Raw genomic sequence first — 72,089 nt, 5'->3', positions numbered from 1 at the left:
TCAGCCCAGCCTGCACCCTCTCCAATCTGGGACCCCTTGAGTGATGTCTGACTGCCTCTTGCAATCTGGGACCGCTGGCTCCTACCACTCACCTGCCTGCCTCCCTGATCGCCCCTAACCCCTCTGCCTGCCTGCTTGATCACCCCTAACTGCCTCGGCCTCACCCCACACCCGGGACCCAGGATTCCCTCCTCCGGCCAATCACAGGCACCCAGGACCCAGGCTGGCTTTTCCCAGGCTGGCCGCAGCCTCAGGCACCCAGGACCATGGGTCAGGCAGCTTCTCCCTCTCCCAGGCGCAGGTGCAGCCATTGGTGCCCAGGACCATGGCGGCCATAGGGCTAGCAGATTGTCCCTTGCCCAGGCTGCAGGCACAGGTGCAGCTGCTGGCTCCTAGGACTGCGGGGTGAGCAGCTTGTCTCTCTCCCAGGCCGCAGGCGCAGGCACAACTGCTGGCGCCCAGGACCGCTGGGCGGGTAGCTTGTCCATCTCCCGGGCCACAGCCAGGTTGGTCCCCATTCCTCTCTCAAAAGCTCATATGTGCCTGGATGGTCCCTAGTCCTCTCTCCCCAGTGTTGAGTGCCTGAGCAGTTTTGGAGTGATGGCATGAGGTCATGATGACATGAGGGCGTGACAACCATTTGCATGTTAGCTCTTTATTATATAGGATAGCCATTGCCAGTGTGACTCAGTTGGTTGGACACTGTCCCATGCACTGAAGGGGTGCCAGTTTGATTTCTGGTCAGGGAACATGTCTGCGTGGCAGGCTTGCTCCCAGTAGGGCAAGTGCAGGAGTCAGCCCATCGATTTTGTGCTTTCACATCGATGTTTCTCTCTCTCTCCCTCTAAAGCAGTGGTTCTCAACCTTTCTAATGCCGCAACCCTTTAATACAGTTCTTCATGTTGTCGTGACCCACAGGTTGAGAACCGCTGCTGTAGAGCCTAAGACCATTGGAAAACACAGATATTTACATTACGATTCATTAACAGTAGCAAAATTACAGTTATGAAGTAGCAACAAAAATAATTTTATGGTTGGGGTCACCACAACATGAGGAACTGTATTAAAGGGTCATGGCATTAGAAAGGTTGAGAATCACTGCTCTAAAGCAATAAAATAAATTACATATATATCCCCTATCTAATAAAGAGGGAATATGCAAATTGACCATCATGCCATCACAAAGATGGCAGTGCCAATAGCCACAAGATGGCGGTGCCTAGTCCCCTCAATCCCGCCAGAGTCCCCCAGTCTTTTCAGCCCAGCTGGAGGGGGGCGACAGGTGCACGGTGCAGCCGACTTGCCCTCAGCCCCACAGCCGCCCAGGGCCAACCTGAGGTGCAGGCAAGCCTCGGATGTCGACTGCCCAGCCGCTTAGGGCCGGCCCAAGGCTCAGGTAACCAGGGCCAGCCCAGGCTTGCGCTGCCAGCAGTGGCAGCAGCAGAGGTGTGATGGGGGCATCTCCTTCCCCTGATTGCCGGGTCACCTCCCACCCCTGAGGGCTCCCGGACTGTGAGAGAGGGCAGGCCGGGCTGAGGGACCCCCCTCCAGTGCATGAATTTTCATGCACTGGGCCTCTAGTGTGTGTACATATGTGTGTGTATGCATATATATGTGTGTGTATGTGTGTGTGAGTGTATATATATAGTAGAGGCCCGATGCACAAAATGCATGCAAGAGTAGGTCTTCCTTCCCCTGGCTGCCAGCACTGGCTTCCCTCTGGCACCCAGAACCCAGGCTTCCCTCTCAGCCCCAGCTTCATCCTGAAGGTCGTCCGGAAGGACGTCCAGAAGGATGTCCGGTCTAATTAGCATATTATGCTTTTATTATTATAGATATGTATGTTCACATATTGCACAAATGGTTAAGGAAGAAAGAAGAAATAACTCAGTGTCTCACCCACAAGAGCTCTGGACACAGCTCCCTCTCTAAGGTAAGTCCTTCTCTTCCATCCAATCCCTGCACTTCCTAAAGCCCGAGTTCGGGGGTGGGTAGGGACGGAACCTGCCATGGCGGAGCCTCTGGGCCTTTCCAGGACTGAGCATGGCCGAGCTGCACAAGTGTGGCAGCTGAACAAAGACTGTGTGAGCCCAGGACCCGAGCCAGGAAAGAGGTGTGTGCTTTCACTGGAGACCTGGCAGAGGTGTGAATTTTCTCAGGCCATACAGTAAGCCCAGCCCTCTAAGCCGGATGGCACTAACAACCGGCAAGCAGGCAGCTTCAGGGTGACTTTGTAACCTCATCAGTGGTGAGAAGAAGAGCTTCCTTGATCATATTATTAACCATATAAACAGTGCTTTATAAATGTGAGCATTCCGCATGCCCACAGCCTCATGGGTCTTCCTGAGAAACCCACGAGCCCCATTTTTCAAATGGGTAGACTAGAGCTTAGAAAGGGCAAGTTAGTTCCTGAAGGTCACCTCCCTAGAAAGTTCCAGATTCTTAGTTCAAGACTAGATGTAGCAAAGCCAAATTCCAGAGTTTTTTCTGCTGGGACATAGATACAGTTCTCACCACCCAATTGCCTCAGTTTCCTTTCTTATCTCTCAGGTTCTCCTCTCCCTCTCTCCAAATTCCACAAAAATCCAGAGCTAATTCCACCGCACATTCCTCTGAACATATTAAAGCAGCCCCGTGAAGTGTTGACTTAGAACAAGGATATGAAAATCTGTAGGAGAGAACATGTCTTACTGTGGAAGCAGAGAGAGAGAAAGAGAAAAAGAGAGAGAGAGAGAGAGAGAGAGAGAGAGAGAGAGAGGGAGAGAGAGAGAGAATGATTCCCCCAAGGTCATTCAGGGCACAGCCTTTGTCCTTGCTGAGTCTTTCTCTCACCTCCCCCCAGCCCTCTTATCCACGACCTTCTAGCTTTGCCCACCCCAGCGGCCCCCATTGCCACCAATTATATATATTGTTTAGCTGAGTCCTTGGATAAATTTAAGTCATTGTTTGAAATGCACGCCTTCTTCCGTTGTCTCTGCAAAAATTTTCGGTCGATTAAGCAACAATAACGTGGCTTATTCTATGAGCATCTCGGGATGCTTGCCTAGCATACTGTATATAAATCCCATTGTACTGCAGTCAACAAACCCCATTGTCTATAAAAGTCACCTGTCTGACTCGGGGAACAGTGGGTATGAATGCAAAAGATCCAACAACGTGTTGGAACTGAAACCTCACCCAGTCCTTTGGAAAGAGCAGGCCATCTTTTTGGCTTCTGCAATCCGCACGGTGACTGCTGAGGGTTGCTGGTGGGGGACGGTGGCACCTCAAGTTCAACGGCCTCTGCAGACGAAGACGAGGAAGACGGAGCATACTTTCCTGTCATTCTTTGTGTCGACGAAAGGAACTTGTCATTCCAACTTCACAAGACGGCGCTCGGAGATGAAATGTTCAGCTCCTCTGGGACAGCCATCTTCTTTTTGCTGTTATTACAGAAGAAAATTATAACCATAAAAATGTCCAATTTAGAAAAAAAGGTGCCACTTTAGTGTCATTTGCATAAAAGCTGTTACACACAAATTGTTATAAAGACAAATGTGTAGCACTCTTGTTGAAAATTGCTTATATCTTGGGTGCTTTGCCTCAAACGCCATAAAGGCCTCTTCAGGCTGAAATCCGCTCTCAGGTAAATAAAGCTGAAAGCGAAGTTTCCCCTCTCGGAGAGGACGTGAGTGGCTTTCCGCGCTGTCTTAACCAGGCTCCGAGAGGTGGGGCCCCCTCCCCTCTGCCAGCTCTGGCTCTCCTGCTGGCTGGTGACCTCATCGCACGGGGTCCCATCAGGGCCAGTGCAGCTTGTGAGGAAGCTGGTGGTGGTCCGAGTCCCTGGAACCCAGGACACAGGGCAGGCAGAGGCGGGGCAGGAGGCGGGAGAGAAGACGGGGGTCCACGCTGGAAGGGGTCCATGACTCTTTTCTTCTCTGAAAAGTAACCTCATGGGAGAGACTGCAGACTCCTCCCAGCCCACAGACCATCCATCCTGCCCTCTGCAGACCTCGCTGGTGGAATTGGTCCATTTCCTACCCCGCGGGCCCCTGTTGCTTTCCTTCTAACACAAGCGTGTCAAACTCAAAGGCTAACACGGGCCACATAAACATGGTTTAAGTGTGTGTGGGCCACAAAAAGACAAAAGCTTCAATTTTCATAGAAATGTAGGTTTATTTTGATAGAGACATGTTGAATACAAAGGGCTGAAATAAATGAGTCATCGTTAACATAAAATAATAGAACATTTTAATAAAAATTAATATTTTTTCTTGAACATTAACTTACCAAACACTGAATAACTGCACAAATTAATAAGCCTAATGCAAATAAACCTATTTTTCTTGTTCTCCGAAAGTGAAATATTCCCTGTTGCGTACACCGAACAAGTCAGTCCAAGACTAATGACGTGGCCATCGGTTGCTAAAGTATTCGCTGCTGGTATTAGTGGAGGGAAATGGTGCACCTGTGCATAAGGCGCGTAAGGGAAATGAATGCAACACGATTATAGTAATCAGTCATTAGCGAATGTTGTAGTTCATTATTAATAATTATGTATAACAGGACATTGTAAAAATTACGTTACGAAATTTTTATTAAAATGTTTCTTACATATTGTTATAATGGTTGGGCCACAAAAATATTCCTTGTGGGCTGCGAGTTTGACATGCTTGCTCTAACAGAAGAATAATTCCTTTCATATATAATTTCCCAACTGCACTAGAAGGCACAACGTTTGATTAAGTAACTGCGAGAGGGTTGGACGGACACTTCCATTTTCCACATGGAAAGTTATAAAAAATGTTATTTCTTATGAACATGTTCCATAGTGGTATATTTTCCAAATGGATATTAAAAATAAATATTTTGTTTTGGCTTTTAGGACACGTGAGCCTTTAAAATTTCAAAATGGAAACTTTAGACAACAAATAAAAAATAATAACAATAAATAAAATAAAATTTCAAAACAGTTGTGAAAATAAAAGGAATTTTGAGTGAATGCCATAGGAGCAAGGACAAGTCAGATTTCATCAAAATACAAAATAGAAGCAAGAACATGCAGCGTGGCGAGGCTGCAAACGTGCTGCCACGTGTTTCAGCTCTTCCTGTTTCCTGACAAAGGCCCCCCCCGCTGGAAAGCAGAGCTGAAGCCACGCGGATGCCGGAGACGCTGGGCGACTTCCGATCTCGTTGAGGAAGGACCACCGTGCGGGGTGGGAGGGCTCCTCGGCCCCAGAAGAGCTCAGAGAGGCAGGGAGAGGGCAACATGATTATTTTAAAGGTCACGGGCCTCGATGAGATAAGGCTCACGTGGTGATGATCTCGCTGTGGCTGAATTGGATTATGGGACAATTTCGCTCAGGCCAATTCATCAAGGCTTGTCTAGATTAGACATTCATGAGACCAGGGCGGGTGAGTCTGAAAACTGTTCAAACGAAGACATTACGTAGCTCTTTAGCTGGTTTCCTGTGATCGGAGAATACCGTGTATCTCCGAAGACTTGTCTACCCACGGTGGAGGCGGTCTGAGGCTATAGGAATAACAATTAGCAGAGAACAGCATCAACACCAAGCTTCCCATAGACTCTGTGGCGCAGAGAAATCACCTACAGGTTTGGGTGCCCCTGGGGGACACAGTAAAGAACCCTTTCCCCCCATGAAATTGTGAGACCTCTGGAGAAGCCAACCAGAGGCAGCAGATAGAAGCCACAGGAGGCCTTGACCACGGGCCCCAAGAGCAGCCCGTGAGAAGGAGGCTACCTCGGCCTCGCCCTCGGCCTTGGCAGGAGGATGAGCTTCCTAACAGCCCAGAGCGAGGTTACCACCTGCACCCTGTGCGCGGACCTGGCTCCGAGGAACTGCGGCCACAGACGGAGCAGAACCCCCTCTCTCTGGGCAGGTGGCTCCCAGCGGGAAAGGGGAGAGCTGAGTGGAGCGTCCCGGGCGTTCCGTCCCACATGCCCATCAGAGGCTCAGCCCTCCTCCCCAGGGAAGGACAGGGGAGGCACAGCTGGGCTAGCGGAGTGAAGCGTCCAGAACTCCCTCCACCCGGGAGGACATTCCAGGAAGGAGAACCAGCTGTCCCCCCTCAGCAGCTAGCTTCCTCTAGAACAGTGGTCGGCAAACTCATTCGTCAACAGAGCCAAATATCAACAGGACAACGATTGAAATTTCTTTTGAGAGCCACATTTTTTAAACTCAAACTTCTCCTAACACCACTTCTTCAAAATAGACTCGCCCAGGCCGTGGTATTTTGTGGAAGAGCCACACTCCAGGGGCCAAAGAGCTGCATGTGGCTCGCGAGCCGCAGTTTGCCACCCACTGCTCTAGAACATGGAGACACAACAAGTCCCAGGACCCAGCTGCAAGTCAGGCTGCGGAGGGGCAGGCAGCCAAGAGGGCGGGTGGCCTGGAGCCAGGTCCTGGGGAAGGTGGTGACCGTAACTGGGCACAAGGACCCTGGGGTGGAGATGCCACAGCAGCCAGCATGCTTCGAAGTTGTTTGTTTCTTTTTATTTTGTTTTCTGTTTTGTTTTTGTGAGGGCGAGGGAACTGACCCATTCTCGGGACTCCGGACGGAAAACCAGGAGTGGCGAAGAGGTTGCAGGAGACAGACCTCGCTCAACGTCAGGACGAACCTCCTAGCAGTGGGTGCGCCTGGCGAGGGAGTGGGTCTCCGGAGGGTGGGATCAGAAGCAGAATCTGGAGTCTTCGGAGATGCTGGGAAGGGGCTCCTGCATGGGCGGGAGGGAGGGCCAGGTGGTCAAGGCGGCGGCCTTTCAAATGCACACACCCCTTCCTGAGAGAGTCTTGGAATATGTTGGTGCCTCCTGTGCTTTGAATATGAAATTCATAGAGGCTTCATGCCCAACTCTTAGTAAACACATAAATTTCAGAAACTCCAGGGTCACTGTCGACCGAGAAACACTGCCCCCTCCTTGGCTTTCTAGTGCAATCCAATCACTCTTCAACCTCCTGGCCCAACACTTTGTACATTTTGGTTTTCATTCTGAACAAATGATGGGCCATGTTTACGCGTATAGGCCACTTACTATCCCAAGGAGCTTTGTGCTTGCAGACGTGCAGTGTGTCCAGCAGCCCTTTGAGGCGTCCCTCTCCCCATTTGACCCGGGCAATCCCTCGGCATGTCCACACAGCTGGTAAGGCGTGGAAACGGGGCCAGAGCCCAGGCCACCTGCCTCTGGGGCCTGTGAGCTCAGCCGCTGTCCCGGTGGCATCAGCCTAGGGGGCCTCTCGAGCCACATTGTCCACAGACCTGAGCTCAAGGGATTCTGCTCCCGTCCCAGGAGCTCCTTTCCTCTTTTCCTGCCAACTTCCTCCTGCTTCAAAACTCAAGGTTACAAGCGCATCTACGCATAACCCATGGGCACAGACAATAGTACCAGGAAGGCCTGGTGGGGAAGGGGGGGTGGTAGGAGGGGGCAAAACAGGGGAAATTTGTTCAATTCTGACAATAGTATTTAATAAAAGAAAGCCTGGCCCTAGCCGGTGTGGCTCAGTAGATAGAGCATCAGCCTGTGGACTGAAGGGTCCCAGGTTTGATTCTAGTCAAGGGCACATGCGCGGATTGTGGGCTCGATCCCCAGTGGGGGACGTGCAGCAGACAGCCGATCAATGATTCTCTCTCATCAGTGATGTTTCTCTCTCTCCCTCTCCCTTCCTCTCTGAAATCAATAAAAATATATTTTTAAAAAAAGAAGAAGAAGAAAAGAAACCTGGCCGACTCTTGCACATTGCCTGACCAGGAATTAAACTCAAAGCCTGGGCATGCGCTCTGACCGGGAATCGAACCGACTACCCTTTGGTGCAGGGGACAATGCTCCCACCAACGGAGCCACACTGGCCAGAGCAGCGGCTGCCTGTTTACAAGGCGACTGCCCCTCCCCTCCCGGGATCCTTGGGGTGGCTTCCCAGTCTGTGACCAGAGAAACCTGGGTGCAGACATCAAGCCAAAGGTTCCCCAAGCCGCCCTCACCTTCCAGAAGATGCTTTCCCACAGTGTGGAGACTTAACACCTTCGTGGGCTTGTTGTTTGCTGTCATTTTATTCTGGGGGAGCATGTGCTTACCTGGGAAGGAAGGAGGAGGTGGGAGGAGACACCTGGGAGGCTCTGAAGGGAGAGCAAGACCTAAATGACACTCTTATAAGTGACACAAGCTCATCAAATCCCACGTAACCTCCTGAAATGAGTCTTTCCAGCTTCGATTTGCAAATGAGGACGCTGAAGCATGGCTCTCAAAATCCCGTGTCAAGGCAGTACGAGTGGGAAGCAGACGGAGGTTCTGAAGGCGGGTCTCTGAGCCGAGCTGCATCCAGCAGCCCACGCCCGTCCTTGAACTCTATGCACGCTTGTCCTTGCATAGGGCGTCCGTGCAAGTTTCCTCAGTTCAAAGGGAAGCTTTTCCAGGGAATGAGCATGAGCCCCTGTGCTGGGAACCACTGTGTACCAGACCCGCGGGAGGTACAGGGGCCTCACGGCTGCTGGCCTGGCAATGGCTGGCTCTGTCCTGTCTGCTCAGCCTGCCTGGCTGGTGTCCAGGCTCCTAGACCAAGGTCAGCAGGTTACACGGGGCCTGGCACCGCGTTTTGCAATTTTTTTTAGAAATATAGACACACTCCTTCATCTCATGCTACAAGGGGAGAAGTGAGCTGTGTGTGACAAAGACCAAGTGGCCCTCAGCGCTGCTATCTGACCTACAGAGAGAAAGGCTGCTGACCTCTAGTCTCATTCAACCCCCGTCAACATCTCCATGAAGAAACTCAGCCTCAGAGAGGTCAGGGGATGGGCCCAAGGTCGCACAGCTCCTGAAGGTCAGCCCTGGGACAGCTTCCTGGTCCCCACCTTGCTTCCGGTCTCCTCCCCTCTGTGGCCGCCCGAGTCCTTCACTTTCTCCTGGGCTCGGAACGAATAAGCAGCCGTTCCATTTGGCTGGGTGGTTGAGCATTTCATTCAATTTACATTAAAAGTTCTTGGTTTAATTTTTCTAATATTCCCATTAATAATGTCTGTTTAAGCCATCAGCTGGATGCCCAATGTTAAAATGTCTTTGAAACAGATAATGAATGCAAATAATTAAAAGGAAAAAAAAAATCTGGTGAAAGCTATCCATTTGTCAGGCCTGGCATAAAAAATGTCTTGGAATGCCGTGTTTGGGATAATAAAATATAGGAAGTTTTTTTTAATAAATGAATTCCAATAATAACCCTGTCAGTGAATGCAGGTCCCATCGCTCTTTCCGGAGGTGCCGTGATAAATCCTTCAGATGCACAGAAACTGGCGAGGAGACTGGGTCCCGGTCCAGGCGGGCAGCGCTAAGAGCACCTGGTGACCCAGAGAGCCCCAGCCGCGGGCGGGTCGGTCCTAGTTCAGGAAGGGGAAGAGGGAGCAGGAGATGTCACCGGGGCGTGGTCAGCACTGTGCCGGGGCCCCTGCGGGGACCTGCGTGTGTGGCTTGTGTCGGGGTTTGGGCTGGAGGTCCAGGTGGCTGGAGTTGAGAATATCCCAGCAGTTGCTGGGGCAGCTGAGCTGTCGGGCTGAGCAGGCCAGTTCACAGAAGGTTGTGCGGGCCGCCACCCCCCCCCCCCCGCCCCGGACCTCTCTCTAAGAGACAGTGTGAGCACAGGTGTGTTCAGCGATGTCAGCATGGAGAGGCACTGATGAGGGGGAGCGTTGGCAGCCAGGGGAGAGGTGAGTGTGGAAAGCAAGATGGGAGGGGTTCAGCTCTCGGTACAATGCCAGCACCCTGAGAGGCCACTCCCAACAGCCCACAATGCCTCAGTTTCTCTGTAGGACCGCGGGCCTTTGGTGAGTGCATCCATTCCCTTCCCACCAGGCAGGCTATGCTCTCCTATTTCCCAGGAAAAGGAAGACATGGTCATAAGCATGAGCCACTGTCCATCGGGGCCAAGTGGGCAGGTCTAAGCTCCCAGCCTGGGTCCCGCTATTGCAAAGCCTCCGAGTGGAGGTCGTGGGTCCAGCTCCCGGGGAGGGGACGTCTGCCCAGAGGAGGAAGGAGGACCTGAAAGGTGAAAGGGAGGCTACTGCCTTCTCCAGCTCACCGGGCAGCTCCCTGCAGGCTGTGGACACAGGAAGGAAGGGGCTGGGCCTGACGGACACTTCCCCAGGGGAGGCGGGACCTGCTCCATTACCAGCCGTGGAGTGGGTTGAGGGACAGGTCACCGTGAGATGTAGGGCCGGTCATGAGGAAACTGGAGGGGACACTTAGGAGCTAGGAGATGTCACCAGGGCATGGTCAGCACTGTGCCAGGGCCTCTCTGTAGCATTTGACAAATGTGCTGGGGTTATTTTTGAGCGAATAACTTTCTAATGATTCAAAAAATTGTACATGAGAACCCAAAGCATCTTTGAGGCGCCTCTGGCCGCTGCAGTGGCCATGGCACCAGCAAGAGCAGGACTCTTCTTGCCATGGGAAGCCGGAGAGGCCAGGAGTTGGGAAGAAACCAGGAAAGGTAGAACACTGTCCCCACAAGGAAGGACGGAGAAGAGAGAGGATGGTGCAGGGGTCACTGCGGCAAGGCTTGCTGGGAAGACCAGCTCTAGCTTCTGCCTTGTCTTCCGGGGCCAGTTATTTCCTTCTGTTCTTCCCATTTCTCTCCTAAGAGACAGGAGTGAGCAGGACGATGGTGATGGCGGTGATGGTGACAACGGTGCTGGTGGTGATGATGGCGATGGTGATAATGGTGATGACAATGGTGCTGGTGGTGATGATGGCGATGGTGATGATGGTGATGACAATGGTGATGGTGGTGATGATGGCGATGGTGATGATGGTGATGACAATGGTGCTGGTGGTGATGATGGCGATGGTGATAATGGTGATGACAATGGTGCTGGTGGTGATGATGGCGATGGTGATAATGGTGATGACAATGGTGCTGGTGGTGATGATGGCGATGGTGTTGATGGTGATGACAATGGTGCTGGTGGTGATGATGGCGATGGTGATGATGGTGATGACAATGGTGATGGTGGTGATGATGGCGATGGTGATAATGGTGATGACAATGGTGCTGGTGGTGATGATGGCGATGGTGATGATGGTGATGACAATGGTGATGGTGGTGATGATGGTGATGGTGATAATGGTGATGACAATGGTGCTGGTGGTGATGATGATGATGATGACTTTATTTGGATTCTCCAATAGTCGAGAGAGTCCTCTTGTACAGACTTGCCCGGGGCCTCCGCTCGAACTTGGAAGATCCTGAACCTGAATGAGGCTGGTGGCCACCTAGCCCCGCCAGGCCCCCAAAGTCTCCTCGTTTCTCTGGATGCCAGAAAATGATAAACTATAAAAGAAATTGAGTTTGTTTTTTATTAAAATGTGAGGTTTATCTTATCACAGTTTATTTGAAAAGGAGATCAAAGGAATTTAAATTTTTAAATGAGCTCACCTCAGCGGAGGAAATAATATAACAAGATAGATGGTCCCGCTGTAATGAAAACTCCCATGCCCTCCTTTTCCCAGCAAGCAAGAATGAAGTAGTTAAAATTATAATTTTTAAAAAGACAGTATGTATTTATTATTCCATGTCAGTTTTGCAGAGAAAAATATATGCGAATCCAAAACTGACACAAGGCAAAGCGTCCGAGGAAGGCCTGCTCAGAGGGGTGCAGCTGCTGGCCGCGCTGTGGGTTTCAGGAGTCCGGGCTTGGCTCTGGGCCACGCAGCGTGCCTGTGGCCTTGGTGACATGGTCTCCCTGCCTTCTTCACCGCCCGCTGCCCTCTCCAGGTTCAGGGGAAGTTGACAACGTCCGCGACAGGCTGGCTCATAGTCATTGGCATCTGAGGGGGAAATGCCAGGCCTGCTGCCTTCCCTCCCGTGGTGCCCAGGACAGGCCCCCACTGAGGACTCTCTGGCCCTGAGTGTCAGTGGCACCAAGGGGGAGGCGCCTGGACAGTCCCAGAAGAGAGACACGTGGGTGAACACGCTCAGAAAGTTAAACGTGAGTAAGTGTGGGAGCTCTCCCTTCTTCAGCAGCACAGGTTTCCCTCTTGACTTTGTCCATGACGCCCTTCCCTCGGGCCCAACAGCACAAGACCCCTCAACTGGACGGCGCATTCCTGGACAGATTCGCCCCTCCTTGCGCCCGGAGGACGGCTGGCAGGCGTCAGTGTCCTCTGAGCAGCGCTGACACTCCCACAGCTCCACTCCCGCCCGTCTCCACACTCCCAAGCCCGCCTCCACCCAGGTCCCCCCGCATCTCACCCCCACACTCACATGTGCACTCACACTCGCACCCATGCACATACATAGTCACACATAGGAGCACAGGCATGCGTCTGCTTGCACACTACACTCTCATGCACACACACTCATATAGCGTACACTCATACACCCGGACACCTACACACATGCACACACTCATCTATATGCCCTCTCACACATGCATGTGCAATCCCTCATTCTCTCACACACACACACACACTCATATAGCGTACACTCACACACCCGGACACTTACACACATGCACACACTCATCTATATGCCCCCTCACACATGCATGTGCAATCCCTCATTCTTACACACACACACACTCACACTCATATAGCATGCACTCACACACCTGGGCACTTACACACATGCACACACTCATCTATATGCCCTCTCACACATGCATATGCAATCCCTCATTCTCACACACACACACTCACACACTCACACACCTGGCACTTACACACATGCACACACTCACACACACGCACTCTCACCCATGCAGATGCGATCTCTCTCACACACACACAATCCTACGCCCTTCACCCCTATTCCTACCCTTCACCCAGCCTGCCCCTCACCCACTGACCCTCTCAGCCAGGCCCCTGTCCTGTCTGTGTGTCTGTCTCCCACACCCATTCTGTGGGAAGCAGACACATAATTACCAAGTCAATCTACGACCAAACACTAAGAAGAGGCAGGGCAGGCAGGATTTTCACTGGAGGAAAAGGGGCCGCAGCATCCACATCCCACGGACCCTGTAACGTGGGGTCGTGGGTGGGGCGGGCCCAGGGGAGGCTCACTGTGGCTGCAGACGGCTCCTCCCTGGAAGGCATGCTTCCTCCATCCCCTGCCTGCACGTGTGCATGGGGCAGGAGAAGCTTCAGTCTCAGGGATCCAGGCAAATGCATTAAAAAGGTGAGCATTTTAGTTCATGCTCTAAGAAGGTTTCCAAAAGCAGTTTTGTTGTGTACTAGTTGCATGCATTAGTCTCCAGCCCGAGCAGCCACTCTGTAGGAGGTGCATACGTTAATCAATTTCTCTGCGCTCTGAGCTGGCTAGGGGTGGTTCATGGGCTTTGTCTACTCCACCCTCTCACTCAACTCCACGCACCTCGTGGCTGTGCATGCAGAGCGCAGAGGCAAAGCTGAGTGCTGGCCTGGGACTCGCACAGAACTGCTCAAGGCCAACAACTTGCTCCCGACAGCCAGGCACCTGCTTGTACACAGGGGCCCGTACGGGGCACCACAGACATGGCCAGCGGCCATTCCAGCAGCCCACAGGGCACCTTGGTGCAAGTTAGAAAACTCCCTCTCTTGTTGGGGCTGCAGCACCCTGGCAAACGGGCAGCTTCGAGAGCAGAGTGGGCTTGGTACTGCCTCTGCCCCTGCCTAGCTGAGTGAGGCCACCTTGGGCGGTGAGCACGGCTTTCTTTCTTGGCCTCTGCTAGGCTGCTGGCCCATGGAAGGCCCTCCCACCTGGAGGATGCTTATCCATGGCTTCGCGACATCCTTCTATTGGTGTCAGTGTCTTCCCGGGGGTCGTGCAGACATGTCTTTTTTCCTGGGAAATTGTCAATTCCTTGGGAACCGAACTAGGCATCCAACCTCACTGGGCACACCCAGCACAAAGTTGCACAAATAGTAGGTGACCTACAGTTCCCGGAGTATAATGCCCCGTAGAAAGCAAACACGTCTCTCATTGGCGGGTTGTGTGGACAAGGAGAGCACTAGCACCTAAATGGAGATGCACTTGACTAAGGCAGACAGAGGAATGTCGGTACATACATGGACACTGAGCAAGCATATGTGCTCACTGTGTGTGCATTGCATGCATCAGCAGGTCTGTAATGCTGGTGTGCATGTGTACGTATGTGTAGGTTTACAGGCCCATGTGTAAATGAGGATGTGTTCATGTGATGAACCTAAGTGTGCTTATATATCTGAATGCATATGTGCTGTGAATGTGCACATGGATGAGGTCTCAAGACCGTCCACTGATTGAGGGTGACATCACTTTCCCCGTGGCAAGAAGGGGCAAGCACAGGAGCAAAAGGCGCACATGCCAGTTGAGTCAAGTCATTAAGAAATAGTCACAAAGCCATATGCAGGGGCAACCCCTTGGTCACATTGGCCGGAACTGTGACAGGACCTCCCCCAGACAAACGTGAAACTGGGCGAGGGAAGCTTGATTATTATTCATGTGTTCATGCTAAAGCTGGGCCCATCGCTCCCCCAGTGAAATCAGGGCTTCCTCCCAAAGGAAGAGGATGAGAAGGGATGTGAGTAGCAGTGAGCAGTCCTGCCACGCCTACTCCATGTCTCTCCGATAGGACATCAGCAACCACGCAGGCACGCAAGTACCCAAGATCCTCCGGGGCTTTCCCATTGTCATCCCTCACACGTGTTTGATAGGGCCTGGGAGGAAGAGCGTGATCCTGCATGCTCTGACAAGGCCCGGAACTCTCCGCAGTGCTGGTGTAGAAAGTGTTGCATGGGTGTCCGCCCAGGGATGGTGTTTAATCAATTCCTATAAATGCATTTTCTCTCTCACGCGACTGAAGAAAAAGCATTTGCATCCCAAGCCCATCTGGGCCACTTACTTCTCAACCTTCCCACCAGGGGTCTTGGGAAGAGCATACCGCACACCTGGGTTCTCTGGTGTCTTCTGTCCAACCCCAGCAAACCCCGAAGTCAGGGGAGGAGTGAGGAAAGGAGAAGTCAGGGAGAGGGGGAGACATAACCCAAACAAACAAGCCCACGCCAGAGGGAGATCTGCTTAATGATTTGTCTCACATTCCAGCTGCCCACACACATTTCCTGACCGGCCTCGCCAGCAGAGCCTATCATTCATTTCACGAATCCATTATTTAACAGTGTACTTAGGAGAGGGAGCGCGGCGGCAGAGTGAAGCGGAATGTCTCACAGGCTTTGTTTGAAATGGTAAGCAAATTTAGTTCTTGGAAAGGTTGCCAGATGGGTGTCCAGAGACCGAACCCTTCAGCTTATCCGCAAAAAGGGAACAACGGGCAAAGCTGTTTACAGATGGCGCCTCCCACACCCACTGGTGGAGGAGGCCTGGGCTTTGGGTAAACTTGGTTGAGTCTCCAGACAGTTTCATGGTGGAGCTACGCGGTTCACACCAGTAGCAAGGCTGCCCACATACACTGGTCTTTTACAAAACTGAGACAAGGGGAGGGTCTTCCTTGGTGTGAAGGTTAATTTTATTCATTGGTTTGGCGGACCCCCGTGTCCAGAAATTTGCTCAAACATTTTTTTTGGATTAGAATAACATTTAAATAGGTGGTCAGTGAGCGAAATAGATTCCCCTCCATAATGTGGGTGGGCCCTATCCAATCAGCTGAAGAACTTACTAGAACAAAGACTGACCTTCCCAGAGCAAGAAGAAATTCTGCCAGCAGACAGTCTCTGGACTCAAAGTGAAGCTAGGCCTTGGGGCTGCAGCCTGCTAGCCAACCTTACAGATACTGCATTTACCAAGCCTCCATATTCACATGAGCCAATTGCTTAACTTTGGAAGGAAGGAAGGAAGGAAGGAAGGAAGGAAGGAAGGAAGGAAGGAAGGAAGGAAGGGAGGGAGGGAGGGAGGGAGGGAGGGAGGGAGGGAGGGAGGGAGGGAGGGAGGGAGGAAGGGAGGAAAGGAGGGAGAGAGGGAGGGAAGGACGGAGGGAGGGAGGGAAGGACGGAGGGAGGGAGGGAGGAAGGAAGGAAGGAAGGAAGGAAGGAAGGAAGGAAGGAAGGAAGGAAGGAAGGAAGGGAGAGAGAGAGAAAGAGAGAGAGAAAGGTGGTAGGTAGATAGATAGATGATAGATAGATAGACAGATGATAGATAGATGATAGATAGATAGATAGATAGATAGATAGATAGATAGATAGATAGATGATTGATAGATAGGTCCTTCTGTTGGAATTATTTCTCTGGAGAACACTGACCCATACATCTGAAAACTACATTCAGATTCAGAACTAACTCCAATTTCAATTGTCCACAGAGTGGACTCCTATTGAATGCCTACCAAGTTACTCCAGAAAACACAGAAGTAAAAGGTGAAGCTTATGATCTTAAAGAGTTCCCAGTCTGTAGGGAAATTAGAGAAGGAAATCCCAAATACCATCTCACTGTAAATAAATTCCAAAATAACCCTGTCAGTGTATGCAAGTCTCAACGCTCTTTCCGGAGGCGCCATGATAAATCCTTCAGATGCTCAGAAAGCTCTGTGGAGGACACTGGGTCCAATCCAGGCGGGGTGGCACTAACAGCACCCGGTGACCCAGAGAGTCCCAGCCACTGGAGGGTCGGTCCTAGTTTAGGAAGGGGAAGGGGAAGCAGGAGATGTCACTGGGACGTGGGCAGCACTGTGCCAGGGGCCCATGCAGGGACCTGTGTGTGTGGCAGGGTGGGCCCGCAGGCTTGGGCTGGGGTTCAGGCTGCCATCCCAGCCCTGGATCAACAGCTGAGCTGAATCTAGGGAAAAGAAGTGGCAGTTACCCAGGTGGGCACGTGGCTGATGGTGAAGGAAACAGCATGAGCAAATGTTGAGGCATGTATTTCTTCCACAAGACAAAGAGATACGACAGGTGGAAGAGGGACAGTGAAGGAGTAGAGCCAGTGTGGCTTGGCCCTCGAAGGCATGGGGCTCATCTTCGGGTAACTGAAGGTTCATCATTGTACAGTCGCCTGTGTTATAGGCTGAACTGTTTCCCCCCAAGTCCATCTGTTGAAGTCCTAACCTCCCAGAACCTCCGAATGTGAAGTATTTGGAGACAAGGCCTCGAAAGGGAGCTCATAGAGGTGGGCCTAATGCAATGGGACTGGTGACCTTGAGAAGAGGAGACCAGGACACAGACACACACAGACCACGTGAAGACAGAGGGAACGGAGGGCCACCTGCAGGCCAAGGAGAAAGGCCGCGGAGGAAAGCAATCGGCTGACACTTGGGTCTTAGACATCTAGCCTTCAAACTGAGAAGAAATGAAGGTCTATTGTTTCTGCTGCCCAGGCTGTGTTGCTTTGTGATGGCAGCCCTAGCAGACTGGTGCGCAGGTGGCCCAGCGTGACTGCCCCAACTCGCCATCGTCTGTGAAATAGTTACTGGGCACCTGCTTGGAGCAAGTAAGGAAGACTGACAGGGTCCTTTGCCTCCAGGAGCTTATGTTCCTAGTGGAGGAGAGACAATGAAAAGGGAAAAGTGCTGGAGAACAAGGTGTCCATGTTACCCAAGGCTATGTACAGATCCCGTGCAATCTCCATCCAACTCTCAATCAGTATTTGAAGACATAGAAAAAGAATCATCGGATTTGCATGGAACCACAAAAGAAAAAAAAATAGCCAAAGCAACCTTGAGAAAAAAGAATGGAGCTGGCCCTGACTGGTTTGGCTTAGTGGATAGAGTGTCGGCCTGCGGACTGAAGGGTCCCAGGTTCGATTCCAGTCAAGGGCATGTACCTTGGTTGTGGGCACATCCCCAGTAGGGGGTGTGCAGGAGGCAGCTGATCGATGTTTCTCTCTCATCTATGTTTCTGGCTCTCTATCCCTCTCTCTTCCTCTCTGTAAAAAATCAATAAAATATATTATTAAAAAAAAAAAAGAATGGAGCTGGAGGTATCACCCTTTCTGACTTCAAATTACACTGCAAAGTGTCAATACTCAAAACAGCATAGTACTAGCAAAAACCCAGACACACAGACCAGTGGAAGAGAATTGAAAGCCCAGAAGTAAATCACATGTATATGGTACAAAAGAGTCAGAAACATAAAATGGAGAAAAGAACCGGGACTTCAGATGCTGTAGGGGCTGGGAGGAAAGCAGGAGGTAAGGAGAGATAGCAGGATACTGGAGCGGGGGGAGCTGGTTTAACCCGAGTCGTCAGGAAGGTCTGCCTCCATGAAGAGAAGACTTTTGACCTGAGACCTGGAAGACAAGGCAGGCCAGCCAGGGGCAGGGGCAGGGGCAGAGAGAGCCCAGAAGATGGAAGGGGCTGAAGGCAGGGGTGAGTCTGCTGTGTTTGGGCTGGAAGTGCTGGGTGGTGTGAGCACAGTGAGACAGTGAACCCAGAGTAGTGGCAGCCCTTACAGACCACGAATCTCCTCCAGGTGAAAATCAGAGGTGCGTTCATTCTGTGGCTCTGTCCCTGGCTCAGTGAAGGGAAGAGGAAAGGAGGGAGGACAAAAGGGAGGGGCGGGGAGGAAGACCGCTAAAAAGGAAATGCACCTAAAGATCAAATGGGATTAGGTTAGAGCCGTGGTCGGCAAACTCATTAGTCAACAGAGCCAAATATCAACAGGACAACGATTGAAATTTCTTTGGAGAGCCAAATTTTTAAACTTAAACTACTTCTAACGCCACTTCTTCAAAATAGACTCACCCAGGCCATGGTGTTTTGTGGAAAAGCCACACCCAAGGGGCCAAAGAGCCTCATGTGGCTCGCGAGCCTAGGCTTGCCGACCACTGGGTTAGAGAATATCCAAATCACAAGGTATGTTGTCTGTCAGAGTTGCAAAGAGCAGGAAAAAAACAAAAAAGAAAGGAGCATTGAGACTTACAGGACATGCATGCACCCACCTCCCTCTCAGTGTGTCTCAGGTTGCCTAATGAGGGCCCGGCCAGCACAAGGTCATGCACCGATATGATATTCATTAATAAGGCTCGTCTTGATTTTTAACGGATAATGGTGCACAGACTGCTCTCCTCATCAATATAAATGAAATAGGAGGAATGGTGCCAAATGCTTCAAATGGGGACTGCCGTGAGCCTGCAAGGTGCAATTAGTTGGAAACACTAAGTCTATCAAAGAACTGGTCTGTGTGTAGAACAATTCAGATAGTCAAGTAGGGAGCAAACACACACACGCACGCACACGTATAGATGTGTATAAAGAGAAGAGTGTAGTGTCAGCTTGCATGTTCAGCCCAGAACAGGTGTCTGAGTTTTTGTATTATCCGGGGTCCTGTGTCGCTCACCTGGCATAGTCCTGGGTGTAGTCTAACTTGCCTTCAAAAGAGGGCATCTTAGTTGCTGAGTGGTTAACAACAGGTCCAGAAGGCAGAGAGTATACCCTTGACATTCACTGAGCACTGACTATGTGCACAATGCTCTATGCACATTACGCCTTTGTTTCTTACGCCCATTTTACAGATGAGAAACCTAAGGTTCCATAGGCTAAAGGAAAAGGCCAACGACCAGGTTTCAAATGCAGCAGGGCCTGAGTTAAATGTCTGTGTACTTCCCTCCATGCCACACATCCTCTGCAATGGCCTCGCATGGGTGGCTATGGAGCACCTCAGAAATGCTGTGATTTGAAAGCACCCTGGCCTCAGTTCAGGGAACAAAGCCCCAAGCAAGGGCTGTCATGGCCACTGAGAGCTGTGTGGCTGCCTCTGTAGAGCAAGGAACCAATGACAACAGCTGTGACGGAGCACTTTCTCTGGCCAGGTGCTCTTTCAAGCATTCTACACGCCTCCACTCCTCTCATCAGTAATAACGCCATGTGGCGGCCACCAACACTACCCCCATCTTACAGATGAGAAAACTGAGGCATGATGTGATCTGGCTCAGGAGAGCCAAATATCAGATTCTTATAAATTGTACGATCCAGTCATTAAACAGATATTATTCACAATTAAATTATATAAACTTACATTCAAATTAATTGTATTAAAAACAAAGGTAATAAATACTGCAAAGCTGACACTTCTGTTAACTATCCTACTATATTTTACTATTATCTATGCCCTGGTGGTTATTTATATGTGCCACTGCCCATCTCTTCCAGAATCCTCATTCAGTGACATCACATGGGTGGTTTGAAATTGGCCACAATGGAAGTATTTACACCAGGGAAATCAGCAGACACTATTAATCAGAGAACTTTGAAAGCCCATTGTTAAGCACTAACCAGAACACCACTGAGCGAGAGTGGCCATTCAAGGTCAGGTTCCTAGAAGTCTGTTAGTCTGAGTAATTCAAGGAATAGAGACGCCGGCCGGTCACCTTTGCAGACAGGGATTTATTATGAAGATGTGCAGGAAAGCGGGAATACAGTAAAGGTTACAGAGTAAATAAAATCATAATCATGATGCTTGCTCAAAGAGAAGCGTTATTTATATTCGCATATTCTAGTTTCAGCGAAAACATAGCCAAGATGCATGGCCTGAGCTTTTTGTTATGTTCCAAACAATTCTGTTTCTCATCCTAGGCCTTGAACTTAAGTTTCTCATCAAAGGGACGGCAGTGTCCTCTCCATTCCCACAGGCCTTTAATACTGGGGAAGACAGGGTCTTGACCACATGTGACTCCAAAGGAGGCAAGGCCATTGACAATTTCTTCCATGTACTTTGAGCACCAGAGACACCACAAGAAATGGTGGGACTCTCTAGTCATGCGCTCCCCCAGCAGGTGAGTGGACCTCCACTCCTTCACTTGACCATCTTTCCCCTTTGGTGTTGCTGTGGTTGCAGAACTGTCACAGTTGTTGTTGGGTGGTGGTGGTGTGGTGGTGATCGAGTGTGAAGGACGGGCTCTACAGGGCAAGGTGGAGTTGATTGTGTCTCCCTTTGATGACCATCTATTTGCAGGTTTTCAGAGGTTCCCACTTGGGGTCAAACCCACATCCCAGGCATGTTAGCCCTCAAGAATTCATTTTCAACACCACTCCCCTTAGGAAAGGTTTCTCTTAATGGTTTTATGAAAGCACTTTGGCATGTACACAAAGAATGGCATGGCGCCAATGTGTCGCAGTGGGCAGAGTCTGTAATAAAAGTGTCTGGGAACAAGGCTCGGGGTGAGGGAGCACCAGCCGGTCGGCCACAGTCAGGTCCAAGAAGAGCACATGACCATCCAGCCGGGTCCAGCAAGCTGCCTCGCTCCATAATGGATTTGAAGGCTGAGACGTTCTTCTTATGTTTCAAGTTAATGCTCCCTCTTCGCCTCCCCTTTAGGAAACCACAAACCCAACATAGAGAGGAAGCCTGGGGTAATGGACGGAGCCCTGGGCTGGAGTCAGGAGACCTAGCCACCAACACCGCGGTGCAGCTAACCCGCTGACAGGCATGTCTGGAGGCCTTGCTTTCCGCTTTGCTAAATGAGGTGATTGGACTAAACATTGCAGAACACTTTCAATTTTAACACACTGTCATTAAAGACTCATGACTATGCAAAAGATTCTTTCCTTCCAAAATTAAAATGTTGAGCTGAGCTTATAAATGCAACTTTTTAGGGTAAGTCGTCCCAGCTGAGAACAAACCCCCTTTCACTGAGAGCTTCCCGACCCCCAGCATCCACGGGGAAGGGCCCTCTGGTGTCCTTGTTTTTAACCATCCTGCCAACAGTTGATTGGCCCAGAGGTGGACACCTGACTTTAAATGTGCCAATCAGATGATGTCTTCCCTGAATAGGAGTTGGATCATGTGTTCATCTTTAAACCAATCAGGTGGATGGAGTCGGGTGAGGTACACTGATTGGCTATTACTGTCACAAGCCCACCCTTAGAGTCCTGGTGATGAAGAAGCCAAAGTCAATATCCCCAAACCACCTGGTCTAAGCAAGAGCACTATGGAGTTGAGAGGGGTCATTTAAAAAAGCCATCAATTCCTACCTTGCTACCCACCTCCCCATTTCTAAGTCTTTTTATAACAAACACGGAGCCAGAGGGGAAGGGAGAGCTGGACATGTAAGTGTGGAAGGACATGTAGAAACACACTTTATTGTCCATGGTTTTCACTCCCCGCATCACTGAAGGTCAGTACTAAAACTAGCATCAGAGATGAAAGATGATTCATGCTGGAGGCATCTTTGTTAGCAAGAGAAATGGAACCTAGAGAAAAGTCAGAGCAAGAAGGACAAATACGAAGTCTGTTTGTCAAAGTAGGAACTGATCATTCCTGCCACCCTGGTTTCATTCCCAAAAGTGAAACTACCTTGGGTGGACTAATTCTGTGATGTCCAGTGGCATCTTGGATGTGACCTTTTAATTCTGCATTTGGCAACATTTATTTTTCCTTTGTTTCTGAGACATGATAAGTGGCCACCTGCACACCAGGGCAACTGAAGGACGAGATTAGGGCAGAAGATGAAAGATGACAGTCAGCACACAGAAGTGGAAAGCCAAGAACCGGAGTTGAGGATGAGGATGAAAGGAACCGGAAATGCAGGGAGTGTTGCAAGCAAAGGCACGAGGCGTGAAACCACGTGGCACAGGCTGCCCTGTCAGAGAAACTCCTAATTGTCCCAGAGGTGGGCGTGGGAATGCGGAGAACCCACAGAGATGATGGGTGATCCAAGTTAAGGATTCAGTCTGTATGCAGCATGGAGTGGGCATCAGGATGACCTGAGAAGCTTGTTATAAACGCTGCCTTCTCAGAATTGGAAACAAACCAAAATCCACCAAAAAGATGCGGTTAAATATAGTTTATGCCCATACAAGGACATACAGTGCAGCTGTGAAAATGGGGCAAATGTTACATACTGATGAAAATAGTCTCAAAATGGATGGCTAGGTGGCAAAGGCAAGATGAGGAAGGATATTTGTGTTGCCATTGTTAAAATTGCTTATAACTATACATTTGTATATACAATAGATATGAGGACGCTTCTTGGAGTAAAGAAAATGAATGACTGGGATACACGGGTAAGAGAGAATTTTTTTTGCAGTTTATATAATTTTTGTGCTTTTTAAATTCCAATCAATCACCCAGCTCAATCAATCAATATAGCATGTCCGAGTGTGTTGTGATTGTGTGTGTGTTTAATGCACTCACTGAGCCTCATCTCCAAATCCTGATCCTGTAGGTCTGCAGTGGGGCTAAGAAGACTGCATTTTACTGAAGTTTTTCCCCCACCCTGCACCCCAAGTGATTCTGATACAAAACCACAATCGCGAGATGCGTTGCTTTGACATGTAGGATCCCTGGAAGGTCCTGTTTTAGACAAGTTACTCCAATGTGGTTGAGCAGGTAGACTGAGAAAGCAAGGTTAAGGCACAGAAAGCAAAAAGGAGGGTGCTTATTCCTACCATGGGATTTGAGAGGCTAGACATGTGCCGAAGCAGTAAGGTCTGATTAAAGGAGCTATAATCAGCAGCTCCCAGATCCACATCATGTGAGAAGCCAGGGATGATTCTGGCCTGGCCAGCAGGGTGTTGATGCTCCTTCATGGTCTTTCATTGAGGAGGAACCTATTGTTGAAAGAGGAGAGAAGCCATTGATGAAAGAGGAGATGCCACCACCGCCACCCCCAGTGTCCTGTGGTCCAGCATTGCTGAACATGTGTTCACTAAACCCACTGTTGAGACCCATTCCTCTATGCCTTGGATCACACTGGTCCTTCTCCCTCTCCCTCTTGTCTGCCTAGGGAACACGTAGTGATCCATCACACCTCAATTTCAGCACCAGCCTTCTGGGAAGCTTTCTTAGATCTCTGTCATTTAAACTCTCCCCACAGGCAGCCCATTATTACCTTGGTCTGTGTACCTCTCTTCTACACATGCCTGGAAGCTCCCGATGGGGACCAGGCCCTACTGGTCTTCGTACCCCATCACCCAGCAGGGGGGCTTGATCGCCTTTGCGCAGAAGAGCCATTGGTCAGTGTGTGTCCGCCAGGTTGAGTGCCTACATCCTGCTGGGTGGAAGAGGGAATGGAGATCTGGCCCACAAAGGGAGCCATGGTCTCCCTTCCCTGTGAGCTGACTGACAGTCTGGGTCTCTTCAGAAGACAGACATTCTCAGGGAAATGAGCCCTCTCCCCAGAACTGGAGGTTGGGGGGGAGGCTAGATAATTGACGTTCTCCAGGATTCACACTTATCTGATGGAAGCAAAGCAAAGTTTGCCACGGGATTTGGCTCTGTGTTATGAGATAGCAGCCTTTGATGGCAAATAAAAGCTACATCAAATGGGTATTTTATAACATCTGGATACCTGGGCTCAGTGTTGATACCTGACGGTCTGTAGACTGGTCAAAGCCTCGCCGTGTGTTTCAGAGGAGCCTTTTTAAAATATGAAATGTGCAATATCTGATTTCCTGAGGAAAATGTATATATCCCTGGCACACCTGGGCGAGAGGGTGGCGGAGAATCCACACCCGCTGGGCTGGGAAATAGTAACAGACAGCTCTTTCCTAATCTGGAAAGAAGAGAGGCGGGAGGAGGGGGCATCCAGAAGCGAGGCGAGGCCTAATGAAATTCTGAGCTTCTCTCAAATCAGAGGTAAGTGTGGCTGTATCGTGGCCAAAATGCTATAAAACATTTAGTAGCATCTCTGAGCACATCGCGAAAGCTCTGAACAGGATCCCAGAATTTCCCAGCTCCCTCTCCGGAAACTCGGGAGTCTGAGGCGCGGGGGGCTCACGTCCTGCAGACTTGGCACCTCTGCGATCCTCTCCTTGAGGAAGAAGGAAGCTGTGGCTTCCATCATCTGGGCTCGGGCAGGGGGAGCTCAGTGGCAGCTTTGCCTCCTGAATCCCATCCCACCCGGATCTCAGAGGAGTGATTTCAATAGTCATGTCAACAAAGAAGCTCTGCTTCCGAGTCCTGAGGCCCCGCCCATAGACCCCTCCTGTCAAACACTGAGAGGAGACCCATGCCCCCCCGCTCCGGGAGTGCAGGTTCGCTGATTATTTTTCCAAAAGAATCATATTCCAAGGAATCATGTAATAAGCAACGGTTCCCAGCCTTTCAGCATCCTGGCAGGGAGCCTTCCCTGGGGCGTGGCAAGCACCTGCCCAGTCTTCCCACATGAAGGCCCTGACCTAGGATTTCTGCTGACATTAACCCGTTTAGTCTTCTCAGCCACCACCATCAGTGGGTACTTCGTTGTCCTCATTCTAAAGACCAGGGAAGTGTGGGCAAAGAGGTAATGTTTACAGGAGGCTTGACGACTGACTGTGGAAGGTAGAGTTTGGGGGTGGGGACCATGGAGGTGAAGGGATTATGGGAAACTCAGATAAGTGAGGATGTTGGTATTAGACGGTGTGCAAGAGGTTCTTAAATATAAGTGGACAGCACAACTACCTACGGCATTTGTCACGATCATCGTCTCCATGAGATTGGACATGAACTGATCCCCATCCAGAGAATTCTGGTTACATGTGGTTTGGCATCGCCATCCAATGGCAGGCTCTGCAGCTGTTCAATGGGCGGCTCTGAGTTTACTGGTGGGGATGCCTTTACAGAAGGATGACTCGGTACCAAAAGCAGAATGGGGAACAGTGTGCGTCCTGTGCTAGCCTGGGGCTCAAATATCCACCTCCCTACCTGGTTGTAGGGGTGTGAGCGTGAGTGAGTGTGTGTGTGTGTGAGTAGGAGTGTGTGTGAATATGTGAGGGTGTGTGTATAAGAGTGAGTGAGTGTATGAGTGTGTGTGAATGTGTGTGTGAGTGTGTGTAAGTAAGTATGTGTGTGTGAGGGTGTGTGTATGAGTATGTGAGTGTGAATGTGTATGAGTGTGTGTGTGAGGGTGTGAGTATGAGTGTGTGTGTGAGGGTGTGTGTATGAGTGTGTGAGTGTGAATGTGTGAGTATGAGTGTGTGTGTGAGGGTGTGAGTATGAGTGTGTGTGTGAGGGTGTGAGTATGAGTGTGTGTGTGAGGGTGTGAGTGAGAGTGTGTGTATGTGAGGGTGTGTGTGGTGCTGATGCTAGAGCCCAGGCACAAGTTCTGATTCTTTGAGTGATGGGCAGATGGAGCTGTGAGAGGAGCCGGGAGATGGAGGGAGAGTCTCTGGGAAGAGGAGCCTGAGGAGAGAGGCCCAGTCCTGGAATGGTAGCCAACGCGACGGCCTTCGGGAAAGCATAAAGGCCCAGGGCTGGCCTGGTGGAGGGGACAGAGCAGCAGAGACGTTCAGGCTGAGTGTGCCCGCTCACTGGCAGAGCTGGGCTGTCCACCAAATAGCTTTAGTGCCCCCCACCCGAAATCCAGGAGGATGGGCCCCTCTGCACATTCCAGCAGCCAGCATGGCCTCGGTTACTAGAGGTCACTGGCGTGACTGCTTGTTTCCGTATCCATCTCAGCCAGCTGCCTACCAATCCCTGGGAGTGCTCATTCCCGTGACGTCACTCTTCGGCAGCCTCGCCTGCTGGTGTGTCAGTCCACCTGGTCCAGGTGGGCCCTTCCAGCACACGCTCGGAAAGCCACGCTCACTGCTCCTTCTGGGAAGCCCTCCACAGCCTGGGAGGGGATGGTCACTTCTCTCTCGGCAGTTTGCACAGCCCCGGCAGGTGCTTTTCACACCGCCTCTCAAAGTGATGCCTGTCTTCCCACAAGGCTGTGAGCCCCGTGAGGACAGCGTGTGCTTCATCCGCCCCTGAACCACCAGCCCCTCATATCGCCCTTGTCACTTACTCATTCAACAAGCATTTGAATGAATAAGTAAATGGAGGAAGGCAAGAAGGGAGAAAGGGAAAACTAAACCAAGGTATTGGCCCTCTAAAATGGTCTTAGAGTCCAGCCGGCCTGGCTCAGGGGTTGAGCATCGACCTATGAACCAGGAGGTCATGATTTGATTCCCAGTCAGGGCACATGCCTGGGTTGTGGGCTCGATCCCCAGTGTGGGGCGTGCAGGAGTCAGCCGATAGATGATTTTCTCTCATCATTGATGTTTCCATCTCTCTCTCCCTCTCCCTTCCTCTCTGAAATCAATAAAAATATATTTTAAAATAAATAAAGTGGTCTTGGAAAGCTTAAAAGAGGAAAATTCCAATTAAAATATTCCCAAGGATCCAAAGTCATGGTATTAAATCCCAAGAAAAAGAGACTCCCATTTCCCTTGTCCTTGTGTGTTTCATGGTCCAAAACATTAAAGGGTTAACTTGTTTAAAAAAACTCTTCATCACCATATCCACTCTTGGGGTTGCCCACCTACTAGCATTTAAAACATCAAATAGAAAGGTGAGATGGTTCAAAGTAACTGAAGAGGAAGGAGGTGGAGATGTGAGTTCACATGGCTGGGTGTTCTTGAACTTGTCCATGGGCCTTGCTGAGTCGAGTTTCCCTCCTATGGAACGGGAAGAGCAGCTTCTTACATTTTTACAGGATTGCTGGATGTGAACGTGCCTTGCCAATGCCAACGGGCTCTCCCAATGTGACGGTGTCTTTACTCCTCTATTGAGCATAAAGGAAATCGTAAACTCATGGAGGGAAGAACCGGGCATCTTCCTCACTGAGCCCCAGAGCCTGGCACCACGTCCCGCCAGAATGGGTGCTCAGGAAGCGAGCAAGGGTTGGCCCGGGCTGGGGCTGCACGTCTGGGGGCACAGTCATGTTCAGATGATACAGACAGAGATGGAAATAGAGACAGATACAGACACGGGATCTGGACAGGCTTCTCGGAGCTGTTCCGCACTTACAACATCTGATGTGGGCCGGGAAATAATTTGGTCTACATACTGCCTCGGGCGATGTGCCATAGACCTAAATACTGTCAAAAGTGTCCCTACTGGTCACTGCCATTGTCTCTAATATGTGCATACTTGTGTAATAGGCATAGTGCTCCAGTTCGGCTCATCTCTAAATTCTAACTTGTGGGGGAAAGATTTGTCAGGAAAACCAGTGCCTTCTAAAGCCTCGGGTAGCCCCTGCCCCTTCCTCTTGCCTGATCTGGAGCATGCATATGAACAAAATCGAATCCTGCCCATTCATCTGAAGTTGTTCTGCACTGATATAGCATTTCAACTCTGCCAGAACAGTTTCTATTTCTGAGTAGTTCTTTATTCCAAATCCTTCAAGTTGGCATTTCCTCGCAAGGCTGGGCGCCCGTCTCCGTGGAGTACTGCAGGCTGCAGATGTCCCGGAGCCTTCTTTGCTTGCTTCGGGACTTTGCACAGTCCTCTCCGGGCGTCATCCGGGTGCCACTATGCTCAGGAGGGAACAGCGTCTGGATCCCTTTACTTCCAATCTGATGCTGGTATTTATCACTCTTGCTCCAAGTTTGTTTCATCACTGGGGGGAATACAAAGGTCACCTTGACCCCTGCCAAGAGGGAAGGCAGGCGAATTGGAAGGCACCAAGCAAAACCACAAGGAAAATAATGTTCTGGCAAATGGTCCACCCTGTCTTTTCCTGTAAAGCAGGTCATGAGCAGAAAAAGCTCCCAAAGAGGAGGAGGCTCCCGGTGGCCCTTTGCTGCACCCCTCAGAGACTCAGCCAGCACGGCCACTTCTGACCGGAAGGTGAAGACTGGGTGTAACGAGCACTCTGGTTATGCCCAAGGGACCGCTGCACCCCTCAGAGACTCAGCCAGCACGGCCCTTTGCTGCACCCCTCAGAGACTCAGCCAGCACAGCCACTTCTGACTGGAAGGTGAAGACTGGGTGTGACGTGCACTCTGGTTATGCCCGAGGGACCGCATCTCTGAGGTTCTACAGGACTTAGAATCCCCAGGAAGGGAATGGACACGGAACAGACATTAGGGAGATGGCAGAGCAGGGTCCATGTCCTCCCCACTAAAGGCAGGGGACAAGGGGAGTGCTGTGGGTCCATCGTCTTTGGGATCCTCCTCTCTCGTGACCTCCCTGCACCCATCTTCCCTCTACCCACCCTCTCCTTCCTTCTGCGTACTGGGAAAACAGTAGTTCCCCTCTCTGTAAGGCATCTTTTGGTTCCTCTAGTCTTTTTACTGTAGCTTTCCTCCAGAATATTATGGTTCTCTTAACCATTCGGAACTCTCGTGTTGGTGCCTGTGCACCGAGTTGAGTAGCATGGAATTTATCATTCAACCAGGATGCTCTTAAGAGTCAAGTTAGATGACATCAGTAACTACACCATGAAAACAAGCACAACAGTAAGACCCCGGGGCAAATCAGAACACCTGGCTATCTAATAGGAGACCCTTTTTAGGCCCTTGTTATAAACACCCTGTATAAAGTAGCTTGGCCCTAGTGGGTTTGGCTCAGTGGATAGAGTGTCGGCCTGCGAACTGAAAGGTCCCAGGTTCGATTCCAGTCAAAGGCACATGCCCGGGTTGCGGGCTCAGTCCCCAGTGGGGGGCTTGCAGGAGGCAGCCGATCATTGATTCTCTCTCATCATTGATGTTTCTATCTCTCTCTCCCTCTTCCTTCCTCTCTGAAATCAATAAAAATATATTTTAAAAAATAAATAAAGCAGCTTGAGGGAGAAAGAAGATATATTTAGTATATTATTGGTTCAGGATGAAGCTAGATTCAGTCACATCAGTATTCCACATGATCAGACTCTTTGTTGAGGTCCTTCTCTCTTCGTTGCTGCTGCTCAGTGCCCTTCTCTCCTAGCAAATCCAGACTTTCTCCACGAGTCAGGGAAGGTGGCTGCTTCATGACCCAAAAGGCAAGACCTCTTGGCCTCTAGGGGGAAGGGTCCTGCCAGAGCACCGATTGTCCTATCCCGCACCACATCCTCATCCCGTGACTCACGCATTGGTCAAGGGAAGGAAGTCCTGTAATAAGATATCTGCAATGCATTTCATGGAATTAAGAATTTCAAAAATATGCAACTATAAATAGGCAGTATGAGCTTAATACATTGGCTTTTAGGCAAAGTTTCTGGGTACTGATTATGGGGAAAGAAGGAAAAAAAAGCCAATCTTCCAAATTCAGAAGGGAATTTATTATCTTAATTTTCCCATTCTGAAAACGAGGAAATAAGGCCCAGAGAGGTAGAGTGTCTTGCCCAAGGCCACACAGATGATAAATGGAGCCTCAGGGCATCAGGTTGAACCTAGTCTGTCTGCGGCGTGGCACTAACTTGATGCTGAGACATTTTTCCTTCGTAGTCAAGACTGTCTCTGTTTCATAAGCAACAGAAACACAACCAAGACTATTGAGGCAACACAGGGGGTCTGTGGTTCACATCACCCCAAAGAGGGGCATCCGGGAGTGCAAGCAGAATGAGGGATAAGAATGCCATAGGAATTCCCTCTTCCCTCTGATTCTCCCAGCAAACTGGCTTCCTGCTCTCATGCTTCCCATCTCCTTGAGGCTGAAACCATGGCTGCCAGCAATTCCTGGGCTCAGTTGCCCACAGTTTAGAGATGATACCTGCCATTCTTTCCCCCTCCATGTACGTATCCTAAACGCATCACAACAGCCCCATTTTAAGACATCTCAAAGAAAGGCTCCTTATGGCTCTACAGGGCATGCCCACCAGGGGATGGGAATCCCAGGGCCATCTCAGGTTTCTGCCACCCACAGTGCCTCCTTTCATTAGTTCTCAGAGTGATGCTATGAGCTCCATCTTTCTAGCCCAGTGTATAGGCAATTTATGGAGATAGAAGCATATGTTCAAACCTCAGTTGGACTCCTAACTCGGTTCAACTTCGTATGTATCATTGGACATCTATTAGGGGCCAATCGCTAGACCAAGAGCTAACCCTGGCCCCAGGGTCTCATCAGCTCCTGTTTCAGGCAGCCACAAAGCAGTGGTAGCGCATACCAACCCAACAGTCTCCAGATATCGGGTCTTTAATGGGCAGAAACAGGGGGAGTTGGAATCTCTTCTTAGCTTCTGTTTTACACGTGAGTAAACTGAGGCTTAGAGAGCTGGAACCCTGTTCTCGGGGTCTCCTGTGTCATACATGCCGATGAGGGGACTCACGCCCCGAGCAGCTCACATGCGTGGCCCATCTCCTTGATGACTATGAAACACTGACTCTCAATAGGAAAATCACTGACCCAACCCAGGGGAGACCAGAAGCTATGCCCCGATGCCATTCTAAAGGCAGCAGGAGAGGAGAGCAGGGGTGCCCGTCCACCAGGATCTGTAACTCCCTCAGCTAAGTCCTGGGACGGGAGTGAACCTGAATGAATGAGTAGAACTTCAACAGGCGAGGGTGCCAGAGGACACCAAGGAGGAACACTCAGAGCAGGGGACACGCAGAAACTACGGCAGGAGGGGTGGCTGGAGGGGAGAGCCCACACTGTCTCTTAAGTCTGTCCCATGTGAGGGACAGACTGCCTGATCCCACGGAGTCCCATCCCCAGCCCCACAGGCTGCAGAATGACAGCATCTTCCTGAGGAGTTCGGACCATGCCTCGCAGCAGTGCTCCTCGCCCAGAGGGGATGTCTGCAGACGTGTTCGTGGTCACTGTTGGGAAGGTGATGCTACCGGCGTCTATGGGGCAGGGAGCAGGGATGTTGCCTCATCTACCATATAGCCCAGGACAGCCTCCCGCCACAAAGACTGGCACAGCCGCAAGTGTCCACGGAACCCAGGCTGGCAGTCCTGCTCCCGCCAACCCAGACCAAGGATTCTCAGTCATTGGTTCTTTGTAAAGTCAAGCAGCATTTGAAAAACCATGGCCTTGATTGGACTCAATCCTTGGTCCACTGGTCGGCAAACTGCGGCTTGTGAGCCACATGTGGCTTTTTGGCCCCTTGAGTGTGGCTCTTCCACAAAATACCACGGCCTGGGCAAGACTATTTTGAAGAAGTGGCATTAGAAGTTTAAGTTTAAAAAATTTGGCTCTCCAAAGGAATTTCAATCGTTGTACTGTTGATATTTGGCTCTGTGGACTAATGAGTTTGCCGACCACTGCCTTGGTCTGTTCGAGACAGGCCCACAGGTGTGTCTGACCTTAACATCCAAGCCAGAACACAATTGCAGAATCCCCCGGCAACTGGTTCCTGCGTCGGGTTCAGTGCCGTTCCAGCCCGGAAGGCGGTTGGCAGAGGGCAAGAGCAAGGAGCCCACGCCTGGGTGTGAGAAGAGGGCGAGCTGGTGCAGCGGTGACAAACAGCCGCCAGCTTGCCCTCGGCTGCCCTGGTGGCTCAGCCTGAGTCACCCTGCCCTGGCGGGGTGATGGCTGCTACGATGAACCACCCTCTTGGGCTCTGGTCCCATCTGGGCCCCACCTCACGCCAGTCCTGGGAGGCCTGCATCAGCTCCTCCCCGTCGTGCCCCCAGGGGTGGGGATGGCTCACGGTGCAAAAGCAGCTCACAGTGTGGCCCCTTTAAAAGCCCAACAAAACAAGAGGCAGACACAATGCCCAGTGGGAGGCCCCAGAGGGTGGGCCCAGCAGGAGCTGTGGACGCGCCAGCCTGTGTGGGCAGGTCTGACCTGAGAGCTGACAGAGCTCCTGCCCTCGGGGAGCCAGCCTGAGACGGCAGCGATCATGCAGGCCACCCCCTGCCAGACCCTTAGCTGGGTTCTCACAGTCTGGGGAGGCCTCAAGGGAGCGGGGTGGGGGAGGAGGGAGTTGTGCCAGCTCAGCCCACCCCTCTCCCAGGGCTGCCTCTGTGACCAGGGTGGGGCCTAGGGTGCACGGCTGGGCAGCGACAGGCCACCCAGCCTGCCTGGGGCGCTGGGTGGAGCACATGCCAGCCTTGCCTCACCCTGCCTGCCAGTGATTCCAGGACATACAAACAAGCAGCTCATTAATTCCTGGATTCGGGACAAGCCCCAGTTAATGCTGGGACAGTGCTAGGGTCCGGGATGTGGAAGTGAACCAAAAGACACATTTCCTACCCTCCTGGAGCTCACCCCCTGAGGCCCGTGAGCGCCGAGACAGGCCCACAATCCCGGGAAGTGGCAGTGATGTCCAGGCCTGCACAGACTTCATCATTTACCTGAATTCTCTGAAGTGGGCGTGATCCCTCCTGACCAATGGGGAGAGAGGATCAGGGAGGTTAGGAGACCACCCAGCTGCTCAGGGGCAGAGCCGGGATGTGAACCCGGGCTGATTACTCAAGCCCACCGCCCCTGCTAATAAACTCTGCTCTGAGGATTCTCCCTTTCTCCTTCCAAGAGAAACGAGTTCCCTTCTTGAGGACCTGAGATGACAAGAAGACCATTATCTACTTGGTCTCCCGATTTAATCCAGTCTCTTTCAGTCACTCTTCCCACATGCATGCCCCGTGCATGCATGTTGCATGGAAGCTGCGTGGTGGTGGGTGCTGGGAGGGGCCCACAAGCCCCTGCTCCTGGCATTCAGCCTATTTGAGAGGGATGGTGACCTACACACTTGAGAGGTGCAGATAAAGTCGGCCAGTCACTCAGGTGAGAAGAGGCCTGTGCACACAGGGGCAATCCGTGAGGGCTTCAAGAAGGAGGTGTCCTGTGAACAGAGTTTTGGAGGGTGGCTAAGCCACTCACACCTGGAAGGGACACGAATGGACCCTACACCTGGGTGTGCATTAGCCTGGCAGGCACAGACCTGGGGGACAGGACATCTCGTGTGCTGTCTCGCCTCTCTGACCCTCATGGGGCTCGCCTGTGAATTGGAAACAACGGGACTTAAAGCTGCTAGGCCGCCTGGACACCTGCCTCTGCCCCTGGAGCGCTTGTGTCCACCACCCAGGTCCTCCTTCCCCAGCGCCATGTGGGTCCCACGGTGCAGCCAGACCCTGCACCCGACCTCCACTCCTGAACGCGGGCCCTGCATTGGGAGCAACGACCAGCTGGTTGGTGGAGGTGAGTGTCAGGGAGTGTAACCGGACAACCATGGGGTCCGGCTGAGCCAATTAAGCAGAGACAGGGTTGAATCCTATATGAGCGTTTATTCCATGAATGCCAGCAGCATGGGACAGCAGTCCGTCACCCACAAAGATCTGCTCTGCCCCCCGCCCTTGCCAGTGGGCTGGTTATACACACACGAGGGAGAAGATAGCTCTGTGCAGCTGCGAGCTGCAAGTGTAACAGGGACAGGGGAGGGGAGGGTCTGCAGTCCCGCCTTCAGGAGCTCAAAGTCTGATAACCAGGTGGCTAATCTTCTGTGATGTTACCAACAGCTCAGCCCGTTCCTGGGACCGGAGAATGGTCAGCGCTCCTGAGAAAAACTCCCGGAGGGGGGTTCGGGTACAGGCATAGCCACCAAATCAAAGTGTGTCCTGTCCTTGGTCTGTTCTCAAAATGTATTTCTTCTCTGAGTCATGGACCCATCGGGGCATCTTATCTTTTTACAGCCTTGCTTCACCCAGTTTCCCAGGGTCTGTAAGAAAACTTCTCATGTATAGGTAGTGAGGTGAGTCATTGCTAGACAGCTGTGGCTCTCGTCGCCTCACATGTCCTTCCCCACTCTCAGGAGGAGGGCCGGCCCCTTTGCTGGGAGCTCTGACCACATCTCCCCAGGTTCCCCCTCAGGCTCTTCCTTGGGCGGTGGAGGCAATGTGCATTGGGAACCGACGGGGCGGGCAGCGGTGAGGTCCTCAGAGCAGCGTGTTGGCGTGCTCTCACGGGGACACGGGCGGAGAGGCGGATCAGGGCTGCTGGCGGGCCTGGCTCCGTGCTCCGCTCTGCCCACGCGGCCTCGCCCTCCAGCCCTGCCAGCGGGAGCCTTCCTGCACGTCTTCACAGGAAGCTCCGGGGAAAACAGGGGCCCCGGTGAACCCCTCCGCCTCCACCCACACCACCGTTTCCTTTCCAGACGCGAATGGACAGAGGGGCCGCCTGCCCTGAGTCACATCGGACCGTCTCAGGAGCCCACCCCGCCCTCCGCGTCTGGCCCTGCAAGCAGCTCGCACAGCCAGCCTGGTCTGCACGGTGGGTGAGGTGTGGTCTGTGGTCTGTGGGCTTCTGCAAATAAAGTTTTATTGAAACACAGTCCCTTCCATTTGCTGACCGAGGTGGCTTTAAAGCTACAGCGGCCAGGCTGGGCAGTTGCCACAGGTCTTAGGACCCGCACAGCCTAAAGCACTTCCTCTGTCCCTTAGGGGAAGGCGGCCAATGTCCCCCTCGGTCCATCAGGGTTAATTCCTTCCTTACCTACTCATGGGCTCATTCATTCCATCATCCCTTACAGTCTCTCTCCCACAGGCCAGGAGCGATGCGCGAGGGGGGACTGTGTTCCAAGCTCTGCATCCTCCACGCCTGAGCCCTGACACGCTCTCAGCAGGAGTGAACACGTGAATGCAACGGACACTGAACCTGCCGCCAGGGGCTCAGGGCGGTGGCGAGACCGGCCTGGGAGCGGAAGGGTAGAGGTGAACGAGCCGCCCGGGCGGGGAAGGGGCTCCCGGCGGAAGGCGCCCGCGGCAGGAGGCTGGCCACGTGATGGCCTGGTCCTGAACAGCATGGACAGTTTGAGTTTCTGCTTCTAAAGCCTGTGGGTTCCAGAATCGGAAATCGAAGCCAAGAGGAAGGAGCCTGAGTGTTCGTGGAGCTCAGGCGGGAAGTGGGGTCACCTTCCAGGGTCCCCGGCTGGTGCCAGGTGCTGGCGATCTCCCAGTGACACCCCGGGCCTCAGCAGTCCTCTTGAACCCCAGACCCAGACAGCAAGATCATATGGCGGGGGGTCGGGGGGAGCAGCAGAGCTGGGAGAATCCACGCTGGCCCCCATGGCTCCCTCTGCACTCTTTAGGGGGCCGCACCCCATCCTCTCCCACCTTGGGAAGAGAGTCTGGGCGGTGGGGCAGGTGGAGAGCGGGCGAGCGTAGGATCCACCTTTGAACAGGGCCCCGCTCGGTCCCAGCCCTGTGGCTGGTGAGGCTCGTGGCTTTGGGCTGTTTGCTGACCTCCCCACCCTCCCTGTCCCTGGGAAGGGAAGGGTGCCAATGGCCACCGCCGTCACGGCCAGGAGTCACTGAGCTAACACCCGCAGTGCACTTGGCCCGTGGGAGTCCTCAGGAGCCGACCGACAAGAAGATGCAGGTGGCTCGTTTCATGGCTAGGAAAGGCAGCCTGCCCTCCCACCCCCCCCGCCCCCGTCCCGGGCTGCCCCAGTTTCCGTGTCCTGCACGGGCAAGTCCTCTCCCTCCCCAGGTGCCCTCCTTTTGGCCAGTGAGGTGTAAACAGGGTGACCTAAGGCTGGAGCTGCTGAGGGAAATGGTCCCCAGGCAGCGGGCGGGGATCCAATCTGATGTATCTGCCGCGTCTCTGCTGCGCGGTCCCAGGTGCGCACGCCACACCCCGGCCGGGACTGGCTGCTCCGTGCTCTCTCCGCGGGACCTTCCTGCCTTCCCCCCTCCTGCCCCTATCTCCCTCCCCCCGCCCCCACCGCCCCAGTCTCCCTTCCCCAGTGGCAGCAGCGGGAGGTCTGCTTCTGGGAATAAAACTGCACCCGCAGCAGAAGCGGAGGCTGGGGCTCCGTGTTAATGAACAGACCCCGGAGTAACAACTCCCGAAGCCCGCATGTCATTTCTACCTCTCGCCTCCCTTCCTTTCCTCCCGCTCTTTCCCCTTACTCATCGCTTTTCCCCCACCGGCTCCCCACCCCCCACCTTCTCAGCCCAAACACCGCGGCGCGGGGATGACAAAGTGGAACTGCAATGCCATGAAACCCGGTGCCGTGTATCTTGTCAAAAAGCAGCGCGCCCGTTCAACGGGAAAGCGAAACTCGAGACTCCGAGGAGCGTGCCAGTCGCCCAGACACCTGTTTATGTATTTTTTTTCTACTTAAATGTTCCTATATTTCTTTTTTTAACCTCTCCTGCAGGTCTTTATATGTAGGACACATACAGGCTCTCCCACTCTCATACACACACACACACTCACACACACACAGGGCCCTCACCTCCTCACTTCTGTCATTGAGAGTAGAAAGAGGGGCGAGAAGAACGATCTATTTTCAGCTCTCTCGTTAGAATCCCTTCACCGCTGTGATGAGAGAAGTGGATTTCGAAGAACGTCAGGCCTCTGATGAAGATGAACCACGGCTGAGCCCAGCCACCTGCTCTGTGGGTTGAATCTGTTCTTACCTAGCCCATCGGTAAGCACTAAAGAGGTATGTACCCGGGATCTCCCGTGCGCACTTGTATGTGGTTAAGAAATGAAGACCCACCGGGACCCGGGCCCACAGTCTAGAGATGATTAAGCCGGCGTGGGGGAGCGGCTGCACACACACAAGAGAGTTTGGGCCTCAAAGAACAAAGGTCCCCGTCAGACGTCAAGGTTTTCCCTCAAGGGTCCTTGTGCGGTAAAAAGGAAGTCCACTCACGATGACTTCACTCCCAGGGAAGTTACCGGACGGTAGGTATCTAGACGCAGCTGCAGAATGCTCCCTCCAACAGGGTTGCTGTTAATTACTGGCAAGGACTTCAGGATAACACTATTTGAATCACTGTAAATTACCCCTCTCAAAAATTAATTTTTCATCAAAGATTGCACACACAGAAATCATGATATCATCTCTGCAGCTGCGATTTAGTAATAATTTCATCTATTATTACCAATGTCAGTTGGATAAAAGAAAAAACGGCACCCCACCGGGCCCATTCCAGCGCAGGCCATATATAGAAATTTTTAACTATCGCTTATAATTGCTTTGATGAGCTTAAACCTCCTCTCAATTAACACCCTAAGTGACACGGAGACATCTTAATGGGGGATATAAGTAAGAGAAAAGACTTTAATCAAAGAATAAAGGGAAAGAGAGGGGCCGAGAGAAAGGGGGACCCACTACACACCTCTCCCACGGAAGTTCTGGATGGCATGTCGGGGTCCTTCTGTCATCCCAGGACCCCCAGCAGAACGGCGTGGCCGCCGTGGGAAGTACCGGAGGCCTCGGCGGGCTCCCCGCTCTTGTGAAAATAAAGACTCTTCTGGGGCCCCCCGAGCCTCGCATCCAGATGAGCGCCAGGAACCCTGTCACTTGAACAAGAGCAATAAAAGAAAGGAGCCAAAAGGGAGATATTGTTTTCCGAAGACCATCTTCCGGGGCACCCCTAGAGTGGCTGTTTGGGGGATCCAAGTCACTCACGTGCAGCACCCCAACCCATTCTGGGTGGGGCCCAAGAACACAGTGTGTCCCTCCAGACCCATCTGAGCTGTGCAGACAGACTCACCCCACCATGCGGCGGGGGTGGTGGTGGTGGGGGGGGGGGGTCCCAGAAGGACATGCCTTCCGGCCGTTATTTCTTATCCTGAGGCTGCGGCGCCCGGCCTTCGGGAGCGTGGGAAACAAAATGAAATCCAACAAAACCCAAGTGAAACCGGACCGGCATGCTTTCCTCTTCTCAAATCCTGCTCGTTGTATCCATGGTGATTTTTGTTTTCAGTTAAGATACCCTAATGAACATGTGTCCGCGCTCATGCTTCACTCCCCGGAACAGACCGGGAAATGAGTGGCCCTGCAGGAGCCCGGGTCTCTGGAGCCACAGACACACGCGTATTGGGTTGGAAAAGCAACGGTTTGCAAAGTCTTCGAGATTGTACTTGTACAATGTAAACAGGCAGAAGAAAGGTGACTTTCAGAGCTGACTTCCCTCTCTCCATCTCTTTCCACTTCCCTAGTCCCCGAAGACAAGAAAGCCTTACCGTTACCCACTTGTACGAGGTCCGGGGGGAAATGTGGGTGAAGCATAAGCTACATGTTCACGCGTTAAAATGCCGTTGCCTACCTGTGGGCCTGGAGAGCCAACCCCTGTGCAGTGTCCGGGGCAATGTGCAGTGCAGGTCACACCCGACATCTAAACCTCACACGTGGCGGGGTTTATCACCCAGGACCCAGGGATGAAACATCAAGGATCAGAGAGTCTGAAAAATGTTGCAAAGGTCACACAGCCATAAAATAGAGAATCCAGGATTAGAAATCGGGCTTCGGCATGGCGGGCAAATCAGAGAGAACGAAGAACAGTACCTTTCCTCAGAATAAAAAGTGGGTGGGTGGTTTTTATATTTCTGTTACTCAGACACTTTTCCTAAACCCCTTCCCACTTCCCAGCCCAGCAAACATGTTGGTATTAGGCTGTAATATGTCAAATGTTAACTGTTTATTAGAATGAGAAGCATCTTTTTACCTGATTCTTTTTGGGTACTGCTTTAAATACATACACACACATACACATACATGTGCACACACATACACATACGTGTGCACACACAGTAAAGTGTGCAAAGTTACATACTTACCCTTATACCCGTTTTTCTCAATGCATCCTCCTTCCGGCTTAGGTAGTAAATGTTCTGAGGCCTTGTTTGCTTAAGAATATCACTTTACTCTCTTGATATTAAAAGACAGTTTTGCTGGGTATAAAATGTAAAGATATTTTTTAAGCTATTTTTATTCAACATTTCAAAAATAATTCTCCGTTTCCTTCTCGATTTAGTGTTGCTGTTGGGAAAGATGATTTTACTCCAAAGACGATTTTTGTACGTGTTCTCTTTCTCTCCATGAGCTTGTTGCTTTTTTAAACTTTCCTGGGGAGTTTTTAGATATAATTATGTTCTTTAAAAGTATTATTTTTGTCATTTATTCTGTCATTCCATGAAAGCTTTTAATATAAATCTTTTTATTTCTTTCATTATGTCATTACTGTTTTTTAGCCTTTTCTCTCCTCTCTTTTTTCTTTCCATGACTGCCTCTTATATTGATATTGACTTGTGTGCCCCTGGCCTCCATTTACTTCAACATTTATGCTTTTTAACTCTTTATCCATGCTTGTTTCTTTCTCGGAGATTTCTTCAATGATCTGCCTCACTAATGTATTCTAAAAATATTCCTTGTGGCCGAAACCGGTTTGGCTCAGTGGATAGAGCGCCGGCCTGCGGACTGAAGGGTCCCGGGTTCGATTCCGGTCAAGGGCATGTACCATGGTTGCGGGCACATCCCCAGTGGGAGGTGTGCAGGAGGCAGCTGATCAATGTTTCTCTCTCATCGATGTTTCTAGCTCTCTATCCCTCTCCCTTCCTCTCTGTAAAGTATCAATAAAATATATTTTAAAAAAATAAAATAAAAAATAAAAATATTCAGTGTGCTTTTTTCCTCTACCTCTTAAATTTTTTATGTATTGTCAACCTAGTATCTCCATCTCATTAAGTGTTGTAGCTGCTTGTTTCTGCATCGAGGCCCCAATACCCTTGAATGTTAGGGTTAGAGTCCATCTGCCATGGTCATGCACCCCATGTCCTCACTCCTATCCACCTTAGAAGTGTAGGGAGTGAGGCTTGTGTCCAGCATAATGACTTCTGATAACAAAGTCTGGGGGTGGCCACCCCCATTGACTTCATCACCCCAAAGCTTTAGAGTAGCTCTCTGTCCATGTCTCCAGGCGTGGCTGTTCTCAAAGAGGTTTGCTCCCTCCCTCCATCCTCTGAGGGTGTGGAAGGGGGTAGAGACAGAAACACACAAGGGCCTGGCTCTTGACCTACACTGCTGATACCTGCATCCCAAACTTGTCCGTGGGGAGATAGCTCCTCACGGACCCACAACACCGCTGGGTTGACTTTGCTCTTTTTCTGCCTCAGGTCATAGGGTTAACAGAGATGTGCCAAAGGCAATGTGAAGAAGGCAAAAGATAAAGCTGTGCCAACTTTCCCATGATATCCACCCTCTAAAAATGGCACATCGCCGTTCTGTGACTCACACAGTCATCGCTGCCTTGAGTCTCCCAATGTGATTCTCATAATGCTTGCACGAACTTGTGCGGGTCCTTCACTTCTTCCTTAATTATATGCCCTTCTGGTGTCGGGTTCACTGGAGGGGGCCGACATCTCGTGCTAACCCTATTACCAGACCAGCAGGAAGAAGGCAACGCTGTAGGGTGTTCAGAGGTAGCTTATGCCAAGAAAAGCAAGGCATAGACCGCGGAGAGCATGAGCTGCTATATGGAGCACTGGTTGGCTGAGGTCAATACTGACCTTGTCCTGTTTTGACTCGCTTTTATTTAATCTTTCTTTTGAGTCTCTTGTCACTAGAGTTATGTCTTTATCTGTGTCCACCAATGACTGGCCCATGAGTGGCTGCTACCCCAAGGGGGAGAGGGCGGACTTGGTGAAGGGTCCCATTGGAACATCACCTGAGTAAACTCAGCCACTGAGTTCATTTCACCAAAGGCCACTGTTTCATCACCAACCACCCCCCAAAAAAGGCTTGTCTTTGCCTTAGCCCCTTCCCTCCCAAGGGCTGGACTCGGGAAACAGTGAGACCTGGAAGAGAGATCCCTGGACAGAGTTGGCAAACTAGAAGCTATGTACCAAGTCCACAGCTATAGACACTGTCTCCTTTCATCTTCACAGAACCCTGGAAACAGGTGTTATTATCCACTTTCAACACAAGAAAACCAACGCCCAAAGAATCAAGTCAGGGGTGGGCAAACTTTTTGACTCGAGGGCCACAATGGGTTCTTAAACTGGACCGGAGGGCCGGAACAAAAGCATGGATGGAGTGTTTGTGTGAACTAATATAAATTCAAAGTAAAGGAGCGGAGGGGAGAGCAAGAGAACCGGATAGAACAGCCGGATCCTGCCCGCGGGCCGTAGTTTGCCCACAGCTGGGTCACTAGCTTATGCTCACCCAGGAAAGAAGGGAAACAGTTTAATACTAATTCACGTCCTGGACTGTAGGTCCAAACACAGGTTCCCTCTCCAGTTCCCCTGAGACGTGAAATAAAGAGATTTGTTCTCATTCATTCATTCATTCATTCAAATCATATTGGTTGAGTTTCTGCCATGTTCCAGGTTCTGTACTAGACCCTAAGTTTACTCTCCCACAAAACAGATGCCAACCCCACCCTCGAGGGAAGAGCAAATGGGTGTTTCAGATATGAAACTAAGTCCCTGAAATGAGCGTGTGCTGTACATAGCATGATATTTGCAAGTCAGAAAGGAAGAAGAAAGAGGAAAGGAAAATAGGGCAGTTTGAGAGAGTAGGTCAGGTGTCTAATTTAGAATGCGGGGTCAGGGAGGCTGGGACCAGTGGGATGGAGGTGAGCAGGCAGCAGCCTCCCTCGGCGCCCAGAACAGCCGCACACTGCCCCAACGCCTCGGACCCTCCGCCTCCACCTGCGGCTCTGCCTCTTGGCAGAACTTGCTCCAGGAACTAATGGCTTATATTTATAAGCTGTGTGTTCTCCGTGAATGAAAACGACATTGAAGCTGACATTGGAGCAATCCAAGAATATTCTTTTCATCAGCAAATGGTAGCAATTTCCTGTGAGCACAAGCAACTCTGGGCCTCCAGTCGGAAGGCTTGGCGGAAGGCCGAGCTCCATTTCTAATTCCCAAGGCGGCACTTTCCCCACATCGCCTGCCAGCCGTGGAGAGGGCACGGATGCATGGAGCCTGAGTTTCCCGGCCCGGGGCTGCTCCTTGCTGTCTGTGAAAGCATTTCTCCAACTCTCTGAGCTTCAGCCTTCACCTTGTGTGACTCCTGCACCCTGTGGCTGCGTGCAAACAGACCACACAGGTGTCGTGTTCGCACCTGGCGCCGGGGAGCGCTGTAATGGCTGTGGGTCTTTGTCTTCCCCACAACAGGCAATTCGGCTCTGCAAGAACATCATGGGGTGGGCCCTGTGGAAATCAAGCTGACATTCCCTACCTCATCAGGCCCTTCTGCGTGGGACCCAGACCTCTGAGCAAAACCAGAACCAGAATGCTGAGCCCGAGTGGGTCTGGAGGCGCCCAGCGCAGAGGCACCCCTGTGGGCACAGACGCTGCAGAGGCCGGTCCGACGCCAGCTCCGCAGGGGCAGGCCAGGGCTGTGCGCAATCGAGGGAGTCTAAACGGGCCCACGGTGCACGTGTCCAGAACACCCCACTCAGTTCCCAAATGAAGGGCTCTTAAAGCTGTGAAGTGCTGAATCCGGAAAGCATGGAGGGTTTGGGCACGCACAGTACAGAACCATTTAATATGAGCTCTTCAACTTTTTTCTTACAGAAGCACTTCGTTTTGGAAGTAACTCACATCATGCTCTCTTGCCACGTTGAACACATCATGGATGTGAAAACACAATCACCCAACATGAAATATAGCCCCGCAAAGTCCCCGAACTGGGGGGAAGGACAGAGAAAAGGCGATACTCAGTTCCTGCCTGTGCAAAACTGTGAGTCCATTTTCCTCTCCAGCTCTGCAAGCATGGTGCAATTGTAACCCCAAGCTTCAGTGTGCACCCCGCCCCCGCAAAATGCCACTCAATTCCGATTTGCTGACATGCATTGAATGCCTACGTCAGACAGCCAGCTTCTCACTTGTTAGGTCCCTTAAACCTCCAATCAACTCTGCAATGTAAGTGGCCTTTATTCCCACCTGACCCCTGAGGAAGCAGGAACTCAGAGAAGCTATGCTGGCCGCAGAACGTCCAAGAACCTCAGAGAACACTGTTTCAATGCTCGTTCAGAGAGAGGGAGCATGGCCCATGCCTGATGAACCGAAGGAGGATGGATTTTCCAAACTCTGAAGACTTACCCAACCAAGAATGCGACTGTATTTAGAGATTCAGCCTTTAAAGAGGTGATTGCTAAAATGAGGCATTTTTTTTTTGCCCTGGCCCATGTGGCTCAGGTGGTGGGCATCATTCGAAAGGTTGCTAGTTCAACTCCCAGTCAGGGCACATGCCCAGCTTTCCAGCTCCATCCCTGCGGGGGCATGTAGGAGGCAGCCGATGAATGTTGTGTTCTCACATCAATTTTTTTCTCTCTCTCTAAGAAAAGAAAAAAAGAAAGTCAACAAAAACTCTTAAAATTAGGCTTTTCAGAGCAGGCCCTCCTTCAATAAAGTGTGTGTCTGACACATGGAGAGGCAGGAGCGTGGACGCAGAGAGGAAGGGCCATGTGGGGACACCACGAGAAGGCAGCTGTCTGTAAGCCAAGGAGATCGATCGGCCTTGGGAAACCAGCCCTGCTGACAATCTGACCTTGGATGTCCAGCTTCCAGAACTACAAATGATACATGTGTTGTTCAAGCCCCCGTTCTCTGATATTTCGCTCTGGCAGCCCTAGGAAACTAATACAATGACCCTCTTTCCTACACAGCCACTCGGCCACTTCACTCACCGATGCCTGGTTGCCCCTGAAATGTGACTGTGCATTTCACTGGCTTTGCCTGGTGAGGTGGCACCGTGGAGAGAGGTTCCTCTCCAACCTTCTCCGGGTCGCTGCCCTGTTTGAGAAGGTTTTATTGCCATTTCCTCAGCATGGACTTAATTGTTTATTGGCTTTGCAGAGTGGATTTCAGCGTCAGCTACCCTGTACTCATCTCGGGAAAGCAACCTGGCCCAATCGGCAGAGATGGCCGGGAGAAGGGCTGATCCGATTTGCAAGAATATCCCCATTCCCAGAATCCAATGTTCAGAAATATGAAAAATAGATCAAGAGATTTATTATTTTGGAGTTGAGGGAGAGGATGAGATTTGCAGATTGAAGATTTCATTTATACATAGTTTAAAATGTTTGTAAATATTTAACGGAAACATTGAGCAATAAAGTCAAATTATTGCCAAGTGCAGGCAAGAACTGGAGGGTAATTCATCAACAAAGAGAGAGGAATGGATACTGTATTTTACTGGAACTCACATATTCTGACATACTAATGGGGATTGTGTCAGTTAAGTGTTGACATGTACCGAATCATGGCCCAGTCTAAATGCCTTAGTCATGGCAGGGAGTTAGAAAAGAGAATATTTGAGAATAATGTGAATTAAAAAGGCAAGTTAGTTTAAATTTCTGTTTGGTAGGCCCCCAGGCCTACAAGTCCAATGGGAATACACTCCAGCTAGAGGCTTGATGAATGGCCCTAATGAAGTTGGACAACCTGGAATACATGCATAAAATGAGTTTAAATATTGATACGGTGTCATTGTGTGTCTGAAGGTATTGAGATGTTCATTCTCCCAGCCAGGCGGGCTCCATCTCATTTATTAAAGGTGGAGATGATTATTTACATTGGGAAATGGAATGTGTGCCCAGATAGAAGCCAAGGCAATAAAATAATTATTGTATTCGGGGGAACAGATGCAGTCCATCTTCGGTAAGGAGAGAAATCAAAGCGTGTGGGCGCGTGAACATCTGGGAGTTTGGGGCGGCTGCGCAGAAAACTAAGGTGATTTCCTTTGAGGTGATGGTTCAGGTTCCTGTGGTCCTCGGATGCAATAGATGCTGTAAGAGAGATTTAATGATATTTAATGTGCTTACCTGGAAGAGGAGGCCAATGGACAGGTGGCCCCTGTGCATCCAGGGGCCGCCCGCTCTGCCCCGATGTGTCTATTAGGACATTTCCACGGCACTGCGCGGCGTCTGCACCTGCCACGATGTTCACTTGCTGACGGAGGGAAGAGGCGCCGCGTGATGGTGGGAAGCCGAGGTGTGTGGAGACATGAGAGCTTCTACGGAGAACGCCTCGGGCAGCTGTCTGCCTCGCGTGTTCGACATCAGGGCTGTGCAGGAGCGGAGCAGCAGCGCATCAGAGCTCACAGGCAGTGCCGAGTCAGCTGGGGCTTCCAAAGTGCTAACTAGGCCGGGAACCAAGGGCGGGCCCGGGTGTAAAAATAAACCCACCGCGAGCCTGGCTCATTTCCTGCCTACGCACCCGGGCTTGGACGGCTAATTGCACCTCACTGGCTGGGAGGCTCTCTCATGAGGAATGCCGCGTAAATGCTCGACTCCCCATCCCATTATTTCCTATTAATCTCCCGTCATTTTCGCTCTGGCTGTGCACGTGTGACAGCACCCGTGGCCCTCTTCATTGCGATCACTACCCCCATCGCCACTGCCAAACGCAGCCCGCCAACCCCCACAGCACCCAGACGTGGTGATGGGAGCATACGGAGGACCACAGTCAAGGTCAACAGAGGGAGGTCAGGCCACGCCACTCCTCCCTCCATTCAACCTTAGTGAGTGCCTCCTGGAGCTCAGCATACCTGTGTGAACTTGGGCAATGGACTTCACTTCTCGGTGCCCAATTTCCTCATCTACCACATGGGAAGGCGACAGGCACATCATGAGGGTATTGTAAGGGTTCAATAGGTGAACGTACCCAAAGCTCTTCGAAAAGCCCCTGACACAGGATGGGTGCTCAATAAGTGCTCATGTACTGTTGTTCCCGCTGTTTATTAGACACGGTCTTGGACGTCAAAGTAGGCAGATAACAAAACAGAGGCCCTGTCCTCCAGGAGCTCACAGTCACGTAAATAAACGAAATGTGTTTCGGTGTCATTATCGTCGTTACTATGAACAGAGCCCCATCACAGGGCTGTGTTCCCGAGCTCTACCTACGCTCCAGCACATGACCTTGCCCATAGCCTCCTCCGGGCTTGACATGGTTATCCTCTAGATCAGGAGACTTGGGCCCACAGAAGTCAAGTGGCACAAGCATAGCGAATGGCGGGAGCAGGGTTGCATGTGTCCTCGCTGTCACTCATCAGGTTCAGGAGCCAGGAGGGGGGCGTGACTTCCCAGGTTCCCTGCCGGCACATGGTAGAGCTGGCTGGAGGCCTCCCTGGGCCACACACTTGCCTCTCCACCGTGCTCCCCTTTGGGTCCTCAGACTTAGGCGTCATCTGTGACCATCCTCAGGGACCAGGAAAAGGGACACTCGGTGGTGGATTTTCTCTGAATAGAGCTGCGGGCTGTGCTTTTTCTCCAGCGGGATGGGACAGATACTCTGGTAGAATAACTTTCATCACCTTGAAGGCCAGTTGTACAGGCTTCCCACTATGGTCATGTGAGCTAATGACAAATCACTTTCACCAGCCGCACGGCGGTCAGAGGACTGTGTCCTCCTTGAATGCAGAGCTCTCCTGACCTAGACATAAAGGTCACGGGATGCAAATTGCCTTGACTCAGCCACTCCTCTATCTTATGTTGGCCAAGGCCAACCTCTCACTTTTCAACTCTAATTAGCTTCAAACAAAAATCTCTCCAAAGCAACTCACCACAGCATCAAAAAATCATCATGGTAGAGAGTGAAGTAGATTAATAATAACTACACAATAAATGATTAAACATCACCGATAAGGCAGGGTCTCCATATATCAGCTCATTCCACCCTCATGTAGGCATGAAGAACACATGCACACACAGAACTATCCCCACATGTCAATGAGGACACGAGCCTCATGTGTGTCAGCCATGGCAGAGATGAGACGTAATTCAGTCTGTCTGAATCCAGAGCCTGCATCCAAGGTACTTGAAAGTGTAAGCAGGGTGAGTTACCCCCTCCCTGGACCACAGCGCCCCCTTATCTACAAGTAGGCAGTTGGTCTGTTTCTGAGCAGCACGACTGTGTGACTGGAGCACACGAGGACTGGGCACCGAGGTGAACCTCAAGCAAGACAGGCCTGCATGAGCAGCCACTCACGGCAGAAAAGTCCTTTTCCATCCCTCAGCCTCATCCCCTTCCTGGGTGATGGTAGAAGCAGGATTCCCTGTCTCATTCAGTCTCATGCCGTTGAGTGAGGATTCAATAAGATAACAATAAATGCTTTGTAACTATGCTGAATGCAATAAGTCTTCACTGAAGAGAGACTATTCTCACTAAAATTGTGCTCAAAGGTATTTCTGTATGGTCACTGGATGGATGCAGGCTCCACTTCTAGTTCCTGCTTCCCTGAATGATTAAGGCTGGACTTCTCCAAAAAAGGCATTGCCCTGCCAATAGAGTAAGTGCATTTTAGACTTACTTCGATTATTTCTACAATAACTGTCTTCAATGTTCACAGGTTCTTGGTGGAATTCAGCGTGCTGTGCTGCCTGGTAACATGAAAAGGTCATTCTGAATAAGGAGGGAAAACCGGCATCTCAGATTTGTAATGAAAAATTCTTTTCTGGTTGTGTCTTTCAGATCCAGATGCAAAGTAGTCTATATATTCTCTCTTCCAAAATTCCAAAAAATGAAAAATAAAGAAATAAAAAGTAAGTATTTTGAAAAAGAAGGAATAGGATGGTATGGAAAAGAAAAAAATTTAAAAGATGCTTGGATCTTGTTGTTTTAGGTGTGCATTCTTCCCAAGCAGGTATGAGAATGTGTTCCTAAGTTGGAGGAGAGAGAGGCAGAGAGAGAGAGAGAGGGAGACAGAGAGAGACAGACAGAGAGAGAGAGAGAGATAAAGCACCACCCTGAAGAGCATTGGCCACAGTTGGTGGAGGAGTTCTTGTTTACCTGTTAGCACTTGTGGACCCAACCTAAATACATATGATGGGTCTACCTGGTTCTTGGAACAGGAAGCAATCCTTCAAATGGCTCCTTCTTTCAATCATCATGTACTGAGAATCTATTTTTTGCCACACTCTGTCCTTGGGCTCGTGGGGATAAGATAAAGATCAGTCCCTCTACTTGCCCACATCAGAAAGAAAGCGGAGAGTGACTTTGCCCCAACAGGCCTCACATAAACCCTAAGTTCTCTAACGTTTCTATGGTGTGAAAACTGGAGCTAATCACATCTGTCTTATAAGACTGTTGAGAGGTCGACAGAGACCCATACGTGAAGATGTGCAAAAAGGTTAATTCTCTTTTTCTCATTTTCCTTCGTGATTTTTGACATTAAAAGCACTCATCACTTTTTCTCTTGTATTCTGGTTAAATGGGTTTCTTTCTTGTAGTTTAGACTAGGTTGACTTCTTGAGGACCACATGGAAGTCTTTAGAGCTGCCTACCAGATATATCCAGCTGTCTTTCCCAACATTTTCTGGATTGCACTTCCTGATCTTCTTGACTTTGCGTGGGGTTGAGTGATTAATTTTGACCCATAATTTGAATGAAAGTTACACATTTCCTTTTCAATTGCTGGTGCCAGATCCTTCAGAACTCTTTTCCATAAAACCAGCACATTGAGATGGTGGTTAGTCTCTCATCCAGGATTCCATGGTGAGAAGATATGGAGCCACTCCATGTGGTGATAACATGAAGTAAGCCTTTTGTACATCAGTCAGATTTAGGGCATGTTTGTTACAACAGCACAACCTAGCTCATCCTGACTAACACATTCTACAGCATATCAATCATCATGTCATGGAGTCTGACTCTGGCCATCTGCAAAAGTTATAACGGAGGGTAGCTAACTGGCAGATGAGAAAACAGAAAAATACCTGATCAGAACTTCAAAATACTGACATAAATAAGGAAGATGTTAACATTAAATAAGGAAAATTCAAACCCAACAGAAGGATCATCCCAGTATTTTCTAGGGACCATGCTGAGTGTTGGGGACACAGTGAGGGAAAGGACATAATCCATAGGGAGAAAAATCAAATTGCAAAAAAGGTCAGAATGGCAGAATAATTACTGAGAAATGTAAGGCAATACAGAAAAATATATCCAAGGTCATGAAGACAATATTCATGTGAATGCAGTTTTGGATCTGTCCATGCCAGACTGGCTGTCACTGCCAATAGTGACTGCATTGAGCGAGCAGATAATCATCTCAGCCAAGGGCCAGTTCGCTGAAAGGTTATGATGGTAATATTCTCCTTAACACATCAGAATGACCCACTGGCCCATCCATCAGAAGACATGCTTTCAAACCAGGTTTCCAGTATTAGGGCAGGAGTTGGGGCAGGGAGCATATGCTCTCAGCCAGTCCAACACTCTGATACCAAAGACATAACCCTACTCATTTCTATTGGTGTCGTTTACAGGGAAAGCACTGACATCTACACTCACTCAGGCCTCCAGAAGAAACGAGGAGATGGGGTCCATGAAGAGGATTGGCTTGCTGGTGATGAGCTTGGGCACTAGAGCCAGAATCTTGGCCCTGGTCCCATATCTTAACTGGCTGTGTGACATTGAACTGGGTAACTGACTTGTACATGTTGCAGTTTCCTTATACAAGAAATGGAGGCACTGGTAGTAACTGAGACACTGATAGTATAAATAGGTAAATACACGGAATACACTTAGACAATGTTATGCATGCCATGAGTGCTTGATATGTGTTAGCCGCTGGTACTGTTGTCATTATTGTTGCATTCATCATCATCACCATTATTTGCTAGTCATTCAGCTGGTAAGTGGTAGGGATGGGATACTGACACCCTGTCTCCTAGTAGATGGATCCGGGAGGAACAGGGTAAGAAATGTAGATTGTGGCCCAGCCAGCGTGGCTCAGTGGTTGAGGGTCAACATATGAACGGTCATGGTTCAATTCCCAGTCAGGGCACATGCCCGCATTGCAGGCTTGATCCCCAGTGTGGGGAATGTAGGAGGCAGCTGATCAATGATTCTCTCTCATCATTGATGTTTCTATCTCTCTCCCTCTCCCTTCCTCTCTGAAATCAATAAAAATATATATTTTTTTAAACAAAATATAGATTGTGGCCATGGTTACAAAGCAACTGAGGATAACCACAAGCAAAATAAACCTACACCCTCTGTCCTGCTGGCCGACAAGTGAAACCAACTGGTCAACCATCGATGGGCCACTCCTCATGCCAGGGACCTCTCCCCATGCCAAGGCGTCACCATTGAGCTTTATCACTCTGAGGCAGCTCAGAAGTGAGGCTCCTATTATACCCAACCAACCTCTTCATTTCCCCAGACCTATCTGGTCCTAATTAGCCTAAGGAAGCATCTGGATACATTGAATACTAAGCTCATCAGGAAAACTCGTGCTCTGATTGTGGGTCCTAAGAGGCAGCCATAGCAGCTCAATTTCGCTTCAGGGCTCCAGTGATTATATAAGGTAACTGATGAACGGGAAGGTGTTTGCGGGGTGCTCTTTTCTCTTTGCTCTCTCTCTTTAAATGATTGCAAGTAAATGAAAGGAAAACGACCTGCTATATGTCATACGCACCAGACCATTCCTTCTATACTGTAAGGCGCTGCCATTGGAAACAAGAAGCCTCCCAGATGGGTGAGTGACCAGGGAGGATTTCTTAAGAGGAAGCTGTTCGTTTTGGGGAGTCTGTGTCTATCATCCTAATTTGTAAATTGCCAAAGAATCAAAAGTTTACTGAGGAAAGTCGGAGACTTTCCCCATTGATTAAGCATACACACCATTTTCTTGCAGACATCAAAAAGGCAGTTCCATTGATCACTTCTAGTGATCTGACCGAGGGATTTACACTCAGTGCAAACCATTGATTCTCATGCCAATTTCTATTGACTTAAAGAGGTGTTCAGCCCCGACTGGGATCCCACCAGATGTGCAGGTATCCACTTTCCATCATCTATAAGTCAATGTTCAGTTGCCACTCTTGAAGAAGTCCCATCTAATCGCTGGATGACACGTTCCGAACTTTCCAGGGAGCCTTTCAAAGCCATGGCAATAATGAGATGCAAGGCTGGTATCTTTTATGGTCACTCCTTAGCCTGGGATATTCTTCTACTTTGTCCTTAGAGAACTGGTCATTTTTCGGGGTCCAGCTCCCAGTAGCCATGTCAAATCCGATCTGTTTGAAAGTAGGAGCCAGAACAAACCAGCATGCTGTCTAGACATTCTAGTCTGTGGGTTCTAGTGATGACTTTAATTCTGTTTATTCACTTGACAATGGTCCATTCATTCTCTCACTACCTACCATATGCCAAGGGATGTTCTAGGAGTTGGCGATGCACGTATGAACATGGTAGCTGAGAAGTATGGGTTTACACACCTTCTAAAGGGGAGACAGACAACAAAGTAGCAAGCAAACAAAGGATGAAGTTGATTCAAATGGTGATGAGTGTAATAAAATAATCATCAAAATAGCACAATGGTCCAGAACAACATGAGGCACTACCTTAGGCTGGTTCACAGGAAAGTAGAAATTCAGCTGATCTCGACAATTTCACGTTTACTAATCCCTACCACCTCTGCCCAAACTGCATTGCTCTGTTCCAGGGAACAGCAAAAATATTTTGATGCCAGTTTCTTAAAAAAAAAAAAAAAAGGTAAATGACAAAGCAAATGGGGAGCTGGGGCAAGCAGCTGAGGCCAAGGAGAAAGGACTGATGAGGGATCCTTGGTTAGAGATTCTATGCTGTCTTCCCCGTCAGCACGAACGGACTACATCCCCTTTCTTACCTGATTCTACACTTGAATTGCTTTACAATTAGCATTTATTTCTTTATAATAAAGATTTTTCTTTCTTTTTACACCAAAGATAACCTTCACCCATGAGAGGAACATTTGAGGCCCTGAATGGCCCACGGTGATGGGTAGAGATGCCACAGAAGGTGAGTTAATAGATGGGGCATTCACTTTGGGGCTTTAGAGTCAAGCTCTTTCAAGGGCTCTGAACTCAGGGTGAAGAGGTGCTACTTCTGGTCCCAAATGTACATCTGACAGTACAGATCAGTTAAAGAAAAAAAAAAGTGTATGAATTTCTCCTCTGGACAACTCTGGATTCAGATCCTGGCTTGGTCCCTTTCTAGTGGCATCGTGACACTGCGATGCTGGCCTTTATCCTCCCGCCCTTCCATTTTCGCATCTGTCAGGCCCGGTTATTGTGAAGGCTGGGGGTAAGGCAGGAGGCGCCTGGCATAAATGGAGGCTCATACGTTGATCACAACCGGGGCAAGTCTTTTCACCTGTCTGTACCGTCGTGTCTTCTTACGGGAAATGGCAGGAGACAGCGTAGTTGAAATAGATCATATTTTTAAAACTGAAAGTTTGCCGGAGTAGAAGAGCTCGATGCCCTCGGCGCATTTCCCGTTCTATTAGCCTCCCCTCTTACACGTGCTGCCCTTGTCTGCACCCTGCATGCACGCGTCTGCCCGCATGGCAGCCCATTGCGCTCATGTAATTTGGGGGCCCTGTGAGTCACATTATTAATTCATGAGCTAATGGTTGATGAGCACCGTCTGGATGGCAGATTCTGTGAATGGGATGGGGTGAATTGACAAGGAGGTGAAGACACTCCAACCTCAGCTTTCCAGAAGTTTCCTCTTGAGTAGGAGAGATCGCATCTAAGTGATGGTGTCATTGTACAAGAGAACGTGCCCATGGTCAGGAGAAGAAGGAGAGCCAATGTGGGGGACCACTGAGGTGACAGTCTCCCCCCGTGTGCCGGCAGCTTGGAGCCGTTGGGCCTGGGTCCCTGTAGCAGAGACATGATGAAAAGCAGTCTGAGACAGGGCCGGCTCACGCAGATTCCTAGAGCCTGAGAACCTGAACCCGCAGAGGTCTGGTGGAGCAGGAGGGAAGACTGGACCCCAAGGCTGAAGAGACTGCTGTAGTTACATCCCAGAGCGCCCAGTGCCAACTGGAGAGTTTAGCCTGCTCTTCCATAGGCAGCAGGCTCCGTGCAAGTCAGATAAACTCGGGACTACCTTCGAGTCAGTTCCCTGGAGCTTCAATGTCTTTGCCTCTAAAAGGAGTAAGACTAACCCTGGCCAGTGTGGCTCAGCCATCCAAAGAGTCGCTGGTTCAATTCCAGGTCCAGGCACATACCCAGGTGCGGGGTGTGCAGGAGGCAGTTGATCAACGTTTCGCTCTCACAGTCATGTTCCTCTCTCTCAAATCAATATAAACAATCTTTAATATATTTTTTTTATTGATATTTTACAGAGAGAGGAAGGGAGAGAGGGATAGAGAGCTAGAAACATCAATGAGAGAGAAACATCGATCAGCTGCCTCCTGCACACCTCCCACTGGGGATGTGCCCGCAACCAAGGTACATGCCCTTGACCGGAATCGAACCCAGGACCCTTCAGTCCGCAGGCCGACGCTCTATCCACTGAGCCAAACCGGTTTCGGCTATAAACAATCTTTAAAAAAAGAAAACTAAAAGGAGCAAGACTAGATCTTGTCTCAGGCTGAAATTCAGGGTTTCATGAGATGATCCGCATACAAGCCCAGCCCGGTGCCTGGAATACTGCAGGTGCCAATTCCTGGGACATGCGCAGGAGCACGGAGTGCCAGCTCCTAGTAGGGGAGCTCTGAGCTGCCGGTTGGCCTGTCTCCACCACGTGCCTGGCAGAGAACAAGGTCAATGCCAAGGTCAACAGCGCTTAGTGAGGAGACACATTCTAAACATCATCGCTCAAGCACCTGGTCCCAGCTGCACCTGATGCCTGAGCCAATCGAAATTAACCTGCTGCTGCTTCCCTCTGAAAGTCTTAATAACATAAAAACATAGTCAGTTGCTCCTGTTGGATCTTGTGTCCAGCTTGCTCACGAAGGAATTTACTCCTGTGAACCATGGGAAGCGGTCCATGAGGAAGGGGAGCTCTGATTAGGAATTTTGGAGGCAGGACTGCGTCCGGACTTTGTAGGCCTGACACATGTTTGCCTTGGTGCGTCCCTTCCTCCATCAAAGTATTAGAAATTCTATTTTACAACTGGGTTGGTATACAAATGAATGTAGTCCAGGCGGAATTCTTTACTATAATTTGTTATTACTTTACGGATGTTTTTCTTCTGATCCGAGAGGAAATGAACACACCTCTATGGGCCCCTCCAAGTCCCAGGCCCTGCCCTGCACCTGCTGTGCCCCGCAGGATGCAGCCCTACCCCAGAGGGAGTCCACCCTGCACCATCTCACAGCCAGAGTCAGTGGGAGCCAGCTGCTTTGAGCATCTCTTACTGCTACGGTCTAGCTAGCTGTATGATCATGTCCCATTTCTGAGCACGTGTCTCACTTTTATACCCAAGCTCGCCTCTGACCTTGACCCTGCAGCCTGATGAAGGCCTGGGTTGTACACCCAGGGCCACTGCCACGCGAGCTGACCCTTGGCCCTGCAAAGGCCCCTTCTTCTCAGAGCCCCATCATTTGTAAAACGAGGGAACCGAGCTAAATGATCTCCATCTCTTCCTAGTGCCAAAGCCATTAGTCTCCCATTCTCTGCCATTCCAGTCTCATCTCAGTTCAATTAGCCCCAGATATGCTACACACACACACACACACACACACACACACACACACACACACACACTGATTCCTTCCTTAAAAATTTTGCAAATGGCACTAGCCAGTTTGGCTCAGTGAATAGAGCATCAGCCTGCAGACAGAAGGGTCCCAGGTTCGATTCCAGTCAAGAGCAGGTACCTCGGTTGCAGGCTCCTCCCCTGCCTTGGTCATGGCATGTATAGGAGGCAACCAATTGATGTGTTTCTCTCACATCGATATTTCTCCCTGTCTTTCCCTCTCTCTTCCACTTTCTCTAAAAATCAATGAAAAAAAACATCCTTGGGTGAGGATTAAAAAAATAATTGCAAATGACCAGAGAATAAACTAAAAAGCAACAAAAGAAAAAACGAAGAAAAATGGCCATGGCTTGAGCTGCCAAGAGTCGAATTGAAACTTGGAGCCTTCTAATACTGTGTGGCTCACCTTCCTCACTCACTCAGCTTCCCCCACATTGACCGGGCGTGGTGGTAATCCCCCTGGGCCAGCGAGCAATCTGCAATTTCCAAAGTGCCTTCTAAATGATCAGTGATCAGGAAAGGCCAGCGATCCTGATCTTCACCAGGCCTATCGCCGGTCACTCTGAAACGGGGCGTCTTAAAGGGCCCCGGCTCTGCGGTGAGACCTGAAATGGATGAGCCCAGGGGACCGTGGGCATCACCATTATTATTATTCTGTGTTTCCCTAATCCTCTCATTGAAAGATGAGCATGTTATGAATATTAACATCTATCGGCTACATTTGTAACTGCTTATGTGTAAAGAAGCAGCACTTTCTGAAATCAAAGTGACACTAATAATTTAGTCAATTTACTTTTCCCCATCTCCGTGTTTACGGTCGCGTTATTTTGCTCCCACATGCTCTGCATGCTGATGCAATCATCCTCCTAATAAACCTTCCTTTGTTCTTCCTATTTAAAGATTCATCTGTCACCTAGAACAGAGTTCATTCATCCGATAAATATTCATTGAGTGCCTACCGAGTGCCCAGCCCTGGGTAGGTCTGGGGGACAGAGGCTGGGAGCAGGGCACAGAGGCTAAGGAGGGAGATGAACGTGGCGCCGCCAAGTAGAAATGAGGCAACAGGTGTCACGACGGGACAAACAGAGGGCATTCCCGGGGCTTCGGGTAGGAACACCTGAGCAGTCCTGTGTCCTAGGGAGTGTTTCCTGAATTTTAAAAATCGAGGAAAGTTGAACTTGGAGAGAAAAACAATTCAGGAATGAAAGAAGACATGTCCTACCTGGTGTTGGTCAAGATGCAGAGAAACTTCACACGAATTAGGATGACCATTATTAAAAAAACTAAACAACAACAATAAACAAACAAACAAAAAGCAACAAATGCTGGCAAGGCAGTGGAGAAATTAGAATGCGCACGCATTGCTGGTGGGAATGTGAGATGGTGCAGCCACTAAGCACAGTATGGCATTTCCTCAAAAAAAATAAAAAAAATAAAGTAGAATTAGTGTACAATCCAGCAATTCCACTCCTGGGTATGTACCACACAACAATTGAAAACGGTGACTCAGACAGATATGGGTACCCCTGTGTTCATAACAGCATTATTCGTATCAGCCAAAAGGTAGAAGCAAACCACGCGCCCATTGATAAAAAAGTGGATAAATAAATCACGGCCTATGCATGCAATGGAATATTATTCACCCTTATCTACTCATTCTGCATAGATAAACCTTGAGGACGTTATGCTAAGTGAAATAAGCCAGCCACAAGAGGATAAATATTGTCATACTCCACTTACATTCGGTGCCTAGAGCAGTCAAATTCATAGACACTGAAAGCGGAATGGAAGTCGCCAGGGCCCGGGGGAGGGGCACCGGGTGGTTAGTGTTTAATGAGCACGGAGTTTCCAGTTTGGGGGTGAGGAAAATGTTCTGGCGATGGATGGTGGTGAAGGTTGCACGATAGTATGAATGTTCTCACTGCCACGGAACTGTATAAACCGTCACTGGATGTGATGTGCATGTAACCACAATTTTTTAAAAAAAGATGCAGAGACTCCCACTGCCCCTCTCTCCAACTCTGTGCTGCATCGGCTGGCGGCCCAGGGACAGTCTGGTTCCTGCCCATTTTCTAAAGTGCCATCTTCCTGGGAGCTGCCACTGTGTGCATGTCAGCCTTATTTGTAAATACAATTAAAAAACCCGCCCGCACACCACCACCATCCGAGGGTAAATGTTCCCGGGCCCTGGAACTTGAGTGCTGTCGTTCCCATTAACAGTAATGAGCGGCCCACGGCGAACGCTCCGCACATCATGCCCAAAATTTACCCCCTAGAGTTTGCAGATGGAAAAAAAAAAAAGATTAGCTGATGTACAAACAGAAAATAAAGCCATAAATGGCATTCTGACCACGGAGATGCCACAGGGCAATTAGCAGGCAATCTGGTGGGATTGTTTCCGAAAGAATCCTAAAGAGGGCATATGGTGCGGAGGCTGTGTCGAGTCCTGGTCCCCGGATCCAGCTCGCATTCCAGAGCATTCGGGGTACGGTGGCCCTGGGTCAGGGGTGTAAGCTGGGACTCTGACCTTGAAACCTATTTTTAAAGGTAAATGTCCTCTTAAAAACAGATGAAAAGAAAGATGGACCTATACTTCCTGCGTCTGCCAAAAGTCCTGAAGTGTGTGTGTGTGTTTCCAGTGACTTTCTACTGAGGCTTTTAAGATTCTTGGTGCATTCTCATAATTAAAGACCTCTAGGTGTTAATTCCCTCTTCATTCTGAATCTCCCCTCCAGCCTTTGTCATGTTCTCCATTGTTAGAAAATATATAATCAAATTAACACAAGTAAAAGGGGCCTTGTTGGAAGTCAATTCTCTCTCTCTCTCTCTCTCTCTCTCTCTCTCTCTCTCTTGATTCCTATCCCGTTTCTCTCTGACTCTCCCTGTTTGTCTCTCACTGTCCCTTTATATCTCTCTTTGTCTTTTTCTAATCTCTATATCTTTATTTCTATCTTGATTTCTCTCTCTCTCTCTCTCTCTCTCTCTCTCTCTCTCTCTCTCTCTCTCTCTCTTCTCACTCCCTCTCCTCTCTATGACATTTCATGGGCTCTCATCCCTACTCCTTACCACATTACTTCATTCTCCAGCTTCCTTTACTTCTTTGTCAACATTTAGGTGGACAATGATGGCTTCTAATCAATATGCCCCCGCCATGTCCCATGCCACTACTGCCTAACTGGGGACATCTCTGTGGCTTACTCAAATGCTCCCAAAAGAGAACCTGAAGGACCACCTCCCTTGCCAGTGGGTTAGATGCTTTCTAATAAAATCAAGGGCTCACCTTTACTTGAGGAAGTTTTGGCCAGGGCTGGAGGGAGAAGAGAAATACCACCTGCTACCCACACTTCTGAAACTGGAGCAGTTCTCTGAGAAGGGGCATGTGCACAGCAGGCAAACCCACCACTCAGCCAACCAGCTTGTCTGGCCTTGAGCTAGAGCACCAACTGACAAAGACTGGTCTGCATCCAAGAGGCTGTCAGGGTGTCTACAAGGTCAAAACTATTTCCAGAGAGAAAACCAAGATGGTGGCATAGGTAAACACCTAAACTGTTGACTCGCACAACAATATCAAAACTACAACTAAAAGACAAAATGGACACCATCCAGAATCACAGGAAAGCTGGCTGAGTGGAACTTCTACAACTAGAAGGAAAGAGGAAAGCACATTGAGACTCAGAGGAGCTGCACAAGGCTGAGGTACAGAGACACGCGCGTGCAGAGAGGACAGGAGGCTGAATGCACGGGCAGCTCAGTGCGTGGCTGGCTTTCTAAAGTGGGAGGGAGATGGAAGTTCCCAACTGCACTGAACTCCAGTCCCAGGCAAGACTCTGGGAAACCAGACTCATTCAGGGGGAATCTGGACTGTCAGGAAAAGAGAAAGCACACTGAGACTCGGGAGCTGTGGAAGGCAGAGGTCCAGAGGCGCGCACATGTAGAGAGGACTGACTGCTCAGTGCACGGACGGCTGAGTGCGCGGCTGGCTTTTTAAAGCAGGAGGGAGACGGAAGCTCCCGACTGCACCAAACTCCAGCTCCAGGCGAGTTTCCCGGAACCCAGACTCATTCAGGGAGAAACTGGACTGTCTGGCAGCAGGTGAAACTCGAGGGCGGCTTTCTCTCAGAGGTGCTTGCAGTGATTACCGAGGGACACTGAGACCCAGGGGCCTCATAGGGCAGGGCTGACGGGAAGCCAGCCCTGGAACTCAGTCCCATCCAAGCTGAGCACAGAGGCTTTTGCAATTTTGCAAGTCTTGTCTCATAAGGCTGTCTCCAGCACAGAAGTTCTCCCAGCGTAGACACAGCTGATCCTCATAGCCAATTGGCCTGGAGGTCAATTCCTCCCAGTGATACAAACAACAATCAAGACTTAACTACCAACAAGGCTGAGCACACAGTCCACAAGGGGGTGCACCAAGAGTGTCCACCTCAGGTAACTGGGGAGGCTGAGCCACTGTGCCCTATAGGACACCTACCACACAAAGCTACTCTACCAACTCAGGGAAGCAGCAAAAATGTGGAGACAAAGAAACAGATCACAAATGAAAGAAATGGAGGAAAGCAAATGACTGGATTTAGAATTCAAAACCACGGTTATAAGGTTTTTCAAGAATTTCCTAGAAAAGGCCAATAAATTTAGCGAGACCCTCGAGGATATGAAAAAGGACCAACTAGAAATTAAACATACACTGACTGAAATAAAAAAATATTATACAGAGACCTAACAGCAGACTAGAGGACCACAAGAATCAAGTCAAAGATTTGAAATACAAGGACGCAAAAAACACTCAACCAGAAAAGCAAAAAGAAAAAATTCCAAAAAGTTGAAGATAGTGTAAGGAGCCTCTGGGACAACGTCAAGCGTATCAACATCAGAATTATGGGGGTGCCAGAAGAAGAGAGAGAGCAAGATACTGAAAACCTATTTGAAGAAATAATAACTGAAAACTTCCCCCACCTGGTGAAAGAAATAGACTTACAAGTCCAGGAAGTACACAGAACCCCAAACAAAAGGAATCCAAAGAGGACCACACAAGACACATCATAATTAAAATGCCAAGAGCAAAAGACAAAGAGAGAATATTAAAAGCAGCAAGAGAAAAACAGCTAATTACCTACAAGGGAGCACCCATACGATTGTCAGCTGATTTCTCAACAGAAACTATGCAGGCCAGATGGGAGTGGCAAGAAATATTCAAAGTGATGAATAGCAAGAACTTACAAGCAAGAGTACTCTACCCAGCAAAGCTATCATTCAGAATTGAAGGTCAGATAAAGAGCTTCACAGATAAGAAAAAGCTAAAGGAGTTCATCACCACCAAACCAGTATTATATGAAATGCTGAAAGGTATTCTTTAAGAAGAGGAAGAAGAAGAAAAAGGTAAAGATAAAAATTATGAACAACAAATACATGTCTATCAACAAGTGAATCTAAAAATCAAGTGAATAAAAAATCTGATGAACAGAATAAACTGGTGAATATAATAGAATCAGGGGCATAGAAAGGGAGTGGACTGACAATTCTCGGGGGAGAAAGGGGTGTGGGGGTGTGGGAAGAGACTGGACAAAAAGCGTACACCTATGGGTGAGGACAGTGGGGGGGAGGTAAGGGCAGAGGGTGGGGAGGGAACCGGGTGGAGGGGAGCTATGGGGGGAAAAAAGAGGAACAATTGTAATAATCTGAACAATAAAGATTTATTTAAAAAAAACAAACAATTATTTCCATAGTGTTTCCAAGACAGCACTGCCTCTGTTCTACTCTGTCGGCCTGTGTAGTGATGGAGCAGAAACCGTGCAGGGTAAAACTGCTGGAGGCTTCCCATGAATCAAGGCAGTGGCACCAACTCTTAGTCATTGTATTCTTCACCATCACGCACCTGAATTTAAAAAGAACAATGTCCTTGCCCTGGCCAGTGTGGCTCACTTGACTGGGCATTGTTCTGTGTACCAAAAGGTTGCTGGTTCAATTCCAGTCAGGGCACCTGACCGGGTTGTGGGCTTGATTCCGGGTAGGCGGCATACAGAAGGCAGCCCATTGATGTTCCGCTTTCACATGGATGTTTCTTTCTCTCTCCCCCTTTCTTCCTCCGTCTCTTAAAAAAAAATGGATAAAAATATTTTTTAAAAAAAGAACAGTGCCCTTCATATCCCTTAAGAATATCCACAATGAAGCAAGAAAAATAATTAATTTTGCTATTTTTTGACTCCTATTGGCACTTCCTTTTCACATTCCATGTACAACCATGGGAAGTACCCTTAGAGCATTTCTGTTGCACATGCCTGTGATTGCTTGAGTTGCCAGCTGAACTAGCCACTTTATTCATGCAACAATACTTTTCCTTAGAACAACTGACAGAAAAATTATGGTTATTCAGGCTTGTGTATTTAGCAGACATTTCTCTTGATGCCGCATAAAATGAGCCTGTTGTTTCCAAGGAAAGAAATGACAATATCAGAATTCAAATGAAGCTATTTGAATTTTAGGCAACTTCTCTCTAGTACCATGAGCTTGACAGCTCCTCCATCCTTACAACCTCTTCTGATGAGATTGCTGGTGATATCATTAATGTGATTTTTAAAAATACTTTAAAGGTATCAGTATTGACAAGATTCGCATAACCGAGTGAACCAACATTAAAAAACAACAACAGTGTATAACATTGCCAAATTACATATGGGTCTATGAATAATTCCACTCAAAGTTCAAAATAGAGAATGGATTTTAACATAACAATTAATGAAAAGCTTATTCATATGACTTCTGATTTCACATTACAACAAAGCTTTGAGAAACTAACAATTACTGACTTTGGGTTTAGTATCAAAGAAGAATATCCAAAGTTATCTGAAGAGGCTATTAAACTGCTTCTCCCTTTTCCAAAATATATATGTGAGAGTCCATGTTTGTTTTCATATACTTCAAACAAACCGACATCTTTCTACAGACTGAGTGAAGAAGGTACATATCCTGAAATGTACTGGCTGGACTCCATTTGATTTTGAAATCTATTCCTTTAGAACATGTAACATATATTTTCACTGCTCTGTAATATTCCATTGTAACTGACATAATGTGCATATTCTCATCCAGAGAATGAGCTTTCAGGTTGTCTCCATTTTTTTAATGTAACCCCATGCTATTGTGAACATTTTTCACATCTGTCTCAATAAGCACACTTTCTTTGCTTTTATTTGCAGAAGGAGAGTTGCTAGGTCTGACACCCTTTACCTTTACTAACACTAGTCACAGCCAACTCTTATTGAGCACTTAGAACTTGCCAAGGCTTTTCTAACAGCATTGCATACAGGGTGTCCCCCCAAAAAAGTATACACACTTTGAAAGATTATAAAGTTGGTGTTCATTAACATACAATTCATTTTCAAAATGTAAAAGAATCTACAAAAATGAATAGAAGCCCACGTGATCTGCCCATCTCCCTCCTGCTCACCAGTCCCTCAGACCCCACGTCCCCACACCTCATGGCTCCAGAACCTGCTTCTGTCTTAGGCTCTTCGCACTTGAAGTTGGCTCTGCGTGGAACATTTTCCCACGGGCACCCTCATGATCGACAACTTCACTCCTTTCCAGTATTTGCTCAGATGCAACCTACTCAGTGGGGCCTCAGCTGAGCATTGTATTGCGATTACAACTACCTTCCCCTCCAACTACTCCATTTCTCCCCGACTCTGTTTTCTGTGCATTTCCGTATCACACAGCACCTTCCCAAGCTCTGCCACCATCTCCTTAGCTAGTGTGGTTATTGCTGATTGTCCGTCTTCCCTCCTGAATGTCAGTTCCATGAGGCAGTGACCTTGGCTTTGTTCTCTCTGTGTCCACAGTGCCTGGAACATAGGGCTCAGAAAAACTTGACTGAGTTAATCAGCTTTCCTATGTCGTCCCTAGCACTGAGCTTGACTTGCTTATGGTCTGTGTACCTGTGCCTAGGCCTCGCCCAGCAGTGGAGAGGAAAAGGGGCTTTTTCTGCAGAGAAAACATGGGCAAAGAATTCCGACCAGTTCCCTGGAGTGGGAGCCAAGAGGCGGGCAGGAGACCCTTCCCATATGTACGGGAGTAGCCATGAGCTTCTCTGCTCCCGAGAGTGGAGTGTGCCTAGAAACTCCGAGATGGAAAAGGAAGCCAAGTTGAGAGTTATGAAAGATGGAGGTAAGCTCCTTTCTAAGTACCTGCCCCGTTCCCAGGGGGCCTTTCTGATGTGGCAGGCATTACAGGGAAAAAAGACCCAGACATGACAAGAGCCACACGGGTAAAGACAGCTATGAAAGCGAGAATGATGGATTTCACAGCAGCCGAAGGTAGCTCTCCCTAACTCCAGATACAGCCGCCTCCCAATGGCGGACTCCCTCATTTGCATAGATAATTGACAGCTTGTTAGCAGCTCATTAAGGACACTGAAAACCATGTGACAACTACAAACGTGTGCTTAAATGGGGACAGAATCTGTGAATTGCACAATATTGAGAACTCAATTAGATCTGATTACAGGTCAGGAAACAAGTTATCGGTTCTTATGATGAAAAAGCAAACCAAACTCGGGCTTTTTACAAACCTTGATTCCACGGTCCTGTCATCCACAGGGTCACACACAGTAACCTGAACCGTGGTCATGCGCAGGCTTAGCGCTCACACATGCCACGAGGCGATCCGTTTAATATGCATGCCTACCAGCGGGTCCTAACCACTTCTAAAAACACCCATTAAACTGCTAATGCAGTTTTAAAATTTGTTCTTAAAATTCACCTTTTTCATAAACACAAGTCACTTAGAGACCGCCATCTAATATTCTGCAAGTGAGAAAAATGTAAAGTGTGATTTGATTTCGGCCTATAAAAAGGAGATAAGTTTCCTGATTTGCACACAGTTACTATCGGTACATTGAGATGCTGCATTTTTTAAAGGAACATTTGAATATAAATAGTGCAAATAATTGTTGCATCAGCAAATCTCTGAGAGTCAGGTGCCCTGCAGAAAGCCTCTTCCGAGAACTCTTTCCCCGGGAGTTTAAAGGCCATGCAGCCCCCGTCGAGAGCTGTGAGCTCAGTGCTCCTCTGTGAGCAAGGGCACACTCTCTCATCCCGCAGCGCCTGCCAATTGCCATTTTCCCTCTTCCTGCCTGGGTCTACCAGTAACAAAGGGGTCATGGGTGTGGACCGAAGGGTCCAGGAGAAGCCGCCCCTTGCTCAGTCCTCAGGATTCAGAATCCATTCGCAGGGTTGCAGGCCTGACTCCTAGCTCTGGACAATGTGGCTAAACCCACTCTGCACCCTCTCTTTCCTCCTCCACCCCTGGGCCTTTATCTCGGGTGGACTTGCTCACCTGGTTTGTTCTCCCATCCTCTATCTTGTTTGCATGGACACTTCCTGCTCATCCAATCACGTCCAGGCCAAGGGATGCTATCAAGACAATGGTGACATAGATCCTTTCTGATTGGTGTTTCTGCTTTCTTGGGAGATATACCTAGAAGTAGTACCATTTGCAACAGCATGGATGGAACTGGAGAGCATTATGCTAAGTGAAATAAGCCAGTCAGAGAAAGATAAATATCACGTGATCTCACTCATTGATGAAATATAATGAACATCATAAACTGATGAACAGAAATAGATACAGGGACAAAGAAGCATCAAACAGACTGTCAAACTACAGTGGGAAGGCAAGGGAGGGTTGGGGAGTGGGTAAGAGATCAACCAAAGGACTTGTATGCATGCATGTAAGGATAACTAATGGACACAGACACTGGTGGGGGGTTGGGGAGTGAGAGCATGTGCCAGGGGTAGGAGAGGCCGAGGGGAGGTCAATGGGGGGGAAAGGAGACATATGTACTACTATTTGTAATACTTTAAACAATAAAAAAAAGACAATGGTGACAAGAAGAAAAAACGCAGGATCAGGATTCAGGAAGATCCAATGGAGAGCCATCCAGCTGCCTGGCATCACCACTCCCTAGCAACATGGTCCATCTGGATTAGATACTTAATCCCTGCGGCCCTCGGTCTCTTCAGCGATGACAAAGAAAAGATACTATCTACTTGGAAATCTTGGCCATGTCAGGTAATTGACATAAAGCCCTGGTACAGGATCAAATCTCAACAAGATCAAGAATGAGAATTGGTTCCCATCACAGGGTCTTCGTATTAAGGCCATACTAGAGAGATCAATCAATGGCTTGGGCCAGAGTGGCCAGTTGACCTGAGAAAAGCCAACTCAGAGGCTGAATGGAGCTCCTACTGTGTTCTGACATGAGTAGACAAACTGGGCGAGCCACCGCCCTCGTGTTTGGCAGCCCAGGAAACTGAGTCTGAAACCACCACATACTCTGATGCCACTGTGAAGCAGAGTCCCATGGGCAGGAATACAGGTGGGGGACAGGACAATAGAGAGAAAAGTAAGGGCATCTGCCTCAAAGGCACTCCACACACCCGATAGAGATGTAGTGCCCAACACTGCCCGGCCCGTGGCATGAACTGTAGAGGCAGATAGATGCATTGTTATTAACTCGGGCCCCATCGTGGTCAACCAAGAGCATGAGGTGGTTCGTGATAGAAATGCATTAAATAAAATAATGGCCAGCGAGAACTGGGGGGTCATGAGTCAGGACAGAGGGCCTTGGAAGAAAGCAATCTCCGTCACATATATTTGGAGAGGAAAGTATTTAAACTCGGAACTGAATAACTGTAGATTGAGGATATCTGCTCTGAGTCCTGAGTGCCTTGATGCAAGAGAAAAAATGGTTATCCAAGCACAGACGGATGCACCTCATAGAAAAAAGCAAAAGCAAGGGTCCCCGTACAGGGAAGCAGCAGGCTATGAGTGGAAACGAGTGGAAGAGCTGGCCTGGACCAGACCAGAGAGAATTCCGTTAGAGAGCAAACTCTAGTGAGAGCATGTCAGGAGTGCAAGTCAGAATCCCACTGCATGTAATTTATGAGGGGAGGCATGTGATTACACTGAAATTAAGTGTGCAATAAATTCTATTGTTTTGTGGCGCTCAGCACAACACGTGCTTATGAAGCACTTAGCGCGCAGCCCACGGCAGCGGGAGCTGTCCGCATGTTTCATGCTGGCCATGCCGCCGTGGCGGGGGCAGCCATGGAGCTGTGCAGAGCTGCAGAAGCCCCACACCTGGGGATGCTGAGGCCCACACAGCCCCTGGGGTGGGGGGAGGCTTTATTTGGACCCAGGACAGATTCTCACCTGAGGGCATCCTGCTTGTGCTCCTCCAGGCGGGGCCACGCCCGGTTCTCTCTGCCCTGAAGGACTCATCACACGTCACATCTAAGAGCGTGTTCAACAAATCCAGGTGGAGAGGCAGTTCGAACACTCCATGTTGGCAGCTGGTTACGTGGACTGCCTTACTCTCAAATGCTTGGCGGTGATTGTTTTTTTTTTTTGTTTTTTTTTTGTTGTTTTTTTTTTGAGATTTTACAAAAAGTGAGTTTCTTTTGTAAAATGTTGCATTTTTTAGCCAAATGACACACTTCTGGCTAAGAGCCTCTCTGTAATCACCTCCTCCATGAAAGGTAATGCCGTCCTAGACCTCAACGTTTATTTTTCGCACACGAGGTAGGATCGGGTTCCCAACACACAGACCAGGCACCGGCTCGGGCACAGGCCAACAGGAGACGCCTCTCCGAAGGCAGAAGCGATTTCTGGAAGGATTTGGTATTTAGGAAAACACAGCAGAGTTGGTATCTGGGACATTCTCGCTGTTCTGGTCGCATGCTCATTTGAGTTGAAATGTATGTGGACAGGAGCCCCAGGTGACTTTCAGAGCTTGGGGGCTGAATACCCTGGGGATATCTGGGCCCTGTGCTGAAGTTCACCCCCTGTTGGCGTCACTGGCAGACACAGAGAAGCCGGCGGAGACGCCCCTGGCCCTGCCTCCACCTGCCTCCGTCTCTCCTGTTCTGCCTGCACCCGCCAGCGTCCAGTCTGCATGCGGGCAACCCAATGCTGGCGAGAAACACCAAGTCCATTGCTCCATAAGCGATGCGGAGTGCTTCTGGGAACCTGGGCCCGGGACTTCCTTGGCCTTGTGGCCACACCTCCTCCCCGGGGAAGGCCGAACTGTCATCAGCTCCACCCTAGCACAATCTCCAAGTCCCTTATGAGACACTAAATCCTTACACTGAGGGTGCATGTGGGCTCACGTGTGTATGTACACACACACACACACACACACACACACTCATCTCAGGGTGCCATTCACTAACTCAACATCTCTTTCACCAAATTTTGTGAAAGACCTTTCCGTTCTCCCCTCTCTTGTCTGACTTTCTGCACACCCCACCCCCTGCAATAAGTCCCTACTTCTTAAAATATTTTTATTGATTCCAAAGAGGAAGGGAGAGGGAGAGAGAGATAGAAACATCAATGATAGAGAGAATCATGGATCAGCTGCCTCCTGCATACACCACACAGATAGAGCCCACAACCTGGGCATGTGCCCTGACCAAGAATCGAACCATATCCTCCTGGTTCATAGGTGGATGCTCAACCACTGAGCAATGCTGGCTGGTCCCCACAACTTCCTCTCTTATTGGTATTACTAGAGGCCCGGTGCACAAAATTCGTACACTGAGGGGAGGGTCCCTCAGCCTGGCCTGCACCCTCTCGCAGTCCGGGACCCCTCAGGGGATGTCCACCTGCTGGGTTAGGTCCGTTCCCCTGGGAACGGGCCTAAGCCAACAGTTGGAAACCCCTCTTACAGTCCGGGACCCCTCGCTCCTTACCGCCCACTTGCCTGCTGCTCCTTACCACTCGGCTCGCTGCTCCTTAGTGCTGCCACGGAGGAAGGAGAGGTTCCCGCCACCACCACTGTGCTCACCAGCCGTGAGCCCTATCTTTCTGTGTCCAACTGCTCTCTTCCTTCTCATTTAGGGTGAGCAGCATGTGAGGGCAGAGTGCGCTGTTGAGGAAGGCAGAGGGCTGCTGGAAGCTGAGGGGAGTGGCCGGGCCCACGGGGTGAGAGGGGGACACAGAGGACGCTATCTCACTCAATTGTGGGGTGGGCTGGCCAGCCTTCATCTGCCTGACCCCACCCAGGGAGGGACCAAGCAGGGTGTCTGCCTCTCCATTCTCTATCCTTCCATCTGTGACACCTGTCACCCTTGTCAGGCCTCCCCCAAAGTGAGTTCAGCTCAATCCTTGAATGTAAAATGGCACGCGGGCGGGGTCCACTCCAGTGCCCCCTGATTCCCAGCGACAGGACCTGGTCTCAGGACGGTGGCCACAGCTGCAGAACATAGATCTGTTTCAAGAAAAGTTGGGAATGCAGACTTTCCTATGAGCCCCCATTCCAAAAGGTGGCAGTTTATTCACATTGTGGCAAAGACACCTTCAAGAGTAACATAAGTGGGTAAAGTCAGGGCCAAAAAGGGCCATTTCCTCATCCAATCTCTCTGAGGCACGTGGACAGAACGAAGTCTCAGCTCTTCACAGGACACTTCCAGGGTTTTTTAAGCCTAAAGGACAGTAGTCTGTCTCCATTCTTGTTCTTTGGGATATTTTCATCGTTGGATAGAAGGATGCGTACATTGGGGCAATCTTCTCAAGCCACAATATTCCAGTTGGACCCACGTGAGGACGACAGCGCCCCTCAGAGGGAGGTAGCCGACAGATGGGGAGCAGGGAATTCTGCAAACCAGAGCAAAGGTTCAGAACCCGGAAGAAGGCCTTGGTGTTCTGCTGAGAACCTTGGACTCCTTCCTCTGCGGTCACACAACTGTCACACGCCAGGCAGTCACTCAGGAATACCTTCACATCGGCCAGCTTATGGAATTCTCCCTTCTCTCTGTTCTCCTGAGCCGGACCCCGGACATTGACTGCAGCATTCTCTTGGTCATCGTTTTGTTTTTTGTGGGTTTTTTCCCCAAAACGTTACAAAGTTTATATGAATATAACATACAAAGATGCAGCCTCCTTTGTAGGAACAGGGGAGGAAGGGGTGGTTAAGTAAGGCACATGGAGCTGCAGCAAGCACCAGCTGTGGGGAGGGCCAAGTGGGAGAGGAGGTTGGTACTGGGGCCGAGGCCCTAGAGCAGCCGTGGGCAAACTACAGCCCACGGGCCAGATCCTGCTGTTCTATCCGGTTCTCTTGCTCTCCCCTCCGCTCCTTTACTTTGAATTTATATTCGTTCACACAAACACTCCATCCATGCTTTTGTTCCGGCCCTCCGGTCCAGTTTAAGAACCCATTGTGGCCCTCGAGTCAAAAAGTTTGCCCACCCCTGCCCTAGAGCCATTGCTGGGGAAGCAGGGATCCCTCTGCATGCCACGTTCTGAGGCTGAACTAATTGGTCGAGCTGAGGCAGAGGTGGGTGGCCATATCAGCCATCTTTGGTGCTGTTTACCCTTTCCCACCCCAGCTCTGTTGTAAAACCCCTGAGCCCTGGATTCCAAAGGCCCCATCCAGAGCAGAGGCCCTGGAAGGGGGTGAGAGGAAGTGAGAAGGGCACATTTGAAAGCCGATATGCCTGTGTGCTGAGGGATGGCCGAGACAGTGGTGAGAGGTAGCAGGGAAAGGGCTCTCATACATACCCTTCTGTGGGGGCCACAGGTGAAGGAGGCCAGGGGAGCGGGTCGGGAAGGGGCACCATGGCCCCAGCCTCTTAGGCATCCCTATCTGTCCTCTGCATTGTACATGGAGGAAAGGGGCTGCCTCTGAGGAGGGGCCAGGCCAGGCGTCCACCTTGAGTTCTGGCTGAGGTGATGGTCCTCACCCTGAGATGCCTTCTAACTGGTGATGGACTCAGGCCTGACTTCCACTGCCACCGCCGCCACCGGGACCCAGGTGTTCGGTCGTCCATCTGGTCGTGACGGCCCTAGGCTATTATTAGCATAGATTATTCTGCTAAGTGATATAGGCAGTACCCCTTCCTGCTCCGCGGGCCCCGCCCACAGCAAGGGCAGGCTCCTGTGCTTGGAGTGACCGTCTCGGTGGCAGCCTCCTCAGGCAGTTCCCTTGGCAACCTCCTGGTGGCCACCAGCCCATGGTAGCCCTGCAGATGATGGCCATCCCCGTGCCTTCTCTCGCGGCCTGCTATCTTTTGACTTGCCTTTTGATTCAGAGGCATTCTGCATGCTTTCCTCACAGGCTGGACAAAGTCCGGGCAAGGCCCCCGTGGCTGTCTCCTGTGGAGGGAGATCCCCATAAGACTGTGCTTTGAGGTGTAAATCGGCCTGGCCCGGCCTGTGCCAGGCGACCCTAGAGCAGGAGGCTGTCACCTCCCACACACAGGGAATGCCATGTTGCTGGTCCTCTCTGAGGCTCACAGGCCGCTGCACCCACGACAAGTGTCCCTTCCTGTCTATTAGTGTATTCATCTCGCCTCCTCCCCCCGCCCCCTCGGATAACTTGGTGGCTGGCAATGTGGGGACGAGAATGCACGGGGTCCTCCTTGCTGGCTGGGCACAGAGCTCATCAAAGCACCCGCTCCTCCCCAGAATATGCACCTGCCTCTGTGCAGGGCAAGGAACCGAGCAGCCCAAACCGCAGCTCCTGTCCCAGCAGACGGGGCCCACAGGGTTAAATTGCTAATCGAGGTTCCGTGAGGTCTGCCAGAGCCCAGTCTCCAACACGTACATCTGTTCAACAATTATTACAGCATTTTTGTCATAAAAAATTCAACACCCTGAGTGTCGTGCTAGCAAAACCTGAAAATTTATGCAGTGAATAGAATAGCTAATTTCTCTGAGGAAATGCAGGGGGGAAATTACAGATTTTACTTAAATTCCAAACACCAGAGCACGCGCATCTGACACCCTCCTTGGGCTTTGTCACTCCGCCGGCCAGAAGGGGCACTTTCCATGCATCCAGGGCCCGCGGCGGCTCTCCACGCACGTTCCCACTTTCGAAGAAACCACACTGGGACACTAACCCTCTGCACGCCCACCCTGGGGGGTCTCTCAACGACACCCCCCCCCCATTACACCTGGCCGGGTCTGGAATCAGACTGCATGGGGGAGGGAGGCTGGCGGGAGTGGCTTGCCTCGGTGCCATTCCCTCTTTGCCATTTGCCCTGCGCCTTGAAAACAACTCCTTGGGGAAAACAGGGTGGAGAGAGACTCCGGTAGCTGCAGGTCTTTAATCTCCTTAATTCATCCTAATGCCGCGTGATGCTTGCAAGCCAGCGCCGGAGCCTGCCTCCCTCCCGCAGAGCGGTCTGGAATATGGATGTTATGCTAACGCTCACGCTGTCTAGTTAAGCTGCCGGTGGAGTGGAACACTGTGCTCCAGGCGATCGCAGACTATTCTCCGGGGCCAGAGCCCGGCTCCTGACTGTGTGTTGGCACGTGATGGTCTGCAACGGGAGCAACAGGAATCTCTGGCCGTGTCACTGCAGCGGCGCATGCTCCTCTCTGTTAAAGACTATCCTAGGGCCTCTGGCCTATTTTCCCTGGATCGTGACGGTCAAAGGCACCAGCTGCCCTTTGCCGGCACGCCGCCTCCTCCACGCTGGCATCCAGGCCTGCTAGCCACCATCACTGTCACTGCGCCAGCGCGAGTCTGCTCCTCACCCTGCTCGGGGCTGGGGCTCACTGCCCGGGGACACACAGCGCCCCGCAGAAGCCAGTGAAGAGCCACCGCTGCCATTCACGTCTTAACCAAAAGCCGGGGCCGTTTCCAAATAAAATAAACCCTCGCCGTTTCCTTTTGGGTGTTTTTCCGCCTCTTCCCCTGCCTACCCTTCCTGAAAGCGCCGCGTGCCTGCGGAAGAGTACAGGAAGGCTGCACATGTAGGTCCCCTGCTTAGTTCTGGGGGGATATGCAGCCCGGGCTGACCAGGCCCCCGTGACAGTCACGGTGTGTGTAGCGCCCCCTCCCCTGCAGGTGGGCTGCGCCCCAGGCACCCAGGGCCCTGTGGGAGGAGGCCGCCCCTCCTGCTCCCAGCCCAGCCCCTCCCTCTACACTGGCGGCAGCCAGGCTCTGCCTCTGGCTGTCACACAGCGAGGCCTCTCAGTGGGTCCGCCCAGCTGACATCCCCCCGTGAGTCTGTCCCGAGGCTGGACACGTGAGCTGAGCCCCTGTGAGTGTGGCGCTCATCAGCCAGAGTGGTACTGGATTGACCCCTGTGCACCTGCTTCGGGCCTCAGACACCAGATCAGCATCATCCGGCGCGCGGGGAACCATTACTGAGGCAGCGAGCAGTGAGCACCTCCCAGGCTCTAGCTGCACGTGTCGTCTTGTTTAGTCTTCAGAGCAACCCTGGGAAGCGTGCATCTCCAGCCCCTGTCCAGCTGAGGGCTATGGGACGCTGAAGTTTAAACCATTTCCCCAAGACTGCCCAGCCCGTGAGCCCCAGGGCCAGGACCCGATCCCAGGCTGGTCAGACTCCAAGGCCCTCTCTGTCCACCACGCCATTTGGCCCCTGAGGCTACTTTCCAACTGAGAAGTAAGTTTAGCACATGACATGGAAGGAATAGGATAAA

This window comes from Plecotus auritus, assembly GCF_963455305.1.
Source record: "Plecotus auritus genome assembly, chromosome: 1".
Lineage (NCBI taxonomy): Eukaryota > Metazoa > Chordata > Mammalia > Chiroptera > Vespertilionidae > Plecotus > Plecotus auritus.
This window is presented reverse-complemented; position numbering follows the sequence as displayed.